General features: G+C 38.0%; 1 protein-coding gene and 1 long non-coding RNA gene across 2 annotated transcripts; both read left to right on the top strand.

Annotated features, from left to right (window-relative positions):
- The first annotated feature begins 2966 nt into the window (after window positions 1–2966).
- Window positions 2967–4451, top strand: LOC125495146 (uncharacterized). The gene is made up of 2 exons (XR_007271825.2): window positions 2967–3694; window positions 4326–4451. It is a non-coding gene; the product is annotated as an uncharacterized LOC125495146 (long non-coding RNA).
- Window positions 4452–11001: 6550 nt separating this feature from the next.
- On the top strand, window positions 11002–37099 carry LOC104887241 (glutathione S-transferase DHAR3, chloroplastic). Its single transcript, XM_010671838.3, has 6 exons — window positions 11002–11286; window positions 24876–24966; window positions 25056–25199; window positions 26281–26398; window positions 34572–34712; window positions 36868–37099. Exons 1-6 carry the CDS (start codon window positions 11058–11060, stop codon window positions 36949–36951), a joined length of 807 nt encoding a protein of 268 aa, XP_010670140.1. The 5' UTR covers window positions 11002–11057; the 3' UTR covers window positions 36952–37099.
- The last annotated feature ends 34990 nt before the right edge of the window (window positions 37100–72089 follow it).

Below are 72089 nucleotides of genomic sequence, written 5' to 3' on the forward strand. Positions count from 1 at the left end.
CTGGGGTGATAAATTGTATAAAGACCTTAAGGTTATCTATTGGTGGCCAAACATGAAGAGAGAGAGGTAGCTGAATATGTTTCTAAGTGCCTAACTTGTCAGAAGGTAAAGATAGATCATAAGAGACCCATGGGAAAGGATCAATCGTTAGAGGTTTCTGGATGGAAATGGGATTCTATTTCTATGGACTTTGTGACTGCCTTACCTAGGACGAAGAGTGGAAATGACACCATTTGGGTTATTGTGGATAGGTTGACCAAATCTGCCGTGTTTATACCTATTAAGGAGACATGGAAAAAGAAGCAGCTCGCTAAGACTTACATTAAGTATGTGGTGAGACTACATGGAGTTCCAAAGGACATTATTTTTTACCCTGACTCTAGATTTCTATCGAAATTTTGGAAAAAGGTCCAATTAAATCTTGGGACAACACTGAAAATGAGTACAGCCTTTCATCCTGCGACCGATGGTCAGACTGAGAGGACTAATCAGACTATGGTGGACATGTTGAGAGCATGTGCGATCGATTTTCAAGGTAGTTGGGAAGACCAATTAGATTTGATTGAGTTTTCTTACAATAATAGTTATCATGCGAGTATAAAGATGGCACCTTTTGAGGCATTATATGGACGGAAATGTAGAAGTCCCATTTGCTGGAATGACTTTAGTGAAAATATGGTCTTGGGGACTTAATTTATTGAGGAGATCGTCAAGAATGTCAGAATAATTCAGGCTCGAATTCAAGCTGCGCAAGATAGGCAGAAAAGTTATGCGGATTTAAGACGACGCGAAGATGAGTTTGCTGTAGGTGATAAAGTGTATCACTGACTAAAGGCGTTATGAGATTTGGGAAAAAGGGCAAGCTAAGTGCTAAGTATGTAGGCCCATATGAGATTTTGGAGCGTATTGGGAAAGTAGCTTATAGATTGGCGTGCCAATGAGTTTGAGAAGATGCATGATGTATTCCATATTTCTCAACTTAAACGCTATATCCCTGATGAGCGTCATATCCTAGAGCCTGAACGAGTTCAGATAGATAATAGCCTCACATATGAGCAAAGACCTGTCAAGATTCTCGACAGGAAATACACGCAATAAAGATGTCCACATCGTCAAAGTTCTTTGGTCTAACCACGAGTCAGAAGAGGCAACGTGGGAAGCCGAAGATGATATGAGAAAAAGTATCCAGACCTATTCCTTGAGGTGAGTTACGAGGGCGTAACTCGTTTTCTTTAAGGGGGGTAGAATGCGATAAATTTCGCGCTTTTGTCTATTTTTATGAAATTTTCATTCATTTTATGCCTATATCGGGAATTTGCACATGTTATGCAAAAGAAGTAGATTCTCCGCATAAGAAAAGTGTTCATAAGTAACACAAGTGTTTTAAAAATGGGAAAGTGCACAAGAGGCACTACCTTTCTTCAAAACTTTTGAAATAGAGTTCAACTTTTGAAAGTATGGGGGTTTTGTGTCAAGTTTCGGGACAAAACTTCCTTTAAGGGGGGTAGACTGTAATCCCCCTCAATTTTAAAGGATTTTATAAATATATTAAGTATTTATATATTTATATTTAGACTCAAATGAGTTTGAAAATGATTTGACTATTTAAAAAGGGTTGACTATTTTAAAAATCCAATGAAATTATTTTTCATGGCTTAATAAAATTGAAAATATTTTAATTAAGCATTTTTAATAAAAGTTTTAAATATTAAAGTATATTGAAAAAGAAGTTTAATGGAATCGAAAATCCTAAAAGGATAAAAAGGAAAAGAGTCATGTTGATGATTAAGTCCTAAGTTGTTCATCTTATCCAAATCTCATTAAACCTTATCTCTTTTCCTAAGCCCAAAAAGGGAAGCCTTTATATAAATATCCTAAAACCCAATTATTCTATCCACACAATTATTTTCTCCACAAAAATCACGTCATTCACTTTCCCTCATTCCTTCGACTTTTCTCTCTCCTCTTCGCGCATCGTTTCTTTCGGCCTTCTCTCTCAAATCTCGTTTCTTCTTCTTCAAGTAACGTTTCTTGTTCAACAAGAAACGTCATAAACCTTCTCAAATCCGAAAAGTTGCTGCTGCCGTGTTGCTGCTGGCAATGTTATCAGGATCGGGATCCTACTTTGGATCGTAGGTGTAATACCCCGAACCTTAAACTCGTTTTATTAATTACTAATTATGTTTATTAGCATAATTACGTCCGAAAATTTTTCGAAATTATTCTGGAGAAAGTTATTTTATAAAATAAGTATATTTATATTACTTTAATGATATTTAGTATGATAAATGATTTTATTTACAATATAGTTTATGACTTCAATATTATAGATACAAGTCAAAGTAAATAGCAAAGTTTAACTTTTTGACATCCAAAGAAAATGTGAAAGAAAAAGGAATGAAGGGAGCTGTTGTTCAGCTTTCCCCCAAACCCACGGTCAACACCCACCACCTACCTCCTTGTCCCCTACATTAATCTTCCTTAATTGAACCACCATTCATCATCTTTTCACCTCCTTTCTTGTCTGATAAAACTCAACTATAAGAATGCATGCACTAAGCCTTGGAAATCACAAGTTCAACAACACAAAAACCAAAAAATTTCTTCTTCTCTCACTCCTCTTTCTTCACAGCACCAACCCACCAACACCGGTGCACCACCTGCTTGGTGCGTCGCACAACCACCACTAAAGCAGCACCTGAGGCCGCCGGAAACCGCGCTGCACCCCTGCAGCCCCACCGCGACGCAACCCCCCTGCGTTTTTCTCTCACCTCGGTTCGCTACTGTTGTTGCTGTTCTGTTCTATTACTCCTCCGCAGCCCCACCCTGTCTCTCTCTTCGCGATCTGTTTTGCGCCACCCGAGGCGACTGTCAGTTGTCGCCGGCGTCCCTCCTTCTCGCCGGAGCACAGCTCCCCTTCCCTGCCGCCTCTGTTTCGTCCCTGCTCCAAGAGAGCAGAGGTACTACACCCCTTTCTTTCTTTCAATTTCCCTCTAAAATTCTGATTTCAAGTTTATAATGCTAACCCACTTGTTACCCAATTACTAATTAGTGTAGTTAGGCCCAATTGGTTAAACCAACCCAATTCAATTGTTGCATATGTATTATTTGGACTCAAATCAGATTTTTGTAATGTTAATTGTGTTACTTAGTTAATTGTTGGGCTATTAGAGTTTAACTAAGACTTATTTGCCTAATTAAACTATCCACTTTATTTTATTCTTTGACTTGTGGGGCTAATGAAAGACTAAATTGATTAAATTAGTTTTAATGAAGATACTTGGTCTAATTCTTTTAATTGGGTTACTTTATTCTTATGATAAAGTTATGTTATACTATATATTTTTTGTATAGAAAATGGTTATAAATGGTTTATGTTAAATAATTTTCATTAAGCAATGTTGATGGCATTTCTAAAACAAAATGCTTTAAGTATTACAAATCAAAGAGATTTAAATGAATCGACCTATTAATCTCTTACTTAGTTTCGTCTGAATAATTAAATCATAGGTTATTAGGACCTTATGGAGTTATAAAATTGAAGATGGGTTAAGTAAGAATAATTTGGTTGTTTAGTGGATGATTTCTGATTATGGGTCATGCTGTTATAATTTTGAGGGGGATACATGTATGACGATTCTTGGAGGCTAGTTATGGCGATACTTAAGGAGTAAGAAAAGGAATAACGTTCGAGGTAACCTTTCATGTCCAGCAAATATGAGTATGCCCGTATATGTTATATGTGATGTTTTATATGTGCTCTTGCGCATGAATACGAGTATGTGATGATGATTATGTGATCTGATTATGTTTTACAATGTTGATGTGGCATGATGAAATATGATATGATTCAATGATGGATATGTATACTATGAGCAATGATGTTATGATTTATGAAACCTGGTTATCATCATTTATGGGTGTTATTATATATGCAAGTTTGTAAAAGTGGATGGTTCTGCTGGCTTGGCATTATGAACTGAACTGGCAAATGGGCAAGTTACAGGTGAAGGAATTATGTTACGATATACGAATGAACACGGACCAAAAGGGTCATATGAGAATGTTAATGCTATGTCCAAAGCCTGTACTTGCCAATGAACTATGGTCACACAAATGTTCCTTGTCAGCAGACTATTCAACAATGAGGTTTTCTGATTGTATTTCCGAACAATTACCAATATGATGTGATATATATCTGTGTATGAAAATGTTTACGAACTAAAAACTGTTTTTACGGGCTAGAGTGAAATTACTGAGTTTTCAACTCATTTTAGGTTATTTTCTGTGTTTTCTCTTTTCTCTATTTTTATGAAATCATTCAGGTATTATAAAGATAGCTCAGGATCAGTTATGTCAAGGATGCTCCAGGAAGGCTGAGTTGAAGCGACTTTGTATATATTTGGGTTATCTAGAATACTCTGTATTTATGGGTAGTATCTATTGCCTAATATGTTCATTTGCTTGATTAAGAGGCCATTTTAGGCTGTTATTTCTTAGTGGGCCATAACCCACAGGATTAAGTTATGCTTCCGCTGGCAATTAAGGTTATGTAATTTGTCGGGGCGTTACAGTAGGGGCTGGTAGAATCGAATCGGTGGGATCGGATCGTAGAATCGTAAGATCCTACAATTCGGTGAAATAGAGATAATTATTTTAAAATATGGTGAGAACCTCATGTTAAAAATTTACACATATTAATAATTATTTTCTTAGTTAGCAAATGATGATAGTTTTTCAATACAATAACATTGAAGTAACATGCGATCAAAATCTAATAGGAGAAATATAATATGTGAAATTACTTTATGATTTTTATATGGTAGGATCGGATCGTAGAGTCGTAGGATCGTAGAATCGTGTTAAGATCCTACCATGTGATTTTTTGTGGTTGAGCAGGATCGAAAGATCCTACAAAATTAAGATCCTACATAGGATCGGGATCGGTGAGGTCCTCCAGGATCGTAAAATCGTAGAATCGTAAGATTCGGATCGGGATTTTAACAACAATGGCTGCTGGTGTTGCTGTGCCGGCGCCTTTCCTTTCTCCTTCGTTTGTCGGTTGTTTTCTTTCTTCCTTCCTAAGATTCCATTAAAAGACTAGGTTTTTATGCAATTTTATTATTATTAATCATGTTTACTAATTAAATTACTGTTTTTCTAATATATATATTTTCGGCCATCATAGTATATATTATAAGAATTTCAGATTTATTATATTGAGTTTATTTTTAGTTTTAACCATGAAAATAAGAGTTTTTAGGGTTTTTATTTGCTAGAAACTAAAGAAATATATTAAGAATGATGAGATTTACTTAGCACGTGTTTTAAATACGTTGTACATGTTTTAAGAAGGGTTATTAGAATTTAAAAGTGCTGAAATTTCAGAACAGAGTTATTTATGGAGTATTTAAGGATTTTTAATTGCTAGAATAGTAGTACTATACTAGGAATTAAAAATACCTTAAGCTTGACACTTAAAATCGATTTTAAAACATGTTTTTAAGGGGTTTTAATTTATTTAAAGCTGCTGTAATATTTATTTCGAGTTATTAATTTTAGTTACTTTGTTTTCTAGGCGGATAATACATTGTAGGAGACTTTTAACGATTTAAAAGTGGCATCCAGGCTAGTATATACGAGGTACGTACATTATTTACGTGCTATGTGGCTTAGTAACATGTTTAAGGAAGATTTAAATATTAGTATCATGTATAGGAACCTGATTTGTTCGTATATGTGATTTATGGAATTATTTTACATGATTTATGCCTGTGTGCAACATGTGAAATAGAATTGTTTACGGATATTGAATTGGATATTGAATTATATGTTTGTATGGAATATTTGATGCAAGCATGTCAAGTTAGTTTATTTATTAATTCGCATAAGAATTAGTATATGTTAAAGTGAATCATGTAATGCATGTATTCTTGAGAAGTATCATTTTATTATCTTATGAGGGTCGTGGACCTTATTTGGTAAGTTTAAAAGTTATACCTATACAAAGGTAAGGTTATTGTTGGCTAGGTTCAACGATTAAAGGAAGTTAAGGTTAAGAAGGAATTAAAGTAGTCTTGGATTGTAAGTTGTGATCACTTGTTAAATCCAAAGATAAAAGAAGTTCTGTTGTGATTGTCTGATTTTATTTATATGTTATTGGTATGTGTATGTGTATGTGTGTCAACACAAGTAATAACATGTAAATAACGTAAAGTGTAACGAGAATAAGTTATAGACTTTAGACTGGTGCACGTCTAGATTTGGACACTAAGGGTTGGAGTACATGGTGGTAGCCCATGGCTTTTCCAGGAATGGATTGATCACCATCCCTCTTTTATTTCAAAGGTTCCTCGATATCGCAGGTCACTCTGAAATGCGGAGTCGCGCCCCCATTTCATATTAGTAGATAAGACAACTCGTCCAATAACTATTCCATTAAAGTAAATAAAAAGATGTTTGAGTTTAGTTCAGTAAAAGTTGCCTGCAGATTATTATATGTTTATTTATTATTTATTCCTACACGTTATTATTTAGTATCATGCTTAGGAATGTTTATGTTTGAGATGTAATACTCAACTTTGCTGATTACGTGCTTTATTTGTGTGTGTGATCATGGCTTTGCCTATTGATCCTGTGATGATCCTTCTGGTGAGCAGAGTCGATATTGCATTGACATTACAGGTTCGCAGATGTGCATCGCATTGGGAATCTGGAGTGGAGAGACTGTATTTCTAGCGTAGTTTAATTTATGCTTTCGTAGGAACATTTTATTTTAGATGGTTGTTTATTTAAGTTGGTTTGTTAGATCCTCGGCATTTGTCATTTATTTAGCGAGTTTTAATAAAGTTGGTTTTTAGTAAATTGTTTTCCGCTGCAAAATTCTGAATAAGCCGATACGTTATCACGCCGACGATAATGCCTGGGTAATTCTCTAAGTTTTATATTATAAAGGTATGTTTGAAAAGAGAGAATTATCGGGGTGTTACATTTTCCTTCCACCCTTGAACCTTTTTCCATATTCTTTCCTTCAAACACGCAAAGATTGCTTTTTTAGATCGACCTATAATGGTAGGGAGTCCTAAGTACTTCTCATGTCTTGCAATCTCCCGCACCCCCAATGTGTCAACAATCTCCTTCCATTAATCTGCCGAAACATTCTTGCGAAAAGCTACCTCGATTTTGCTTAAATTCATCATTTGACCCGATGCCCTCTCATATTTACCGATGATGTCAGCAACTCTAGAGCACTCTTGCAATGTAGCTTTAGCAAATAGGATGCTGTCGTCTCTGAAGAATAAATGGGAATCCCGCGGAGCACCTCGACAAACCCGAACTCCATGTATGAAGTGACCCACGCTGCAATATCGATGAGCATAGAAAAGTGTCAGCACACAAAAGAAAAAAATACGGAGAAATTGGGTCACCTTGGCATAGCCCCCTTGACGTAATCAAAGAACCTTCAATCCGCCCATTTATCTTGAAAGTAAAGGAGGTACTCTAAAGGCAATCCATGATTCGCTGAATCCAACTTTCACTAAAACCCATTCTCCCCATCACACGCTCCAGAAAAGCCCGCTCCACCCTGCCATATGATATACTCATATCCAATTTCAACGCGATTGACCTCTACGCACTCTCATTTCTCCTGTTCATAGCATGAAACACTTCAAATGCAACCAAAGCATTATCAGTAGTCAATCTTTTAGGAAGAAAAACACTCTATTGCGGGGAAATAATTGATCCTAGAAACAACTTTAGCTTATTAGCCAAAACTTTCGAAATAATTTTGTACAGCACATTGCACAAGCTACTAGCGCAAAAATCACTCATGCATTTCGAATCAGAGCACTTTGGGATCAACACAATTCAAGTATTATTAATCGTAGATAAATCACCATTTCCCCTCCACCAGCACCTAACGAAAGAAATAATATCCGGGCCTATGACATGCCAAATTTTATTAAAAAATAAAGCCTGCATACCATCAGGTCCCGGTGCTTTGTTCGGGTGCATTTGGAAAAGAGCAGAACGAATCTCATCACCAGTGGGTTCCAAATTTAACACCCTATTCATGTCTTCCATAACACATGGTCGCAACCCCTTCATAGCTTCCTCAAACCCAGCCGGGTTACCGCATTTAAAAAGTTTGTCAAAATAGACCCCAATAATGTTAAGGATATTATCCTCCTCGGTTTTGCACCTATTATCCGAATCCATGAGACCCCAAATTATGTTGCTCCGACACCGTTGGCTTGCTTTGTGATGAAAGTACTTAGTGTTCTTGTCTCCATCTCGAATCTCATTGGCTCTAGCGCGAGTATGCCCGTACGATTCCTCTAACTTGTGTTGTTCATCAAGCTCCATAATGAGAGAATTACACCTATCAAACATAGTAGCATCTGCCAAACCACCCTAGCCTCCTTCAGTTTCTTCTTTGCCTCTTTAATTCTCTTCTTTATATTTCCGAAAGTAGCAGCAGACCAGGACGAAAGCTTTTCCGCCACTACTGCGATTTTCAAAGGTATAAAATCACCAACACCTCCGTGCCAAGAGGATGCAACTACATTCTTGCACTCTTCACTAGAGAGCCACAAAGATTCAAATTTGAAAAGACGACTCTGCATACCCCTAGGATCTCTGTTCCCGGCCTTGAGAAGAATCGGTGCATGGTCAGATTTATAGATGGGGAGATGCACAACATGCCACCACGGAAACAAGTCACACCATTTATCACATCCTAAAAATAATCTAGTCATTCACGAATAAACGTAGCTGAAGATTTACCTCTTTTCCAAGTAAAGCACGAACCATGGAAACCCATTTCACAAAGAGCACAATAATCAATAGTCTCACGAAAAGCGTCCATCTGAGTTTCGCTCCGAACTGCACCACCCTCTTTTTCAGATAGGGAAGTAATTTCCTTAAAGTCTCCGAACATGGTCGTAGGAAGACCACCTTTCCGGCATAAATTCTTCATTAGTTGCCATGTCTTAAACTTATTTGCTGCATCAGGCCACCCATATATACCGATTGCCTTCCAAACTGGGGTTCCATCATACTCATAACCAAAGCTTCTATATGGGGATCCGAGAAAGACGAGATTTGCAGGTTGATATCCCGCCACCACAATCCAAGACCCCAGAATTGCCATGACTACTTAAACACATACCATTAGAAAAACCACACTTTTTATGAACCTTAACAAGATCATTTGATTGTAACATCATTTCCATTACAAAAACGATGTTTGTCCTATCTCGCCAACACCACGTACGGAGAGAATTGATTGTCCCAGGGTGGCCAAGCCCTTGACAGTTCCAACTCAAGATATTCATGGCTCTTCGCGGGGTTGGACCACTCCAACCTCCACTATTTTGATAGAAGCAAACTCCTCCGCCTCAATAATTCTCACACGTTTAGGAACATCATTCCCACCCAAACCATGCTCATCATCATTAGCTCACTCTTGTTTGCGTTTGAGAGACGTTGCAAAATCAACATCCATAGGATATTGGACTTTAGAACCCGTTTTATTCACAAAACGAAATTTTTTATGCTTCTTAAGACCCACATTATTATCATTAAACCCAATATGAAACATATGACTAACCTGTGAGACACTAGTATCATTTACTCCACACCCATGCTTTTCTCGATCACCAGTGAGTGGAGTATTGGTGCCCCCTCCACTTATTATATCGATTGAAGCAGGCATGGAATTTGAAGCAAGTTGTCTTTCTGGTTTTGTCATCATATCTTTTTGCCCCCCATCAGAAAAGCCTTTGTTTCCTCCTGCATCTTGAGTCGACCTCGACGCGATGAGGCTCTCAACCATGACCCCCACTGGCATTCCACATCCCCATCCTCCTGTGTACACTTTTCACAATCTTGTTCTATATGTCCCAACAATCCACATACGTAGCAGAATATTGGAAGTCATTCATATTGATCTCCAACGAGCAAATATTACCCCTATAACTACGAACACGTTGGACTCGAGGAAGGGGTTTAAACACATCCATCTTCACCTTCACCCTTGCCGACTTGTCCCACGCCACACCATCGTTATCGATCTCGCCCCAATACTACTCGCAAGGGTTCTCACATGTCTTTCCCACCTACAGTCAAGAGGGAGATTGTATATCCTAACCCGAAAAGGGAAAAGAGTCAGCGTGATATCGGAAGGTTGCACATTTCCCTCGATCTCATCCAATAGAACACGATGTTGATCAAAAGTCCATGGCCTTTCATCAAGAACTTTTGCCCTATCACGAACAGATGCAAATTGAACAATAAATAAACCATTCTTAGTAACCCTAAATAAAGCATTCTTAGAGATAGACCATATTTGATTCATAGTTCGTTTGAATGCCTCAAAGTTATAGGGCTCTTCAACAAAACCCTACCAACAATAGACATAGATATGTTCAAGCCCACTGATACGTCAATACTATCATCAAAAGACACAATCGCTTTTTCATTTGTCGTAATTTTCAGATTCGCACACTTTAGAATAATCTCCTCAGCCATTACGACTGTAACCAGTCCCAACAAGGACCTCAAAGCTCGAAAAGTCAAGTAGAAAACTCAAAGCCTAAAAAGCAATGGGAGAGACTCAAATCCTTAGTTATAAAGTAATTAGAATACGCTCCTTCATTGAGCTAGCAGCTATAGACACTTTTGTCTATAGCAAAAGCTAACATCCATGTGGCAACATATAATTAGCACACATGTCACAATATTGTTTATCGAAAACAAATTACTTTTTGCAATTTTTAAACTTGTATATCTCAAGAAATATATTTTAGAAAAAAATTAAAAATATACCAATATTCATATATTTTTATTCTCTACAAAGGAACATCCATTTTTACGAATAGGGAGAGCGCCACGTGGCACCGTTCCATGTTTAGGAACACCTTTTAATATATTAGTATAGATACTGGTTGCATATAGCACTATAGCAGGTGTCGGGAAGGTGACTCACAACTCACAAGTCCTAATAAATTACACGAGGGAGACTTGGCAAATAGGCAAAGGCACATCAAAACGAAATGTCGACCGTTAAAATAACACCACCAGCATCAGCAGCTGCTTATTCTCTCTCATCAATATCATCAACCTTTAAACGTCCGGTGGTCTTCTGTAATCCCCAATTCCAGCATTGCAATCGCACCAATTTCAGGCACACACCCACAAGAGCTCTCGCTGTTTCCATGTCTTCCCAACCTCTCCAAGTCTGCGTCAAGGAATCTATCACCACTCCGAACAAGCTTGGCGACTGTAAACTTCTCTCTTTTGTCTCTATTTTCATATTATATTGCTGTCTAATTGATTGCTCATATTATCAAACTGCGATTTTTTTTTTTTTTGTAGTTTATATGAAATTTGAGTGTATGGGTATGGAATTAATGAATTGAATTTGTCAGAATTTTGGGTCTTAAATTCTGGGCATTTGAAGTTTTTTTTTCCTAGCCTAAGTAAAACAAAGTGGCTTGTTTTCATTTTTTTTTAAATTAAGGGTGGTTTAGTTTCATTTTCTTAGTTAAGTTCAGTTCTACAATTTCAGTTTAGTTCATGTTAAGACAAATTTAGTTAAGTTGAGTTCAATCTAAAAGAACCTAGCATAAATGCTTGCAACACTTTTTGCCAGCATGCTATCAATGTACTACTTTATTCCTTAATTTCTTTATGTATTTATGTATAAGTAAAGATCATAGAAAGTTGATATTATAAAAGTATGCATTGCCTCGAATCAAGTAAGACCACACTTGTTTTAATTTTTTTCTTATACGTTTGTTTGAGAAAATGGGACAAGGTTGTGGTTGATGTATGTTTAGGCCAAAAATATGGCGAGCCCAATAACATGTGAGACGGAGAAAATACCCTTATCGGGTACTAAGCCTCACATATTAGTCCATAGCCTTGCTAGGCCCATAATCACTGAAGAGACGAGAATACCCCTATTGGCAATACAAGTCACAATACACATCTTAAAGAGATCCCTATAAATAGGGAACATATCCCCATAACTCAGGTATCTGATCTCTATCACTTGAGAACTTCTCACTACATTCTCCCTCTATAGAGTTATTTGCTGACTTGAGCGTTGGAGGGGTGATCCCGAGGCACCCCCGGGGTCGGTTTCCTTATTTTGCAGGATTATAGCTGACCAAACGAGGCTTGCTCGAAATGGACAGGGAAAAGCTCGAGAAGACTCCCCAAAATATCATATCCTAGTTTTTTATCCGAAACAGTTGGCGCCGTCTGTGAGGATCGTCAAGCAAAAGGTTACAACTACTTGAGTATGCTCACATCGTTCATACAAGACCTAAGTCGATCGCTCTATCAATTCAGCACACATGCAAAAATATCGTTCGAAGAGGCCCTCTCATGAAGGCCTTCAAACACTCATGGATGTCCATCATCAATGTCGTTCGTAAGATCCTCTCACATAAGCCCTCGAACACTCATGGATGTCCATCCTCAACGTAGTTCGTTAAGATCCTCTTATACGAACTTCGATCACTCAGGGATGTCCGCCCTCAATATAGTTCTCAAAGGTCCTTTCATCAAGGCCTTCTAACGCTCATGGATGTCCATCCTCAACGTACTTCGTAGAGGTCCTCTCAAACAGCCTTTGAACAATCTCGAGATGGCCTCGCTCAAGTCCAGTAAGGATCTCCAATATGACAGCTCCTCGACCCCCAGGCCATCGACTCATCGCTAAGGTCAAGAACCATGTATTCATCTTATTTCAAGAATATATTCTAAGTACAAAAGCCCTTCCAACAAGCCAATTAGACTCTCCTCGAAATCTTGGGGTTTATTAGCTCCATGTCGTGGTTGAGGAAGTCCATTTAATCATGCAGCTGCTCCAAGGCACCCCTCGAGGTACATGGGGCTCACCAAAGACCTCGAGCGAGGTCAAAAGACATCCTTCGAGGTACACGGGGCTCACTAGACCCTGAACACCCCGAGCGAGGTCGAAGATGCCCCCAGAAAGACCTACATGGGACACGGGACTAACCAGACCCCAGAAAGACCTACACTTAGGCACTTTACCCAGATCGAGTGAAGGATACTCCAAGTACCGCTAACTACTGAAATCGACGCCCGTCAAGTGCTACGACGTTACGACATCCTCGAGATGCATGGGGCTCACTATCCCCTGAGACATCTCGAGCGAGGTCCAAAATGCCCCTCGAGATCATTGGGCTTAGCGAGGCCCAAAATGTCCCTCCAGATACATGAGGCTCACTATCCCATAAGACATCTCCAACGAGTTCCAAAATGCCCCTCGAGATACATGGGGCACATTGGCCCCTGAGACATTTCGAGCGAGGTTCAAAATGCCCCTCGATATACATGGGGCTCATTGGCTATTGAGACATTTCGGGCAAGGTCCAAAATGCCCCTCGAGATACATGAGGCTCACTATCCCTTGAGACATCATTCCTCTCGAGATACATGGGGCTCATTGGCCCCTGAGGCATCTCGAGCGAGGTCCAAAATGCCCCTCGAGATACATGGGGCTTATTTGCCCTTGAGACACCTCGAGCGAGATCCAAGACGCCCCTCGAGGTACATGAGGCTTACCAGCCCCCAATTCATCTCGAGAAGATACCATCCCTCGAGTTTCTCACCAGCCTCCTACTCACCTCAAGGAGGTCCCATGCACCCCCCTTGACGAAGTCATCTCGAGAAGGTTCCATGAACGTCCCTCTAAAAGCCCTTCCATAAAGGCACCTTGCTCGAGTCGAGCAAGGATCACCAACATGGTAGTACTGTAGTCATGTAGTCAACACTTCTGTGGTCAACTATATCAAATCCCACCATTCAATCTTCGAAGTAAAAAGTTGTAATTAATGACATGATAGCGTTGAGGCACCCACACAATACTGCTCTCATTTGATGTCGAAACAACTCATGCGGCTTGGTTATTCATACTGATTAGTGTTCGAACTTCCATTTCCATACTACTCCACGAAGGAACCTGCTTGGAACATTATCACTCCACAAAGCCTTGAATTATATCATGGGACCACTCCACTTAGTGAATCCTCCAAATTCAATCCAAGAAGCAAAGGCTTCGAGCTTTCCTATGTATGCAGTATGAACAAGATCCTATTGTAAACATATATTATATGACCCATTCTTGAATAATACCATCTCTTCCTCACTCGACCAAGACGACGCGTCTCGAAGATGGTCGCGGGTGCCTTTGAATATATTATTTGAACCCTTCGAACATTCATAAATTGCATTCAACCTTCCAAAGCGCCAAGTAACCTGCTCGAGCCACTGAAAATCATGAGTAACCTCCTCGATCGAGACCGTCACTTCTCACTCGAATGTGAAACCAGTCCTCTCTCGAATACTGACATGTTCAAAGAGGTACGGTTATACAAGTTATAAAGGTGTTCGAAGAGGTCGGACAACATCTACTTGGACGAGGACAAATCCTCGAGGAACCTAGAGCGTAAACCGGGTTTGATAAATACAGCCTTCGCTAAAAACAAAAAGAGGAAAAATAAAAAGAAGAAATAGAAAGCTATTCAGGTATACTGCTGGACCATTACCATGCATTCATGCAATGCAAGAAGACAAAGCATCCCCCTCTAGAGCCACATTTTCCTTGCTCGAATAGATAGCCTAGTTCATGGCTAGGTTCATATTCTTTGGCTCTAGTATTGTATGAAGCAGCAGTGCCTCGCCGAACCTTCATCGTTCCAACAACCATGCAAAGCACACTCTCATGGTTGACCTTTCATGGCTCCTAAGACGCGGACAACGTCATTCATCCTCTACAGATGACTCTCATCCTCGCGATGTCGAACATGAATATGATAACATGTATGGGTCTCCTCGAGGAAGATACACCATAGGAAAAGATGGCATTAAATGAGTTTGAAGACTTGTCAATTTACCAAATTGACGCCTAAATGCAAGTTGCTCGACAACATGATGATGAAGTACTAGTACTACGTCCATCGAACTACTTGACATGGACCCTGCTCGAGCGGACGATTTTGGGCTTTTGGCACGGCGACGACACATGTCCCTCAACTCAGTCCGTTGTAAAAGAGTGAGCACTAACTCTATGGCAGCTCTTCGAGTACATTGTGACTAGGTCCTACTCAAGCTCACTTGGTTCTTGCTCGCTGCATCACTCTCATGCTCGACATCACGATCCCCGTTCGGCCGGTAGCTCCTATTCGAGTTCTTTCAAGACCAACCCTTCATCACTCCTCGAGTATCGCAAAGGAGCATCTCCCACTCGAAGTCATGAGCTCACGTTCGAGGTTGAATGAGTTGCCGTCGTATCAACTAGTCTTACCAAAACGCATCTCACGCTCGAAACCATGCATCCCGAATCTCCACTCGAGATCATATTATTCTTACAATTCAATCCTGCTCGACGCCTTCTGCACCTCCCTCAGCGTTTCAGTTCTTGTGATTACACGAGGATACTTATCTTGTTCGAGGAAGGCATCAAGCATGAATATGGTTTCGCGAAGTCCTAGCATGGGAAAAGATTTTTTAAAGGCTTCGACTTGTTTGGAAGTTAGCGCCTAAAAAGAATGTGCTCGACAGCTGTGCAGACTCATGTAAGCTAATAAATGCATGTGCAAGTAAGTCAACTTTATTTGGTACTTGGTTGTTAATAAATCGAATTGGGCACATGGAGTAAAAGTCAACTGGTTATCTTGAAATGCAAAAGGCACTAAGTTAAGTAACATATGCAAATCACAAGCAAATATATTAGCAACTGGCACCTGGCCCACTTGTCTATACATATATATTGTATACTGTTAGAATAAATTACGAAATGAAACAAGACTCACAAGATGAACAATCTTCTAGGCATGGATCACTTTCCCAAAAGTAATGTTCCGACCCTATTCGTAAAGCACGGGTATCACGGAATTCACCTTCGAGATACAAAGAAGAAAACAATAGTGGTCACGCTTACTATGAACACTATCAATTGAGAATGAATTTGTGAGAATTTGTGAAGATGATGAATCTCTTAGATTTATCTTTAGAGTTTGTATGCAAGAGAGAAGAAGTAGTTTTCTCATTATCTTTCATCATATGAGAGGGCTCATATTTATATCAATGCTACACTATTTCAGATGAATCGCCACATTTGACAAACCGTCAAAATCGTGAAACCACGCAAAGAGCAGCAGAAAAAACAGAAGGATATCGCGAGTCGCGATGAAGCACAGTCGCGAGGTGCGACCACCCTCGCGAGTCGCGAGAAGCTTCTGCCCTGCTTCGTCCTTTCCAGCACTGTCGCGAGGTGCGACCTGGCTTGCGAGTCGCGACCAGCCACTGCCTCCTTCGTGTTTTTGCTTGTGCGATAAACTACATTGCGTGAGTGACTTGCGAAGCTTACATCACACACCATTTGCACATCACACAACCACTGCTCATTTCATCAAGCATTGTATAACACATATACTATTTGAGTAAAACACCATTACCAAATACTCAAACAATATACCATGAAACTAACTAGCTTGATACTCTAAATCTCCAACAATCCTCCCCCATTTAGAGTATACAATATAGTTATGCATAAACATCATCATAACAAAACAATCTCATGCATAAATGAAAGTGTACAAAGACTTGAACTTCCACTTAGTACAATACACATTTCAAGCATTCGTATCTAAATGGTGTCGATAAACGATTGAACCATTATCAACACATAATGAAAACTTTAAGATATTATACACACAAGATTAAATATTCATTTTCAATATATACTTGACACTAACTCGCCATGTGTCCATATCAATTCATAAGTGCATCAACGCTATGCCTCACTAGCTCCTTGAAGCGGCCAAACTTCACACTTACATAAGTAGATCTCTTAGAAAACATGCTCCTGTGATAAAGCACAATGTCAAGAGACCTATTAAGATTAAACAACCTCTTAAACATCACAATTTAAAGAACTTACCTTGGATGATTATATAAGTTCTTTCAATCATCAAATAAGAAATTAATCTTATTGAATTCAAGACCCAACGTCTTATTGGGCGTTAAGTTAAGATTTCCTCACTTGTGATTTCCAAAAGGCACCAATCCTAAACCGATTGCCATCCTCTTTACCATATCTCTAGCTAGGCCTTTGTGAAACAATCTGCTAGATTATACGAGTTCTTACATAGTCAACAGTAATGGCACTATCTTTGATAAGTCCTTGGACATAACTATGTCTCACACCAATGTGTCTTGACTTGCCATTATACACTTGACTATAAGCTCTTGCCAATGCTGCATCACTATCACAATGTATAGCAATAGGGGATATTGGTTTTGCAACAAAGGTATCTCAAACATGAGATTCCTTAACCACTCGGCTTCTTTGCTTGCCGATGACAGAGCTATAAACTCAGAAGTCATTGAAGAATCTGCAATGCAAGTTTGTTTCTTGGATGCCCAAGATATTGCACCTCCCCTAAGGAGGAATACCCATCCACTTGTGGAGGAATGATCTTCTCTATTAGAGATCCAACTCGCATCGAATACCCTTCTAAAACGAAGGATATCCACTGTAGGACAAACCATAATCCATGGTTTTCTTAAATACTTTAATACTCGACGAATAGCTTGCCAATGTTCCATACTAGGATTACTAGTATATCTACTTAATTTCCCTACCGCAAATGCGATATCCGGCCTAGTACTCGTCATAGCATACATCAAACATCCTATAACCCTGCATACTCAAGTTGAGACACGGCATTACCATCATTTGGTAACAATTTTTCACTTGGGCCATAGGAGTTGAAACAAGAGAGCAATCACTAACATTAAATTTCTTAGCACTTTCTCAATGTAATGAGATTGTGACAAGGTCAATTTTCCATTGTCTCTCTTAATTCTTATACCTAAGATGACATCCGCCTTCCAAATCTTTCATGGAGAATTGTGAAGATAGAAAGGATTTTGTCCATTCAACTTGTGACAAATCCGTTCCAAAAATCAACATGTCATCTACATATAAGCAAATCATGACACCATTACCGTTGTCATCAAATTTGCTATACACACCTTGTCTGAATTATTCAACTTGAATCCATTAGACAACACAACCTCATCAAACTTTTGATGCCATTGCTTTGGTGCTTGTTTTAGCCCATACAAAGATCTAATTAACTTGCACACTTTGTGCTCTTGACCTTTACAACAAACCCTTCCGGTTGTCGCATGTAAACCTCTTCTTCTGTTCTCCATTCAAGAACGCAGTCTTAACATCCATTTGATGGATCACAAGCTTATGAATAGCTGCAAGAGCTATTAATAACCTTATAGTGGAGATTCTAGCAACTGGTGCATATGTATCAAAATAATCAATGCCCGGTTTTTGTGAAAAACCTTGAGCTACAAGACGGGCCTTGAACTTATCAATAGTCCCATCCACTTTCATTTTCTTTTTGAAAATCCATTTACACCCAATTGGTTTACACTTAGGAGGTAAATCAGCTAGAACCCAAGTGTTATTTCCCATGATGGAATCCATCTCATCATCAATTGCCTCTTTCCAAAAAGCGGCATCTTGAGACCTCATAGCCTCATTAAACGTTAAAGGATCTCCTTCCACATTAAATATATATGGAAACTTAGTCACTATGGAATCCTTGATCCTTCAACCAAGTATACATGAAAATCTGGGCCAAAAGATTTCTCTTTTCTCGCCCTTTTGCTTCTCCTAGGTTGTGATGATGTTGATGCAACATTCTCATCAAGAGCTTGTTCATCAACTTCTTGATCAATGTTGTTTGATCAAGTTCAACTCCTTGATCCATGTTTGATTGATCAACTTCATGAACATTGGTATTAGGAGTAATGTCCTTTGGTCTAGGAATTGATGAATATCTATTTTCATCAAATATTGCATCTCTTGACTCCACAATTGTGTGAATTGACCAAAAGTCATTTTGTTCTATAACATAGAACCTATAGGCTTTGCTATGAAGAGCATACCCTATAAAGATGCACTCAACTCCCCTTTCACCCAACTTTTTACGTTTGGGTTCCGGTACTTTTACAATGGCCCGACATCCCCAAACTTTGAGATAACTCAAGTTTGGTTTTCTTTTATACCAAAGTTCATATGGGGTAACCTCGTTCTTTTTCATTGGAACTCGGTTTAAAATATGACAAGCTGTTAACATAGCTTCACCCCAAAAACCATCACTTAAACCTGAATAGGTAACATCGAATTTACCATTTCTTGCAAAGTTCGATTCTTTCTTTCGGCTATACCATTTTGTTGTGGTGTATACGCCGCTGTGGTTTCATGTATAATGCCAGTTGATTGAAAATAACTTGGGTCATAGAATTCACCACCCCTATCGGTTCTAAATCTTTTAAGTTTGTCACTTAGTTGCAATTCAACTTCGTTTTTATAGATCTTAAACTTATCAAGGGCTTCATCCTTAGTAAACAACAAGTATACATAACAAAATCGAGATAATCATCTATAAAAGTTATCATGTATTTCTTGTTCCCTAAGGAAGGAGTGCTATGGAAATCACATAAATCACTATGCACCAAATCAAGCAAAGAAGTATCCTTTTCCACATTGTTTGGAAAGGATTTTCTAGTTATCTTTGTTAACATGCATGTTCTACACTTCTCTATACTTGGATCAAAAGAGGAATCAAATCATGTTTAGACATTGAACAAACTTCTTATAATTAACATGACCAAGTCTTTGCCATAGAGAAGAATTGTCATTAACAACAAACAAAGTATCTTTCAAAGCATTTGAAATACTAAGTTTAAACATACTATTACAAAGATAACCAAGTCCTACAAATGTTCCACCCTTAGATAATATGAATTTATCAGCTTCAAACACCATTTTAAATCCTAATCGATTCAAGATAGCAGCGGAGACTAAATTTCTCCTAAGTTCCGGAGCATACAATACATCTCTTAAAATAAGAGGCTTTCCGGAACTAAACACTAATTCTACTTGTCCTACACCTAGAACTTTAGCCGTAGAATCATTGCCCATGTAAAGAACTTCTCCATTCTCAACCTCCTTGAAAGTCTTGAATAGAGACCGCTCCTTGCATACATGTCTTGATGCTCCCGAATCGATCCACCATGAACAATCATCCTGTACACAAAAGATTTCAGAAATCATACACACAAAATTCAGATTTGAATTAAGTGAAACTTGTGTACTCATACCTTGCTTGGCATGGGTTTGGCTTGACTCGCCATTCCCACCATTCTTTTTGTTCATCTTTTTCTTCCAAATGGTGCAATCCTTCTTAAAATGACAGGGCTTGCCACATTCCCAACAACCACGTTGAGCACCTCCACCAAACTTAGGCTTCTTCCAATTGTTGCCTTTGGTGAAATTTTAGCCCTCTTCTTAGGATTAGAAGACTCCTTTGACTTACCATCCTCCACCATGTTAACGGTAGAAGGATTAGGATTACATCCTTTTGTCCATCTTGGACCCGAATGCCCTCTTCAATCCGAAGATGAGCACCCAATTGTTCAACATTCATATCATCTTTCTTATGCTTAAGAGAATTTCTAACATCTTTCCAACCGGGTGGTAATTTGTCAATTATTGAGGAAACAACAAAGTCTCATCCATATCAATGTTGTGTTGCTTAAAACTTCCTAAAATTCTTTGAATTTCATGGAATTGCTCCATTACCGGCCTAGTGTCTACCATTTTAAAGGCATTGAAATTACTAACAAGAAACTTCTTACTAGAAGCATCTTCGGCCATGTATTTACTTTCTAGTTCATTCCAAAGACTTTTAGCGGATTCAACAAATTGATAAATATCAAACAAAGCATCGGACATACCTTAAGATGTGGCCACGACATATATAGTCATCATTCTCCCATTTGTTTCTCCTTCGAATTTCTTCCACAGTTTCATCATCTACTTCCTCGGGTTTGGGACTGCTCAAAACATATGCCACACTTAACGAAGTGAGAAGAAAATGCATCTTCTTTTGCCATCTTCTAAATCCAACACCTTCGAACTTATCAAGTTTCTGAAAATTTGCAGACATTTCACGAATTGTATTCATCTTGTAAAAAGTATTACTTTTGGATTGTTAGAATAAATTACGAAATGAAACAAGAATCACAAGATGAACAATCTTCTAGGCGTGGATCACTTTCCCAAAAGTAATATTTCGACCCTATTCGTAAAGCACGGGTATCACGGAATTCACCTTCGAGATACAAAGAAGAAAACAATAGTGGTCACGCTTACTATGAACACTATCAATTAAGAATGAATTTGTGAGAATTTGTGAAGATGATAAATCTCTTAGGATTTATCTTTAGAGTTTGTATGCAAGAGAGAAGAAGTAGTTTTCTCATTATCTTTCATCATATGAGAGGGCTCATATTTATATCAATGCTACACTATTTCAGAAAACTGAATCACCACATTTGACAAACCGTAAAAACCGTGAAACCACGCAAAGAGCAGCAGAAAAAACAGAAGGATATCGTGAGTCGCGATAATCGTCGCGAGTCGCGACGAAGCACAGTCGCGAGGTGCGGCCACCCTCGCGAGTCGCGAGAAGCTTCTGCCCTGCTTCGTCCTTTCCAGCACTGTCGCGAGGTGCGACCAGGCTCGCGAGCAGCCACTGCCTCCTTCGTGCTTTTGCTTGTGCGATAAACTACATTGCATGAGTGACTTGCGAAGCTTACATCACACACCATTTGCGACATCACACAACCACTGCTCATCATTTCATCAAGCATTGTATAACACATATACTATTTGAGTAAAACACCATTACCAAATACTCAAACAATATACCATGAAACTAACTAGCTTGATACTCTAAATCTCCAACATATACTTGGTCCACAAGGTTGAAAACTATTTTCGGATATAATCATAATCTACAGAATTCCGTTATACGTATATATTGTATACTTGGTCCACAAGGTTGAAAACTATTTTCGGATATAATCATAATCTACATAATTCCGCTCAACACACGATCTACAGAGGGTCTTCTATCGCATATTGAGTGTGGGGCTAATGTTTGGGCCCAAAATATGGCGAGCCGAATAACATGTGACAAGGATAAAATACCCTCACCGGAAACTAAGCCTCACATATTAGTCCATAGCCTTGTTAGGCCCATAATCACTGAAGAGACGAGAATACCCCTATTGGCAATACAAGTCAGAATACACATCTTAAACGGCTCCCTATAAATAGGGAACACATCCCCATAACTCAGGTATCCGATCTCTGCCACTTGAGAACTTCTCACTACTTTCTGCCTCTATAGAGTTATTTGCTGACTTGAGCGTCGAAGGGGAGATCCCTGGGCACCTCCCGGGGTAGGTTTCCTTATTTTGTAGGATTATAGTTGACCAAACGAGGCTTGCTCGAAGTGGACAGGGCACAGCTCGAGAAGACTCCCCAAAATATCATATCCTAGTTGTTTACCCAAAACAATGTACAAATGTTGCATGTATTTAGAATGGAGGAGTATGAAATTAGAATGTAGTTGTGTGGATTTAGTGACTTGATTTTGGATTTTAAATTCTGGGTGTTTGAAGTTGGTTTTTTTGTAAGGGTTAACCAACATGAAGCGGCATTAACATAACTTGTACTAGATTATAACGGTGAAATGTGAATAGTAGCATATTACGTGTGTATTCTGTGTAATTTTGGGAAAGTTATGGGTATTCTTATATCTTAGTGATAATTTTGTAGTTTCTCACATTTACATATGTGAACTCGTATCGTCCCCTTTTAGTCGGGCTGAGAATTGCTATTGAGGTCCTAAGTTTTTTTGGGTAATTGAGAATTGTGAATGGGTGAAGTTTTTAGGTGAGATTAGAACCTTAAATTATTGTTTATTCAGATGATAAAGGTTGTCAAGTGCTACTTTGGAAAGAGGAACTTCTCTACAGAATTTGTAGACTTCTAAGTTCTGACATTTCAGCTTAAGAAACTAACTGAACATGAATGTACCACGTAATAGTTCATTTTCTACTAGTGATTCTGCTGTACATACCCTATTTCATGATTTGACTGACTTATGTAGTGTGCAACCTTTCCTCAATTTTTTTTATCATTTAGCTTATGTACCAGTTAGCTCATAGCTCTAAGTATGCCCAGTTGGTAAGATCACCTCTGTTTATTTGGGGTTATGTTCAGGTGCCTCATATATTGCCATGGCTATGTTTCGATTTGTGTTCTTATGGTGAGAATTAAGAATTGCTTATTCTGCTTCAAATAACAGGGACCTTCTGAAATTATGCTTTCAGTAAAAGTACGTCATTTGCATAAATTTAGTGTGACTCGTAAGTTTCCAGGGGAAACACTGCTAAAAGCTCGGTAATTACAGAAAATTGCACCATATAATTTCTTAATTTAAGCTCTGGATGTCCATCTTGAGGGGTTTTTCCTTGTAGCTGTCATTGCCGTCTGGTCATCTTCTTCTGTTAAAACATGATGTTTTTATGTAATAAAGCTTTATGCATTATTTGCACTTTTGGCAATAGTCTATTGTTTTATAGTGACATAGGGGTAAGGATTGAGGAGGTATACCATATACCACATACATCGAAACCTTTCCCAGTTGTATTATGTGATACTAGCAACTTATGCACGCGAACCGTGCCTCACTTTTTTATAACATGATTTATAACTTTTTTTGGGCATAAACAAAGGTAAAATTTGAACATTAGACATGTTTTTTGGGCTAGCTTATTTTGTTGATTAAGCCTTTAGCCTATATCACTTTACCAAACCCGTCTTATTTATTTATTTTATTTATACTTTCTTTAAGATTCTTAAAATTAAAACTAATGAGCGATAAAAGAATGTTAAGCAGATTTATTAAGGATTTCTTATATTTTTATTAACAAAGTATATTGTTTTAATTAAATCATTTCACTTTGTTAATTGATTGTATTTTCGTTTTTGATTTACTACTTGATTGTGTATTGATTGATCAAATATTTGATTGATATAATTTTCTTTGTTAATCTTTTTATGCTATATTTGAGTTTGATTTTTTTTCATCTTTTTTTGGTAGAGTAGTTGATTTACTAAGGGGTAATTAAGTAGACTTATTGGGGGACACCATAGCTCCCCGCTTCCCTTATATAATAGAGATATGCTCAAAGTTGGGCTTGAGATCATATTTTACAAGACCTAGCAAATTCTTTAACCTAAATTGTATGCATATTTTTTTAATGTGAGAAGCACATGTTAAGTCTTTTTAAATCAAGAACATGTTTCATGATATCATGTCCATGCACCTGTGTCCAGTTTTAGGATAGTGTTCCCCGTGTCTGAAGTTTTGAGCTTGGAGGTGTTGAAAACTTGGATACGTATCTTTACATGACAGGCTGACACTCCTGGGTCTAAGTATCATAACGTCTTGGATTTTATCCATGATGGGATCCATTTTGTCTTATTGCTTTTGTTGTCTTACCTGAAATTGTTTTATTGGTTTCGATTCACATTTGCTTGCTTGCCAGAAGTTCAAACTAGCCATGTGCTTTCAGTGACGGGGAGATTTTTGTAGAGAATAGTGTGCAGATTAACAGCATCAACTGTATTGTCTTTTTTCTCTGCCCGTAGTAGGTGTCCCCTCTACACTTTGGGATCCCCAAGTAGCTCGGTGTTTGTTTTACTCAACTAGTAACTTTTTGTTGGGCTAGTCTCTTCTCCTTAGGCTGGCCTTCGCTAAAAGCAATTTTTCAAAATCCATATGACTGAGAGTTGAGACTTCTTTTTTATGATCATTGGAGTATCCATATCTCATAGACAGCCACAAGATTTACAATTCAATTAATTCCTTTTGGCATCCTAACTGCAGGTCCATTCTGCCAAAGGGTGTTGTTGACCTTAGAAGAAAAGCATCTCCCTTATGATATGAAGCTGGTAGATTTGACTAACAAGCCAGACTGGTCAGCTTACTGCACTGATTGTCAAACTAAATTGTTCCTTATCTAGCAACCTAATGGCTACAATGATCTTTAAGTCATTTTGCTGCCAGGTTCACTAAAATGAATCCAGAAGGTAAAGTACCTGTAATGAAATTCGATGAAAAGTGGGTTCCAGATTCAGATGTCATTGCAAAGTCTCTTGAAGAGAGATACCCAGATCCACCTTTGGCGACACTTCCTGAGAAGAGTTCAGTGTATGTTTTCTTGGTCTATTTTTTTTTATGTAGGCTTGACATATACATCTAAACTGGGCTCAAAACCATCCATAGAGTCTTCTCAATAATTGCTCTATATTTCTGACGATGTTTTTAGAGTTTTGCGCTTGTTCATACAATATTGATGTGTTAGAACCATTAAATGGGAAAGTGAAGATATGTCTCTATTAATCATTTGCTTTGTCATCAATGATTTAACTTCCATTCAATGAGAAGCAAGTATCGGTGGGTACCCGGAGGGGGGGGGGGGTCTCGCAGCCATTTGAATCTATGGGTAGGAAAATAATAGTTATAATTTTTGAGGATTAATGTTAATAGGAGAAAAAAAAGGTGACCCAGACAAAACCCTATATGATGACTTCGTCTGTCTTAAGCGTTTATGTGCATGTGTATTTCTATTGTTGGACTACGTTAGCAACATGTGTTTAGCAAAGAAAAAAAAATGAGTATAATATATATGCGAGTTAAGTACACAAAAGTATGGTTCATGACGCATACGTTGTCAAGCCCAAGGCTTCAAGACTGTTGAAATAATAAAAAGCCTGGGTAAGGCCGAGCTTTCACGACCTTTAAACACCATGATCTCGAATCTTAACATAAGAGTCAATTACAATCCATAGAGAGAGAAAGAGAGGAATTTTTTACCAAGTTTCTAACTTGCGAAGAAGCATGTGCATTGACATAATTCTAGGCGCTCAAGGTGAGTATCAGAGGGCCATTATCTTGTTGACGATTATTTTCATTTCTAGATTGCCCCAAATAATATCCACTTAGTAAAAGCTGTCTACCTTTTTTGGCCAAATGTTTCGACATAACCCTTATTTTTTTCTTGGAGAAAGTGATTTGATGTGACTTGCTTTATCTTTAAATTTCAACTCTTATGTGGTCATTTGCATGTTTATTATAACCACTCAATTTAAAGATAATTCAAAGTTATTCTCTCCTTTGCCAAAAGATTAGAAGATGTTCATTACTAAATTCTGCAAAGTTATTAAAAGATTGTCTAATTTAGGATATGAAAGTTTGTCAGTGTCTCAGACTCAGAATGTTCTTTGTGCAGGGGATCAAAGGTCTTTCCTGCTTTTGTTGGTTTTCTTAAAAGCAAAGACCCAAGTGATGGAAAAGAGCAAGAATTACTGAATGAGCTCAGTTCCTTCAACGATAACCTGAAAGAAAATGTGAGATTCTCTTCCCTCAATAGCAACATCAACCCTCGCCCTCCCCCCCCCCCCCAAAAAAAAACTCCCCAAACCCCCGAAAGGAAAAGGGCGGAACGCATATACATGTGAGGATTCTCTAGAATGAGAATAGTAGTTTAATGAGAAATGAAAATTCGACAATATTTGATTCTAAGAAAAGCTTTAGTGTTGATACTAAATCTGTACTTTATATTTATCTCCTCCCCTGCATCTTATCATTTTGCTGGGAATCAAGGTAACTGAGATATACCAGGGAAAGATTAAATGATATTTCACTCAAAATGAGGAAGAAAGATCCCCTGGTGTCAATACAAAACTCACTTTCGAGAGGTGAGAACTCTCCAAAACAGAAAATAAAGCTCAAAATTCTTCTATGCCTGAACTTATTTCCCTTCTCGTATTTATACTACCCTCTTACATCAAGGTATTCTTGCCCTACAGTAGCTTCTAGAGGAAAACATATCCCAACGCTCCACTTTGTACTGCCCAGGAGAATAATCAGAGCGACTCACCCCATGACAGCTAACCTTCCTCTCTTTTGTCTTGTTGTGCTGTGGTCCCCTTTTTACCCCTCCTTGCATATGTTAGTAATTTACCCCTTGTGCCTCCCCTAACATCTTGATTTCCAGCATTACCCGGGGCCCAAAGAGCCACCTTGTCCTCAAGGTGGAAGGAGGGAAACCTTTCTGCCAGCATAGAAAAATCCTCCCAAGTGGCCTCGAAGGTGGGGAGATCCTTCCATTTGATGAGTACTTTTGTAGGATTGGGGTTGTTGGGTTGGCTGGTACGCACATCCAAGACGGCCTCTGGGGTTGTCTCCATAATTAGATCCTCAGTCAACTGGGGTGGGATGGTAGGATGAGCAGGCACTGGCCCAAACCTTGGAAGGTTTGAGCTGGGAGACATGGAACACCGAGTGAATTCTGGCCTCAGCTGGGAGCTGCAGTTGGTAGGCTACGGGAGTCATCCACTTCAAAGGATATGTCCCTGCGCTTGCTATCTTCATAACTCTTCATCTGTTGCTGTGCTCTCAACAGATTAAACTTCAAGTCATCCAACACTGCATCACGCTCTAAGAGCTGCTCTTCCAGGGAGGATACAGCTGTTTGAGTGAGGTGTGGTGGTGGTCTGCCATAAAGAGCTTGGAAAGGGGTGTACAAAGTGGCAGCATGCCAACTGGTGTTATACCAGTACTCTGCCCAATGGAGCCACCGGCACCAAGTCTTGGGTTTCCCGGTGATAAAACACCTCAGATAACTCTCCACACATTTGTTCACTACTTCACTTTGACCGTCTGATTGAGGATGGTAGGTTGTGGTGTGATGTAGGGCAGTTCCTTGGAGCCTAAAGAGTTCCTTCCAAAACAGGCTAAGGAAGATTTTGTCAAGATCCGATACTATGGTGGTGGGTATGCCATGGAGTTTTGTGATCTCCCTTGTGAACACATCAGCCACGCCTTGGGCTGTAAATGGATGTTTTAGGCTTAAAAAGTGCGCATATTTCGTCAGTCTGTCAACCACCACTAGTATGGTATCCTTGCCTTGGGATAGTGGAAGCCCTTCGATAAAGTCCATGCTTATCTCCTCCCAAACTTGTTGGGGAATGGGCAAGGGCTGCAACAACCCACCTGGGGACAGGGAAGATTGTTTGTTTTGTTGGCAAACATGGCACCCCTGGACATACTTAGTGATTGCTTGCCTCATTCCCGGCCAATACCACTGTGCCGCAATCCTCTTGTAAGTTTTCAGATCCCCGGAGTGTCCTCCTTGGGGGTTGTCATGGAACTCCTTCAGAATGTCTTTAATTAGAGGACATTTAGGGGGCAGCAGCAGCCTTCCTTTGTATAGGAGCTGCCCATTTTCCAGACTCAACCCCTTTGGTGACCCCTCTCCTGCTTTGAATTTGCTGGTGAGCTGCAAGATGTAAGGGTCCTGCTGAACCGTAGATGCCCATTGATCCCATAAAAAAACACAAGTGGGGCTCAGGTTACTTAGTTGCACCTCCCCTTCAGTTTGCCTAGACAAGGCATCCGCCACGATATTAGTAGCCCCGGATCGATAACTAATATCAAATGTGAACCCAAGGAGCTTGCTCACCCACCTTTGATACTCCGGACCAATCTCCCGTTGCTCCATCAAATATTTCAAACTTTGTTGGTCCGTCTTTATAGTGAACCTCCTACCCAAAAGATAGTGCCTCCATTTCAACACAGCAAACACAATAGCCATAAGCTCCTTTTCGTATATGGATCTCAATTGAGCTCGTGGCCCTAAAGTTTGGCTAAAAAAGGCTACTGGGTGGCCGTCTTGCGATAGAACCGCGCCCAACCCGTAGCTAGATGCGTCCGTTTCCACTGTAAAGGGCTTAGAAAAATCTGGGAGGATTAATGTAGGGACGGTGGTCATGGCTTGTTTGAGGGAGTTGAAAGATTGGGTTGCTTCTGGGGTCCAAGAGTAATTGTCTTTTTTGAGGAGGTTAGTGAGGGGGGCTGCAATCTTGGCATAATTAGCCACAAACTTCCGATAGTATCCCGTGAGACCCAAGAATCCCCTCAACCCCTTAATAGTTTTGGGTACTGGCCAATCCACCATTGCTCGGATTTTTTCTTGATCCACCGATACCCCAGATGCAGAGATTATATGGCCCAGGTAAGAAACCTCTTCCTTTCCAAACTCACATTTTTCTGGATTGGCATATAATTGATGGGCAGAGAGTTGGTTCAAGGCAAGGTTCAAGTGTTTGATGTGAAGATCGGGGGTGAGGCTATAGATTAATATATCATCAAAGAATACTAGAATAAATTTACGAAGGAAAAGGTTGAAATACCTCATTCATCAAGGATTGGAATGTTGCCGGGGCATTTGTCAGGCCAAAGGGCATGACCCGAAACTCATAGTGGCCTTGATGGGTCCTGAAGGCTGTTTTGTGCTCATCACTCTCCTTCATTCGAATTTGATGATACCCGGACTTGAGGTCTATTTTTGAGAAAATAGTGGCTCCCTTTAATTCATCCAGTAGCTCATCAATTCGGGGAATAGGGTATTTGTCAGGCACGGTAGACTTATTGAGTGCCCTGTAATCCACACAAAAGCGCCAACTTCCATCATTCTTTTTGACTAATAATACCGAGCTTGAAAAGGGGCTTGAGGAGGGTCGAATGAGTCCAGCTTGTAACATATCTTGGATGAGCCTCTCAATCTCGTCCTTGTGTATCTGGAGATAACGATAGGGTCGGACGCTAATGGGGTCGCTCCCCTCCTTGAGCACAATGTGGTGCTCATGACCACGTATGGGGGGTAAGGTTTTTGGGAGTGTGAAGATTTTGTGATGCTGGGCCAAGGTGGGTTGTAAGAAAGAAGGGGCAGTTGGGTTTGTTTTTGGACACAGCTGATACTCACCATTCTCCTCCAGACTGTTAAGTTCCAATAAAATGCCTCCCCCTTCCTTTCTGAGAGTCCGAACCATGGCCTTTAGAGAAATTAAGGACCTACCCAATGAAGGATCTCCCTGTAAGGTGACCTTCTTCTAGCCCGTGCTGAAGTGCAGCGTTTGCGTCTTCCAGTTGTTAGTCATGGTACCCAACTTCTCCAGCCACTGTATCCCAAGTATTATATCGGAGTTTCCCAACTCTAGGGGTAAGAAATCCTCCACCACGTCAATTCCTTGAATGTGAACTAGGAGTCCCTTGCACTCTCCCTGACCTTGTACCGAGGCTCCTGTACCCAAGGTAACCCCAAACCCGCGTGTGGGGGAGACCGGCAGCTTGAGCTTCTCCACTAGAGTGGTGGAGACAAAATTATGGGTTGCCCCGGGGTCGATCATGATGACCACATCCTGGTCGTGAACTTTCCCCCGCAAATTTAGGGTCTTGGGATTGTTAATGCCCAGCACAGAATTCAGAGAAATCTCCGGTTGCTCCACCATCTCCTCCGTTTCACCGTCGTACTCTTCCCCTTCCAACACCGCCATTTCCCCATCTTCAGTTTGACCCTCGTCGGAGCTCATCAGCATGCTGAGTTCACGACGCCGGCAACGGTGGCCGGCGTGCCACTTTTCATCACAACGGAAGCAGAGCCCTTTCTCTCTCTTTTGTTGCATCTCTTGGTCAGTCAACCTCCTTATCTCTCCTGAAGATCTAAAGGAATTGTTACTGGGGTTGGGTTTGTGTGGATAAGTAGAGGTTGTATTTGGGTTGTAGGTGGGCTTGGGCTGATTTACGGACCAGGTAGATCCACTTCTGGACTGGGTATTGGAGGGGGTAGGGTATGTTTTGGATGGGAAAGAGGTTTTAACATAACTGGGGCTGGGTGTTTAATTCGAGCCCACTTCACCTTATCCTCAGCCTTTATAGCCAAGTCCATGGCCATATCCAAGGATCTGGGGCCCAATAGTCGCACCTCGGCCCGAATGTCTTCACTAAGGCCCAAAATAAACTGCACTTTTGCTATCTCTTCTGGAATACCACTCAAGGGGGCCAGAAGTTTGATAAATTTCCGCCTATACTCAGCTACTCCTCCAGTGAGTTGTTTGTGGGCTAACCACTGTTCATGCAAGGTGCCTGCCGCCGTCGGCCTAAACTGCCGGAGCACCAACCCCTTGAACTCCTCCCAACTTCGCACTTCCCTCCTCCCGTTCTCCCATTGAAACCATAGAAGCGCGTCCCCTTCTAGGGCAACCACCGCTGCTTCAACCTTCTCCGTTTCCTCCAATCTGTGAAATTTAAAATACCTCTCAGCTCTAAGGATCCATCCGTCCGGGTTATCCCTGATAGAGTATAGATCTATTCCTGGGGCCTCAACCATCAGGAATAGATCTATACTCTATCAATCCCCATCGAAAAAGGTAAGTCTAATTTCTTGAACCGCCAATTTCCGAGGGGGGGTGTTTGGTGGGGTGGTGTTTGGTGGGGTGGTGTTTGGTGGGGTGGTGGGTAATTTTCGAAGCCGGCTTCTTCGAATCGTCGTGGTTGTTGGACGCTGAAGGTTGCGGACGAATCTTGCTCCTTGCCTCGGAGATTTTGTAACGCCATTTTCATCTCCTCCATAAACTTCCTCTATTCAGCCCTCATCAGATTCATGGCTCCTTCATGGGTCTCCCTGTTTCACTCGATCCTTCCTTCCAATCGCTGGGCGATTTGACCCATCTCAGCTGAAACTTTTTCACCCATCGTCTGCTGGTTCGTCATGATTTCAGTCAGGGTGGTGTGGAGCCCAGCAAAGTCCGTCTCCAGTTGATCGATCCTTTGCTGTTGGTTAGGAGCCATAGTTTTCCTCTTTCACCCTTCCCAGAAAGGTCCTGCTCTGATACCAAGTTGCTGGTAATCAAGGTAACTGAGATATACTAGGGAAAGATTAAATGATATTTCACTCAAAATGAGGAAGAAAGATCCCCTGGTGTCAATACAAAACTCACTTTCGAGAGGTGAGAACTCTCCAAAACAGAAAATAAAGCTCAAAATTCTTCTATGCCTGAACTTATTTCCCTTCTCGTATTTATACTACCCTCTTACATCAAGGTATTCTTGCCCTACAGTAGCTTCTAGAGGAAAACAGATCCCAACGCTCCACTTTGTACTGCCCAGGAGAATAATCAGAGTGACTCACCCCATGACAGCTAACCTTCCTCTCTTTTGTCTTGTTGTGCTGTGGTCCCCTTTTTACCCCTCCTTGCATATGTTAGTAATTTACCCCTTGTGCCTCCCCTAACATCTTGATTTCCAGCACATTTGTAGTTGAATTTGCTTAAGATTGCTAACTGCAGTGCTGTAGTTGAAATGAATGCGCTGGAGACATGGTCCCAGAGCACAATATTAAGCTAACTATATCACAAAGCTACAACCTGCAGATATCAAGAGGAAAAGATAAAAAGGCATCTAATTCCTCCCATGCCTTCCTTCTCTTGTTTATGTGCAGTGAAGGAATCTCTTAATTACCCATTAGTTGCCAACCTGAATTCTTGAGGAAAAGGTTGATAAACGCTTTGCCTCTGGTTAAATTAGGGTATAGTTTTAGCTGATGAATGCCAAATCCCAATGATTTGCCTCTCTTTACTCTAATCTTCCCATCTGACTTCTCCTCTTATCTTTGCAATCTTATCTCGATTCCTCTTTCCAGTTCGAATCTTCTCGTCTTTATTCCAAATTTAATTACCCTGCTGCAGTGCTTCTGGTGTCATGCTTTGGTGCTTGGCTGTGGCCAGGATGTGGTAGAGAGAGTCTGTTTGATGAGAAGATTTTGTTTTAAGATGTTATGGTGTAGTATAGCCTGTTTAATAACCAGTACATATCTAATTGAGTAAGATATTCACAATTTCTTATGAATAATTTCACTCTTTCTAGACTAGCTCTCTGTCTCTACACATCCGCATGTGTGCGCCACATTCACGTAAACATGTCCAAGTGTTAGACGTATACATGTCCAAGCTCTCTTGGACTCTCTATCTTAATAATATTCATTTACATTTTACTTTTGTGAACTAGTTATAAAAAATTATTTACTTAGTTGCCATTTGATTTTTATGTGCTTTTTCCAAAATTCTCAGTTACCTACTTATGCACGCTCATTAATCCAAAATTTCATCGTTCGTTATCCAGTTGTTCATCCTTGTTGTCATTGATGCCCATATTCGCACATAGCTATTTTCCTTTGTTATGTCCTATTGTATTTGGTGTGTATTGGAGATCTCCTGCACTTTGTCTTCTTTGCGCAGGATGGAAAGTCACATGCTTGAGCACATAGCTGAGAGTTAGGCCTAGTAAGTGGCAACAGTGAGAGAAGGGTTTGTATTAACATGATAATACAAACTGTTTCAAGGAAAAAACTCACAGATGCGGGTGCGGATGCAGTCGCGATCGCGGTAATGTTTGCATTGTTGCGGAAGTGGCTTGTAACGGATCGTGGCCGATGCGGCGTGATTTTTTTTTTAATAATGACATTAATATATTCTAACCTCATTTGCGATGTTTTAGTTTATGAAGCATTATTACAACATAATATAATCAAATCTATCAGAATATCATGTTTCATCAGCTATATAATGAATTCACCAAATACTTTTGCCCAATATTTGAAAAGAACGGATGTAACAGGGATAGAAATTTTCTGATATGGCGAGTTTGCGTTACGGAACGGACAGTACGGCAAGAAGTATGTGATTTCTCATTATTGCTTTCCGTAACGGGATTTTGCGGAACGGCAAATCCAAAATAAGTTCCAAAACGGCCGCTTTGTAACGGAACAGGAGAGTTTTAATTCCAATGCACTGTTTACTTCATCAGGATCATTATATGCAGTCGAGCAATTTCTTTTGAGCTAAATCCTTAGTCAGGATTCGGACCAAAAAAAATAAAAACCACTGGATTCACATATGCTATTGGAAGGCACTTAGCGCATTCACAATTTCAGTTCTATGAATTCGGCCCTGCAGCTGAGATGTCGTAAAAATTGATTACACTTGATTTCCAACTTCCAAGCATATGGATTTTTGATATGTTTTAATCTTTTATCATCCAGGGTGAGTTTTTGACTGCACAGTGATGCCTAGACCATAGATTAGCCTATCCATTAAGGGACTTGGGTTGGGGTTAAATAACTTGTTCTTATTGAGGACTGAACCAAACAGTGAAATCATGGGAGCTAAGTTTGTCACTATTGCTTTTTGGTAGTTCAATCGCAGAATTTCTTTCTCTGTGTATTTCCAAATTATGAGTGTGTGACTTGCTATAATCAATCCTATTGATAATACAGAAAATGAGCCTGAAATATTGCTGCTTGGTTTTCTGTAATACACTAATACTATCATGTATTCTAGTTTAGTAAGTTAAATAGTTAAATGGAAGATATAAGGTTGTTTGCTTCTTGTCCATGTTGACAACCATGCTGCACTAAGGCAGGTAGAGTATGTGATTCTCTTACATTTTATCTATTCAACTAGACATCCAGATGCCCTTGGCTTCAGAATTCAGAGTAATTAGCTTGCATTTCCTCTTTGCCAATACCTTAATCCTGCCATCTGTCACTTTATAATAAGTCTCATACTTAGAAGCAGCTACACTGATATTTATGTTGATTTGGTGATTGCTGTAGCATTGTAGTTCACTAATCCAGTTGCAGAATGTTTAAGCTTTTACATACCAATCTTTTTGTATTTGTAGGGACCCTTAATCAATGGGGAAAAGATCTCTGCTGCGGACCTATCACTTGGACCAAAGCTTTACCACATGGAAATTGCACTGGGACATTACAAGAATTGGTCGGTTCCTGACTCACTTCCCTATGTGAAGTCTTACATGAAGGTATCTCTTGCCTGTTGACTCTTTCACCTCCTATGGCTTCAATAATTGTATGCTATCTTTTCAGAAGCAACTGAAACACAATTCTGCTCTTTTATGATTGAATTAAATTTGCTGTGAGAAGCATATTTTTGCCATTTTTCCTTTTTTTCTGTTGGCACAAAGAGAATTACAGAGAGAAAAAATTATATAGTTGAGGACAAAACAGGGCCAACGGCCAACCACATCAAAACTCTTCCAGCTGTTTGACTTGAAGAAGCAAGTTGGAGGCTTGGATCCTCCTTGTGCAATGAACCATGTTCAACCTTTGAAACAGTATACTTGGATAAGCTTTTGAAGATAACTTTGGCAACAATGAGAACTTGAACACTGGGCTATGATGATAAAAGTGCTGACTTCTGAGAGTGAATATAGCTGATGAACTGATAGGAATCCTACTTGATAGAAATTTTCTTTACTTCAAAAAGTTTCATATGCAATGAATGGTAACAACTTAAGGAAGCCATTATACCTATGCGATTAATGAATTCTGCAGAGCTCTTCCTAGATTCTCTTTCAAGGAACTCACTTCATTTAGCTGTTGCTGAGCCTTAGGAATCATACCGTGATTATTGAATTTAGAGCTTGATGCAATTGAGTCTGATGCTGGCCAACCTGAACAGCGTGTATCATCTGTGTCGATGATTTTCTTTCCCTTTCAAGTCCAAAATAACCTATCCACTCTTGCCTTTTCTTTTTGTGGCATGACTAAGCAAATTGCTTACACCCATCCTAGACTGAAGACACTGATTCCCTGCTATACTTTTCACTCTTGCTGTCTCCTGCATGCTCTATATTCAGTTCTCATCTACGGTTTAGGACATGAATCTTCTTTTATATAATAAGAACAGCAATTCTTGAAGTAGAGGAAGCCAAGGAACTAGAGTCTAGATGCCTCAATCCTAGACAAAGAAATCGAAGCAACAGCAAATCTATTTACACACCAAACTCTGCTGTGAATCTATTTTTCCCATTGCTCTTTTTTTAAAAAAACAAATAAAAAAATTTAAAAAATATCAACACTTCCTATTTTAAAAAGTTTTAATCTCCAAGGCTTCTAAACGGCAGAATAGTCTCTAAGCTTTAAGCAAAGATCTCTATAATTCATAGATTGCCAAGTTTATAAAACTAGAAATTACAATTATGGGGCTTTATTTACACCTATTTCACTAGTAGCAGATCGGGGCGATTGCACCCTCTGTCTTGTTGACCATGGTCACTGTATCCATTACTTATCATCTGCATCTCCTATACTCGCCTATATTGATCAGGATCTGAGGCCATTATATTTACCAATGCTGACATATGAGAAAAAATGCCCTCACCTGGCATCTCAAATTTTCTTTAGCTGAAGGCTATATCTCTGATGAATAATGCCTTGTGCAATCCAAAGAAGATCATAGCCGCATATCAACAGGTGTACACAATAAACCAAAAAAAACAAACACACAGCAACATCATTATCATCTCACACGCACATGCATGAAGTGACTACAACATAACTAACAGTCTAACACAACAAAAAGCAAGAGAACAGGAAACCTAGGCTCACTCAAAATTTTCAGTACCTAAGATAGCATTTCATAAATGCAGAGAGCTGCAATGACTAGAATAGCTACCATAGTAACAAGCAAGTACCCAATTTAAGCAATAATAGAGGGAATAGACTCCACTGTAGTAGCTGCCCAATGAAGGGCAAAGGCTGCAATCCTAAACCACAATCACTCCAAAAGAAAACTGAAATCAGAAGAACCAAAAATAATCCCAGTTTGAGGCAACTTCTACAGAACCCTAAACGTCAGAAACCAGAGCTAAAACTTGGAAGAAGGGGGATTTATGGGCACTGACCCTAAGGAGCTTAGTAACAACTATAAATAGCTACTGGCCTACTGAGTGGAGGTGGGATGTGTGGACAGAAACTTCACTTTCAATCCAATTAAATATTCAAATCAAGCTAAACATTGACTTCATCTTTCCCTTTCAATTGTTTCTTTAAATATTGTCGATTGTTTCTCATTAAGAATTATATAGACGTTTGCTAAACATCATTTGGACATCTCATACAGAACTGTGTGGATGCTTTCACCTGTCTCTCATCGTGTGTACATTATGCGTGCAGAATATATTTTCTAGGGATTCATTTCAGAAAACAATTGCATCATATGAGGATGTCGTTGCTGGCTGGGCTAAGCACATGGCCTGAAGCTGACGAAGGATTTGCAGGTAGTCATGTAGTGGGTTCAATGTATATTGAGCTTCTTCGATGTTGATTGTTGGATACTTCCATGTTATTAGTATTCAGTAACGGATGTTTCAACGTAATAAGAAGATACCTATTTTGATCTGATCTATTTTATGTTAGCATTTTCTTAGTGTTCTGATGTATTTGATCTCGGGGATCAAACACTAGTGCGGAATTCGTTCTAAGATAGCCACAACAAACAAGAATCACTCGAACTTATGGAGATAGCACGAGTTGTATGTCGATGGTTCGAACAAGGATGGATAGAACTTAGTTTTGATTTCCTGTAAAGAATTTAATCACCAAGGAATTAAACTAAGGGTTTGAAAGTATAAAGAATTTCACCAATTTTCAGAGATTTGATGAACACACAAAGTATTTGAAAACAAGAGAATACAATCTAATTCAATATATGAAAACTGGAACTACATGTAATGTATTTATACTAGGTTAAATATGCTAACCCTAATAGGTGTAGGACAAATCCCTAAGTCCTAGACTCTCTAGACTTTTAAATCATGTAAAATCCATTGTTTTAAGAACGTAGGCAAAATCATGATTCATAATACAACTACAAAACATTAAAGATATGAAGAGTTCTAATTGAACTCAACTAGCATGCACACCATGCACGTAGTCTACTATTCTTTCCCCATGCATGTGACCATGCACAACAACACCTTAGAAGTAGTAAACCCCACGTATGAGCCAAATAAACAACCCCGTTCAATTAGAGGGACCTTTAAAGCAAGTGCAAGCAATAGAGCATCCTCTAATGGATCATCCTCCCCTTCTTCAGAAACAATTGTCCTCAATTGAGCATCCTCGTCATCATGCAAGTAAGGTGCCAAATCTCCGACATTGAACGTAGCACTCACACCATATTCTCCTGGCAACTCTAATTAGTAGCATTGTTATTAATCTTCTCCACAATCTTGAAAGGACCTTCTGAACGTGGCATTAACTTGTTCTTGCGCATGTTAGGGAATCTCTCTTTCCTCAAGTGTAGCCATACAAGATCACCTACTTTGTACACATGTTGCTTGCGATTTTTATTAGCCAAGACCTTATATCTCTGATTCACCTTCTCAATCCTTGCACGAATTTGAGCGTGTAGCTTCAACATAGCTTCGGCCTTTGCTTTAGCATCCACATGAACATACTCCCTTTTAGGAATAAGAATCAAATCCAAAGGCAGTCTTGGATTTACACCATACACAACTTCGAATGGAGAATGTTTAGTGGCATATGTAGGTGATCGTTTATAAGCGAATTCAGCATGAGCCAATTTAATATCCCAATCGTCTTTAGTACTGTTACTAACCAATCCTCTAAGTAAAGCACCAAGAGTACGATTAGTCACCTCTATTTGTCCATCTATTTGTGGATGGTGAGATGTACTAAAGCACAACTTTGTTCCAAGCAACTTCCACAACATTTTCCAAAAGTAGCTCATAAACTTGGTATCCCTATCACTCACAATAGTCTTTGGAACACCATGAAGCCTCACTATCTCTTGGAAATACAAAGTAACAACCTTAGAAGCATCATCAGTTCTGTGACATGGAAGGAAATGAGACATCTTCGAAAACCTGTCCACAACAACCATGATGGAGTGCTTCCCTTTTTGCGTTCTAGGTAGCCCCACTATGAAGTCCATAGACACATCATCCCATGGAAAATCCGGAACTGGCAGTGGTGTATACAACCCTTGATGGAATGTACTCTTAACCTTTTGACAACTTGCACACCTAGCCAACACCCCTTGAATATCACCTTGCATTTTCGGCCAATGGAAATGCTCTTGTAGAATAGCTAGTGTCTTAGTCACACCAAAATGTCCAGCAATGCCACCCCCATGAGCTTCTCTCACTAGCAGTTCCCTAATAGAGCAACTAGGGATACATAGCTGATTTCCTTTGAAAAGAAATCCATCTTGCAGTACATATGAACCCATAACACCCTTCAAACACCCTTCTATGATTGGTTGAAAGTCTACACCCCCCTTGTAGTACTCCTTGATGAGATCAAACCCAAGTAACCTCAAATTCAATACTCCAAGCAATGTATATCTTCTTGACAAAAAGCATCAGCCACAATGTTTGTTTTACCCTCTTTGTAATTGGAAGAAAATTGGAAAGATTGTAGGAATTCAACCCACATGGCATGGCGTGTATTCAATTTCTGTTGCCCATTGATATGCTTCAATGCTTCATGATCCGAGTGAAGTATAAAGTGACTAGGCCTCAAATAATGACTCCAATGATCCAATGCTCTCATAATGGCGTAGAACTCCTTATCATATATAGAGTAGTTCAACCTAGCTCCTCCCAGCTTTTCACTAAAATAGGCAATTGGTCGTTTACCTTGCACCAACACAACCCCTATTCCCACTCCACTTGTATCTCACTCGACCTCAAATGGTTGAGAGAAGTCTGGTAAGGCCAAAATAGGCGTGACACTCAATAACTTCTTCACCCTCTCGAAAGCTTCTTGTGTAGCCTCATTCCACTCGAACTTTCCCCTCTTAATACACTCGGTCATAGGAGCCAAAATACTACTAAAATGCTTCACAAACCTCCTATAAAACGATGCTAAACCATGGAAAGTCCTCACTTTAGTCACGCTAGTAGGAACTGGCCAAGTTTTGATAGCTTCAACCTTGGATGGATCCACGGACACCCCTTCCTTAGAGACAATGTAACCAAGGAAAGTAACACTAGGCACCAAGAAGGAACACTTCTCTAACTTATAGTTTCTTCTCCCTCAATACGCCAAACACATCCCTCAAGTGGTGTAATTGATCCTCCACACTCCTACTATACACCAAGATATCATCCAGATACACCACCTCAGATTTACCAATGAATGCCTCTCATTCATTAGCCTCATAAAGGTACTTGGTGCATTTGTCAATCCAAATGGCATTACAAGCCACTCATACAACCCCAACTTGGTTTTAAAAGCTTTCTTCCATTCGTCTCCCTCCCTCATTCTAATTTGATGGTATCCACTTCGAAGGTCAACCTTGGAAAACACAACAGAACCATATAGCTCGTCAAGCATGTCATCCAACTTAGGAATTGGAAATCTATATTTGATGGTAATGTTGTTTACAGCCCTCGAATCAGTACACATATGCCAAGTTCCATCTTTATTAGGCACTAATAGAGTAGGAACAACACAAGGGCTCATACTCTCCCTCACAAAGCCCCTCTCCATTAACTCTTCAATTTGGCGTTGCATCTCTTTGGTCTCTTATGGGTTGCACCTATAGGCAGCCTTGTTAGGTTGTGTAGCTCCAGGAACAAGGTCAATTTGATGCTCTAACCCCCTAATAGGCGGCAAGCCAGGTGGTAGATCTTCAGGGAAAACATCCCTAAACTCCTCCAACACTTCCTCTAGCTCCTTAGGAACTGTCGAGGTCCCTCTTTCTTCCTTGGACTCCTTTGAAAGTAGTAGGAAAGCTCTCCCCTCCTTAGTGAACTCCTCTACAATCTGCCTTTCATCTAATAACAAGCTTTGGTTTGGTTTTGTCGCATTAGTGAAGGGTTTTGAAGTTGTTTTCTTCTTCTAAATCGTGGCAATGTACACATTAGCCCTCCCATCAAACTTCACGAACCTGTCAAACTGCCAAGGCCTCCCTAGTATTATGTGACAAGCATCCATACTACACACATCACATAGTACTTCGTCTTGAAATTTACCAATAGAGAACGAGATAAGGGCTTGCTTAGTTTCCTTGATATCACATCCATCACTTAACCAATGCAGCTTATAGGGTTTGGGATGGGGTGTAGTTGGCCACTTCATCTTATCAATTAATGTTGTAGACACAACATTGGCGTAACTCCCAATGTCAATGATAAGTTCACAAAGTCAGTCTTTCACCAAGCATCTTGTTAAGAAACCACTCCCTTTGTGTATCAAGAGGCATCGGTTATGTATGTAAGGCTCTTCTCAGGATAAGTTGCTTCCCCACCATCATAGGCTCTTCTTCTAAGTCGGCCTCATAGTCATTGCCATCACATGCTCCTTCATCCTCCTCCTTTTCTTCCTCCATGGCTTCGGCATATGTTTCTTCAATCTCTTGAACATCCCTTAAGGTCATCACCCTATTGCTTGGGAAATCTTTAATCACATGTCCATAGCCCTTACACTTGAAGCAAATCCTTTTATCCTCCCCCGTGAGAGGGCCACTTGATTTTCGTTCATCCTTCTTGAATTTCTCGAACTTTGGGGTGAATTTGTTGGTATAACTACCCCCTTTATCTTCCACAACCTTGGAGAAAGGCTTAGTATAGGGTTTAGGGTTCGCAACCTTCATTCCCTTTGTATATTTTTCCACTTTCAAGGCCATGTTACACACCTCCTCAAACGTCCAATGTGGTCGGAGATCAACCTTCTTGGCTATGCGTCTTTCGAGGCCAGTGATGAACCTAGCTATCTTGTGCTCGGTCCGCTCCTCTAAGTCACACATAATGTTGAGCCACTCAAACTCATTGATGTACTCATCCACAGACAATGAGTTCTGCTTGAAAGCTTGCAACTTCAAGTACATATCTTGGACATAGTCACTGGGCAAGAAGCGCTTCTTCATGCGTTTCTTGAGTGATTCCCAAGACTCTAGCTTTGGCTTCCTTTCCCTCCGCCTCTTTCCCTTGAGATTTTCATACCACAAACTAGCATAATTTGTGAGTTTAAGGACAACCACCTTAAATCTTTTCCATATCATCAAAGTCCTTGTAGTCAAAGACTCGCTCCATCCTTTGTATCCACTCCAAGAATTTCTCGGGTTTCATGGCTCCATCAAACTCCGGCAAATCCAACCTCAAGCCCCTATCATCATCCCTGCCCCCTTGGTCACACCTACCTCCTTGATCAAGTGGCCTTGGAATCCTCTCTTCTGCCTCCTCTTCATCTCTTAGGCTACTCCTTCGACTCCTAGCAGGACTAAGAGTCCCGTCTCGACCCTGAGTAGTTGCACCACTCGGTCCATCCTTAGGCGTAGGACTTCGATCTCCCTATCCCTCAAGTCATTGGCCTGCTGCAACGTGAGTCCCCTAGGCATCCTCACCCTCTCATCCTCCTCATGGCTTGAATCCTCGTCCCCCATGAGAAGAAACGCGCTAACAACCCCACCAAAATCCTAGCAACACAAACGAACGCAAAAGCGATTCCCGTAGTAGCGGCGAGAGAAATGGGAGCAGCCTAAACCGTGAAAACGAGGTTGGCTCTATCGAAGTTCCTTACGTGTGGTTGATGTTCTTGATGAGATTGGTGGATCTTGCGATCTTTTTCTTTGTTCAATCACTCCTTAAGGGACGTATCTTTGATGGAATTTTACAAAAACTCTAAAATCTTGAAGGAAAGAATCGTTCTTGAACGTTTCTTGAAGGGTTTTCTCCTTCGAACAAAACTGCACCTCTCGATGGATGACGATGGCTGCTTGTTTTGTGTGGTTTTTTGATGAGTTGTGGGTGGATGTTTACGCAAGCTCTGATACCAAGATGATGTATTTGATTTAGGGGATCAAACACCAGTGCATAATTCGTGATAAGATAGCCACAACAAACAAGAATCACTCGAACTTATGGAGATAGCACGAGTTGTATGTCGATGATTCGAACAAGGATGGATAGAACTTAGTTTTGATTTCCTATAAAGAATTTAATCACCAAGGAAATAAACTAAGGGTTTGAAAGTATAAAGAATTTAATCACCAACTTTCAGAGATTTGATGAACACACAAAGTATTCGAAAACAAGAGAAAATAATCTAATTCAATATATGAAAACTCGAACTACATGTAATGTATTTATACTAGGTTAAATATGCTAACCCTAATAGGCTTAGGACAAATCCCTATGTCCTAGACTTTCTAGACTTTTGAATCATGTAAAATCCATCGTTTTAAGAATGTAGGCAAAACCATGATTCCTAATACAACTAGAAAACATTAAAGATATGAAGAGTTTTAATTGAACTCAACTAGCATGCACACCATGCACGTAGTCTACTATTCTTTCCCCATGCATGTGACCATGCACAACAACACCTTAGAACTAGTAAACCCCACGTATGAGCCAAATAAACAACCCCATTCAATTAGAGGGACCTTTAAAGCAAGTGCTAGCAATTGAGCATCCTCTAATGGATCATGTTCCAGATACATAATGTAACAAAGACAATAACAGTAGAACAATTTTCCAAGGTACCGCTGGTAACTTGGCGATCTTTGGCAAATATATCTCTCTCCGTTCATTTTGAAAACTCCAGAAGTCGTACACTCGTACACATTGAGATGGCTAACCAAGTTCACACTAAATTCACACTACATCGTGTATGCCTCATCATATGTGATCCTTTTTCGCTACCTGCTTTGAAAGTTCACCTAATCCTCAAGAAAAGGAACTTGAATTGAGTACGGTAAGAAATAGTTCATTTAATACTTTTTGGATTTAGGGACCACATCAGTTGATTCTTTGAAACGAAAACACTTGAATAATTAAAAGGTAATAAGTAAAGCAAGGACATAAATTTAACGAGGTCTGGCTCAACTCAAAGTCCACGTCTTCCACCATTTAGTCTATTAATCTACTTTGAAAAACAAAAGTAATAGATCTCAAACTAATTCGCCTTACTCTAGACGAACAGCTCACCCCACACCTAACTCTAGATATGCTGATTTTCGCACTGGAACCCACAAACGCTCTCTAACCACTAACCTCTTAGTGGTTTAATTACAACATAAGAATTTTCTCAAGAATGTTTTCACACAAAGCTAAGTAGAAGATATTGAAATCTTATGGTGCGCAGACAAAATAATGGAACGGTTCAACTGTTCTTTGAGGTGCTGATTTTCGCACTGGAATCCACAAAAGCTCTCCAATCACTAACCTCTCAGTCGTTTAATTACAAATACAAGAATTATCTCAATAATGTTTTCACACAAAGCTAAGTAGAATATATTGAAACCCTATGGTGCGCAGACAAAATAAGGGAACGGTTCAACTGTTCTTTGAGGTGCTCTTTGATTATCACTCGATTTTTCTCTAGAAGAGGCAGCAGCGAACAAGGAGGACATAATCAGTATTTATAGGCTTCATGTGAATGATTAAAGATAGCCAAGTATACAAAAAGTATCTTGCATTTTATCTTTTTTCCATAAATGAAACAAGTTAATATCCAAGATTTCCTAACGATTTCTCTCACCCAAAAACTCTGATTATGTTTTCTTGAGTTGCCACATATTTTTACCAAAATTACTTTAGAAAAGCATCTTCAATAATTTAGAAAATCATTTAAAACCACTAACACTAAATCAACTAAGTTGACCTGTTTCCTTGAGCTAGTAGTGTTATGAATACTAACCTAATTGATTCTCCTTATTCATAACACTACTGGTTCCCCATTAAAAATAGTCTAGTAATTTCCTACTTATTATGCACATAATAACGTAAAGATTAACAAGATTTACAATCTTCATTCATTTCATGCACTTCAAGACTTGATGTTTCCCTTGGAGATATCATGATCTTCATCGATTAGGGCTTGATTAAAATCCTACTCTTGGAAATAACTTGTTTGCTGCACAAAGGAACAGTAGATGTAATAGCCCAAGTTATTAAGCATGTGTAATCAACATTAGTTATGTTTAATAGTTTAACTAAGCTTTTATATCAATGAGAAAGTACTTGAGAATTATTATTTAAAGGTACTTATATTACAGGGAGTTTTATGAAATGAGATATTTTTAAGTTTTTGAAAAAAAAAAGAAAAAAACACATATGTATCTCCTCTCTTTCAGGGCTCAATAAGGAGTAGCCACAAATCTGAATTGTAATCAATTTCCCGTGCCTTTTTTGACAAATTAAAACCCAAATCCCTTCTTCACTCAAAACCCATTCACCATTCCTCCAATTATCTCAAGCTCGAAACTACCCATCGGAGTCACCTCTGGTTTTCTCTCTCTTCGAAGCCCTTCTCCTCTACTTTTGTGGTGCTGCTGCCGTTGCTTGTGTTGTCGCCGCCGGCGTTCTGCTGGTGTTGTTGGTGTTTCCGTCTAGTTTCATCTTCTATTCTACGTTGTTGTGCCAAGTGTTCTTTCTCTCTCCTCTGCTTCTGTGTTGCTGCTATCGTGATCTGTTATGCTGCTGTCGGTGCTCCGGCACCGTCGCTGCTGCTTTGCGATGGTGTTGATGTTTGTGTCCTCTTATCCTTCATCCTTTCTACTTCTTAGTGTACGAGTGAAGGTATTTAGTTCTACATCCAATTGTTTATTAGAAAAAATCAGTTGACATAAGGATTTGTTAAATTTAAAGATTGTATATTTACTCATTATTTAATGGATTGGATGAGGTTTATAATCTGTAAGTTAGTTTTTGAAATCGGATTTTAATAAGTCATATTTTTGAATATATTCTCTATAAATTAGAATGGGAAATATGGGAATTGATTGATTCAATTAAGGAAGATGATAACCATAGATATGAAGTTACTACTTATGGAACTAGTTTGGATTGAAACATAGAGTATTTGTTGGTTGGTTTAGGAAAATCAAATTATAAAGAGTTTGTTATGATGAGCTTACATGTCTACCATTGCTATCATAGAAGAGTTGAATTATAATGGACTTGGATATCCTAGGATAAGTTATGTTGGTTTTGAAGAAATAATTGGTTTATGGGTTCTTGATAGTTGGTGGGGAGACTCACTACTAATAATTGTTAATATTGTTATTGAGGTGAAAATTATGGAGCATAAGTTGTGTGGATAATTGAGGAAACTAATTATTGAGGATCAATTACGGTATGAAGGTGATGTTTGAAGATCAGATAAAGGTACACACATGTTCTTTCACCTTCAAACTTGGAAAAGGTCATTCATATGATTGTATGAATATTATGGGTTAAGTTCAACATGCTTTTATATCCTATAAACATAAATTGTTTTACAACGAGATTTTTGATTTATGAACCTAGGAAGTATGAATTCGATATCTTTTATGAACTTGATTTTGATCTAAACTAAGTTTGTATTCGAATTTGGAGCAAACAAACGGATTTTGGTCAAAGTATATATGTTTGACTTAATTAATGTAATGTATAACAAGAGACAAGTGATTTGCGATACAAGTTTTATATAATAATTACAAAGTATATGAATAAATGTGTATCAATGGTACGAGATTTTGATTATATATAGTCAATTAAAGTAAACTATGAATTTGAGTTATGAGAAAATATGGATTTGTGAAATTATTAATTATGATGGGGAAGAAACTGCAGCAGCAATGATGAACACATTATGGTATGTGTGTATTATGAAATGATGGGACATATATCCTGGGAACAAGTCTTGCAAGTAGTACAAGTTGATAGGGGAGACGTCCCCATGAGTTTAGAGTTAGTGATATAGTCCACTCTCTATTCGTATTCTTCCCCGAATATGTTATAACCTTATTAACGAGAGAAATTACAAAGTATTATATGTTTCCTGAAAGTTCATGTGGAAACTCCCGGTTATTTTTGTAAAAGCTTATGTATTCTACGAAGACTAAATGGTTTATGATATGAGTTTCCCAAGGTAATTGTATTTACTAAGGTAATTTTATACTAAGAGATATAATTCCAATGACATTTTCTGAATTATTGTATATGAATATAGATTTGGTGAAATTATATACAGGAAGTATATGTTTTCATACCAGGAAAGTATATTTTCTGTGAACGTATAATAAAGTGAGTTAAAACTATGGCGGGAGAACATTATTAAGTCTATATTTCATTTCAAGGAGGATCAAAGCTTTTATTATTGGGTTTTGATATACATTTCCAAGACCATATTAGGTATGGAAATTCTGAATGATATAAAATTGATTTTCATTTGTAATCATGTCTTATGGATATTTTTAATAAAGTTATCATCTAAAATATTAATAAGTACGAAACTAAGTTTAAGCCACGAAAGTGAATTTTGGTTGGATAGCGTGTGTACTCAGTTTTCCTTATTTAATTTATTCTTGGAACCTGTTCTGATGGGAGCAGAGTTTATTGTTAGTGATCTTACAGGTGTGTTCGAGGCTAAGAATGTATGAAAAGAAAGAGTTGGGTTATGAAACTATAATTAGATTTGTTATTCAGAGGTTATATTTAGGAGTATATATCCTTATTATTTGAGAATAGAATATTAAATTGTTTTGGGAACCGAGTAAGGTATTATGTAATTTGTAATATGTTATTTGGTTTTTAAAGATGATTTGTTCTGGGCCCTAACCCACAGGTCCAGGATCGTGTAAAAAGGTTAAGTTTCCACTACGAGTAAATATTCAATTCAAGGTTTATTAAATGTTGATTATGATTAATGAATCTTAAGTGTGATTATTTAGCAGCTCGAAAGTGCGGATTGTTACAGATGGTATCAGAGCATGTTTGTTTTAAAATTGCCGCGATTTTCATATCATGGCATATGAGTTTAAGAAAGATTTTCTGTATAGTTGGGAATTGAATTGGGTTATTAGTTAGTTGAAATTGAGGAATTGAAATTGAGAAATTGGAGGTTGAGTGTTGTGAAATTTGCAAATGTGAAATTTTTTATTGGCGTTTTAGATTTGAGTGGCTATAAGAAGAAGGTCGAATTATATTGATTGAGATTGTGTAAAGTTTGTAGTTGGAGTTTGTGATTATTGGGTTAGAGATCGAGCAATATTTTTTTTAGATATTAGAGTTCGGCTATGGATTCTTTTGGTATCAATTTTTGTGGAAATGTTTTCTTCGATGTACTTGTTTTGAAATGAATAATTAATGTTTTGTGTTTTCAAATTTTGAGGGCAAAATTTATTTTAAGGGTGGTAGAATGTAATAGCCCAAGTTTTTAAGCATGTTTAATCAAAGTTAGTTATGTTTAATAGTTTAACTAAGCTTTTATATCAATGAGAAAGTTGTTGAGAATTATTATTTAAAGGTACTTATATTACTGGGAGTTTTATGAAATGAGGTATTTTTAAGTTTTTGAAAAAAAAAGAAACAAAAACAAATATGTATCTCCTCTCTTTCGTGGCTTAATAAGGAGTAGCCACAAATCTGAATTATTGTTGTCAATTTCTCGTGCCTTCTTTGACAAATTAAAACCCCAAATCCCTTCTTCACTCAAAACCCATTCACCGTTCTTCCAATTCTCTCAAGCTCAGACCTCCCTGTCGGAGTTGTTACACCCTGATAATTCTCTCTTTTCAAAAATACCTTTTGATATAATTCTTAGAGAATTACCAAAGCATTATCGTCCGTGCGATAACGTATTCGCTTATTCAAAATTTTGCAGCAGAAAACAAATAACCAATCTTTAGCCTTTTATTATAAATTATTGATGCAAAAAATAAAGCATACTACTTTACACATTCTCTCCATTTCAGATTCCCAATGATGCACATCTGCAAACCTGTAATGTCAATGCATTAAAGAATCTGCTCACCAAAATGGGTCATCTCACGATCAATAAGGCAAACTCATGATCAAAATCACAAACAAAGCACATAATCAGCAAAGCTGAGTACTACATACTAAAACACAAGCATTCCTAACATGATACTAAATAAATAACATGCAGAGATAAATAATAATATAATCATATAACATTCTGCAGACAACTTTTACTGAACTAGACTCTAACCATCTTTTAATTACTCAAATAGAATAGTTATTGGACCTGAGTTGTCTTATATACTAATGCCTTCACTAGGAAGACGAAATACGGGAGCTACCACGTATTCCGAAAATGACCTGTGATATTGAGGAACCTTTGCTAAATTGTAATAGGGATGGTGATCAATCCATCTCCCGTCAAAAAGTCGTGGGCTACCACCATGTACCCCAACTCCTAATATCCAACTCTAGACGTGCACCAGTCTAAAGTCTATAACTGCCCTCGTTACACTTTACATTCTTTACAAGTTATTACTTGTTATGACACATATACAAACAACACATAAATACAAAGCAAACATGCACAACTGAACTTCTTCTATCTTAGGATTTAATATGTGATCACAACTTACAACCCAAGACTTACTTTCTTTTAATCTCAAACTTTCTTATTTGTTGAACCTGGCCAACAATCAAACTCACCTTTAAAAAGGCATAACTTATCAACTTACCAAATAAGGCCCACAATCCTCATAAAGAAGTGAATATAATACTTGTAAGGGAACACATGTTATAATAACATGATTTAATCTCTATAACATATATTAATTCCCCCATGTGAATTAATAAATAAAGTTCCCTTCCACATGCTTGCATCAATAATTACATACAAATATGACAATCTTTAACTCATAATAAATCTCAAAATCAACATGCTTGCACACAGGCATATAACATGTAAAAATCAATCAAACTAGAAATCACATATGAACTTATAAAGTTCCTATACATGATACTACAACTTTTTCTCCTTAAATCATGATACTAATCACATAGCACACAGATATGTACTTACCTTGTGTAAACTAGTCAGCAGGCCACTTTTAATTCTTTAAAAGTCTCCTACATAATATTCTCCGCCTAGAAATCAATATAAACTAAAATCAATACTCTTAAATAAAAAATAAGCAACTTTAAAATATTTAAAATCCCCTTTAAATATATTCAAAAGTTGATTTTTCTATCAAAACTTCAATTACTTGTAATTCCTAGCATAGTCTACCATACTAGTAATTAAAATTCTCAAAACTCCATTAATAAAATCCTTTCTAAAATTTTAGCAACTTTTAAAATCATAAAACCCTCTTTAAACATATGTAAACATGATTAAATTCATAATCTAAACCAATCTCATAGTCTACAATATGCTACTATAGTTTCCTAATAATTAACACCCTGAAAATCCATGCTTTAATGATTAAAACTTCAATCTAACAATAATAAACAAATCTGAATTTTTATTCTTATAATATATAATATATATGAATCAAGATTATTTATTAAAACCGTAAATAAAGATCAATAATCATGATTAACATTAAACTAAAGCATACAAACATAGTCTTTAATGGAATCTTGAGGAAGAAGAAAAGATATTAACCAACAAACGAAGAACCAAGAAAAAGGGTAAAGGCACCGAAAATAAGAGACACGCAGCAGCAGCACTCGACGCACCAATTGAGAAGTTGAAGGTTTTGTGACGTTTCTTGTTGAAGAAGAAACGTTACTTTAAGAAGAAGAAAGAAACAAGGAACTTGAAAGAGAGAGAAAAAGAAAACCGTGAAGGAAGAGAGAGAGAATGCCATGAGATTTGAGTGTGAGGAGAGAGAAATAATTCTTGGGTGGGGTAAAATAATTGGGTGTTAGGATATTTATAAGGAGCCTTCCTTTTGGGCTTAGGAAAAGGAGATTGGGCTCAATTAAAATTGATGATGAATAGGATAAATAAATTAGAACTCCTAACATCAATATGACTCCTCTTTCCTAATATACTTAGAATTTAAATTCCTCAAGTCCACTTAGACTTCTTTTCCAAGTCAAATTAGTATTTCAAACCTTTTTCAAAGCATGCCTAAATAAAATATTTTAAACTTTCTTAAATCCTTAAAATAATTTCATTTGACTTTTAAAATACACTAGTGGAAAAATAAGGAAGGACTGCGGTCAAAACAGCCCTAAGGGATGTGTTTTTTGCCAGCAACCCTTTCTGTAGCAGCCCTTTAATTTAAAAGAAGGGCTGCGGTCTTTGACCGCAACCCTTCACAATGAAGGCTTGCGGTTTAGGCTCAAAATCGTAGCCCTTCCAATATGGAAGGGCAGCGGTTTGGGGCTTACAACGCAACCCTTCTTTGTACAAAGGTATGCAGATTTGACCAAAACCGCAGCCCTTTTGACCTAACAAAATTGTATTTTTTTACCTCTAAATATATTAAGAAATTTACAACCTATACTGTAATATTGAAATGCCAAGAACATCACATTGGAATAAACTGCAAATAATATATCAAGAAAACTGTAATATTGAAATGCCAAGAACATCACATTGGAATAAATTGCAAATAATATGTCAAGAAATTAATTACAGTCGAAAAAAGCGCTTAACATATAAATTACAAAAAAAAATGAAAAACGCAAATTATTTGTTGTTGGTGCGCGCGAGTAAATTGCGCAAGGGCCAAAAAATTTTGAAAACAGTGAATTTAAACACGCCCTTCTCTGGATCCAGATTCTGGCAACATCGACGTCGACTTCGGTTGTTTGTGTTGTTCCTCGCCCCCATCAACCACCAAGCAAACGCGATGAATTCAAACACGCAAACCTTAGAATCCTTCACTGCTACTCTCTCTCATCCCTTCCTCATCTTCTCCTTCTTGTCACGCGCAAACCCTAAAACCCTAGAAATTAATTAGTAATGGTGACATTATTAATGATTCATTGATTTGCAAAGTAAAGAGCTCAAAAAGCTCGAGCAAGACATGTGTTAAGGGTTAGGCGTGAATCATCGAATTCACGTGATGATTTCGAGAAGGTGTTTCAAGGAGGGTGAGAGAGAAGAAGGAGAAGGGGGAAAGGAGAAGGGAGAAGGGAAAAGGGTGAGAGGGAAGGGATGAGGCGTGAGAGAGAAAAGGGAGAAGGAGGCATGAGATTGTAGTGTGTTTAGGGTTAGGCCTGATAATGGTGTTTAAAGTTAGGCGTGAGAATTGTGTTATAAGGCCCGCAAAATTCTAATAAAAATCATAAAAAAAGCCCATAAAGGGCTGAGGTTTCCGGCTAACCGCAACCCTTCACTCAAAGGCTTACGGTGTTTGGGCTAAACCGCAGCCCTTCGTATCAAAAGGGCTGCGTTTTCTGGATCACCGTAGGCCTTTGGCTTAAGGGTTGCGTTTTCTAAAAAACGCAGCCCTTAAAGCGCAGCCCTTCCAGTTTTTTCCTCTAGTGATAGTCAACCTTTTTAAATAGTCAAATCAATTCTAAATTATGTTTAAATATAAATACTAAAATATATTTATAAAATCCTTTAAAATTATGGGGGATTACAATCTATCCCCCTGAAAAGAAGTTTCGTCATGAAACTTGACACGAAAACTCACAAACTTTCAAAAGTTTGAACTCAACTTTTCAAAAGTTTAAAAAGAATTGTGCCACTTGTGCACACTTTTTCTAACTTAAAACACTTGTGTTACTTATGAACACATTTTATTATGCGGAGAATCTACTTCTTTTGCACTAACATGTGCAAATTGCCCAACGTAGGCATACATATGCATGAAAATCTCATAAAATAGACAAAAAGCGCGAAATTTATCGCATTCTATCCCCCTTAAAGAAAACGAGTTACGCCCTCGTAACTCTTTGATGAGAAAAGGGTGTGAGTTATTCTTCTGTAGTGTTCAGGATGTGAGTAAGGAAGTCGAAGTAAAGCTTGAGGATGTTCCAATTGTGAATGAGTTTATGGATGTGTTCTCGAGTGAAATTTCAGGTATGCTACTTGTTAGAGCTGTTGAATTCACCATAGATTTAGTTCCTGGAACTCCACCTATATCTAAGGCACCCTATAGAATGGCACCTCCTGAGATGAGTGAGCTGAAAATGCAATTGCAAGAACTACTAGATAAAGGTTATATTAGGCCTAGTGCATCACCTTGGGGAGCTCCTATGTTGTTTGTGAAGAAAAAGGATGGTACGCATGAGGCTATGTATTGATCATAGGGAGTTGAATAATGTAACCATAAAAAACAAATATCCTTTGCCTAGAATAGATGACCTATTCGACCAGTTGAATGGAGCGAGTGTGTTCTCAAAGTCTGACTTACGTTCAGGATATCACCGATTGAGGATAGCTGATAAGGATGTACCTAAGACTGCCTTTAGGTTAACCAATGCTCCTGCTATATTTATAGATTTAATGAATAGGATCTTTCATGAGTTTTTAGATAAGTTTGTGGTGGTTTTCATTGATGACATACTATTATATTCTATGAATAAAGCTGAGCATGATGAGCACTTGAGGATCATTTTGGAGACATTGAGGAAAAACCAATTATATGCTAAGTTCTCTATGTGTGAGTTCTGTTTGGAGAAAGTAGCATTTTTGGTTCACTATGTGTCTAAGGAAGGAGTCTCAGTAGATCCTGCTAAGATTCAAGTTGTGAGTGAGTGGCCAACTCCAAAGAGCGTGTCAGATATCAGAAGTTTCCTAGGTCTAGCTGGCTATTATAGGAGATTTGTGAGAGATTTTTCGAAGATAGCAAGACTTATGACCAACTTGATGAAAAAGGAGTAAAACTTTGAGTGGAGTGAAAAGTGTGAAGAAGCCTTTTAGATTTTGTAAGACCGTTTAACCTCTGCACCTGTTTTGACCCTGCCTGATGGGAATGAGGGATTTGAGGTGTGTAGTGATGCTTCGAAGAATGGTCTAGGATGTGTGTTACAACAGAATGAGAAGGTAATTGCGTATGCGTCGCGTTAATTGAAACCTTATGAGGTTAATTATCCTACCCATGACTTAGAGTTAGCTGCCATAGTGTTTGCATTGAAGATTTGGAGACATTACCTCTATGGAGCGACTTGTAAGATATTCATAGACCATAAGAGCTTGAAGTACATTTTCACCCAAAAAGAACTGAATATGAGGCAAAGAAAATGGCTAGAATTGATTAAGGATTATGACCTAGACATTCAGTATCATGAGGGGAAAGCCAATGTGGTTGCTAATGCCTTGAGTAGAAAATCGAGTCATAGCTTGAGTGCCTTGATAGTCCCTGAGGAGTTGTGTCGAGATATGCAAAGGTTGAGCCTAGAAATCTTAAATCCTAGGGAAAGTGAGGCAAGACTTAGTACTCTATCTTTGGGTTTGTCAGTTTTTGATGAGATCATAAGAGACCCATGGGGAAGGTTCAATCTTTAGAGGTTCCTGGATGAAAGTAGGATTCTATTTCTATGGACTTTATGACTGCCTTACCTAAGACAAGGAGTGGAAATTACACTATTTGGGTTATTGTGGATAGATTTACCAAATATGTTGTGTTCACACCTATTAAGGAGACATGGAAAAAGAAGCAGCTCGCTAAGACTTATATTAGGCATGTGGTGAGACTACATGGAGTTCCAAAGGATATCATTTCTGACCGTGACTCTAGGTGATGCAGGAGCATCTAGCTTAAGCAACCAAGGTCTTCTTCTACATGATCAAAAGGAGAACATGGTGAAAGAGGTTCAATTTCTTAGCCTAACTAGCTCGGTTTATTCTAAAACCTTACTTAACCACCTTGATTAGGCTAATCCTTTGTTAATCTCTACTTAAACAAGATTAACTAATACTAATGACACTTTAATCATCATTATGTATTGGTAATCAAGTTTAGTAAGTGATTAGTAGCCTAATTACATACTTAAGTTATGTTAATCATGCTTTAAGAGCTAAGCTAGTTTAGCTTCATTGTAATCCGGTTCTAAGCAAGCTTAGGAAGGTATTTTTGCTGCTTTTGGTTGCCACCTCCAGCTGAATTGAAGTCTTGGGAAGTGTACTAAGCCATGTGAAGTTCACATGGGTGAAAGAAGCCTTAACAAGTGAAGGGAGGATGCTTCATGCTAAGGAATGCTGCTGCCCAGCTCCAGCGTCCAGATTAGCTTCTTTTGAAGCTTTTGGGCAGCAATGATTTGTGCTGCAAATGGTACAAGCTTTTGAGGAGTTATAGTTTAATATGTTTACTTTAGTATTCCATTGGTAGTTCTTCTGTTTTGTAACTTCCAATAGGGAACTAAGCTAGTTTTTAGAAAGTGTGCTGGAAAGATTGTAATTTCTGTTTCATGTTTTTATTAGCTTAGTTGGCATAGCTAAAGAAGTCCAAATCAGCCGAAATTTGGACACAAGGTAGATATATGTTAGCTTTGCATTCCTTTTGGAATTAAGTCATTTGAATGAAAATTGAAGCTTTTATGCTTGAAACATTAAGCTGTGTGCTTATTGTTTTCCGGTCAGTTTAGACCATTCTCAAATCTTTGCTTAATTCTATCACTTAATCGTTGAATTAGTGATTGAAACTCAAAGTGGATGCAAGTTAGAAGCTTATTGTTATAACTTGATCTTAGATTGGTGGTATTTGGTTAGTGAAAGTGGTGGTTGTTCAATCTAATTGAACCGGTTTGTAACAAACACTTATGTTCTCTTTCTTTGTTCTTGTTTACCTTTGAATGCTCTTGTATCTTAATCAATATGTATCATTTGGTATCAGAGCTGTAGGTTGATTAAGAGCATTCTAATTCATCCCCTAAACACATTAAACACACAAACAAAACCCAAACACAATCCCCCCCAAAACCGAACCTATTCTAAGCCCAAACACACTTCTTTTCTTCTTTCTAGCCTAACTTTCATTGAGGTTGAATCAATCATGAGTGGAGGTGAAGAAAATCAGTTTAAAAGAGGTATGAATTGATGAAGCAAGGTTGGTGGGATGGAGAATCAAAAGCCACTTTGAGTGAAAAATGGCTAATTTGATGACTGTGTAGAGAAGGGTATAGAGGCCTTTAAGGAGGTAATGTGGAGGATGAAGGTGTAGCTTATGATAGTAGTGAGGAGGTTCTTTCTGAATCTTCAAGAACTAGGAGAAAACCACAAAAGAAAGATGATTTTAGAGACATTAAGTTAGAAGTTCCTGAGTTTGATGGAAACCTTAATCCAGATGCTTATTTGGAGTGGGTTTCAAGGTGTGAGAGATCTTTGAACTTAAGGAGTATGATGATGTTAAATCTTTCAAGGTTGCTGTAGCTAAGCTAAAGGGGTATGCATCCCTTTGGTGGGAGAATGTTGTATTAGCTAGGAATAGAAAACAAAAGCCTAAAATCAAGAGTTGGAGTAAGCTTAAAAAGAAAATGAGGGAGAAGTTTTTACCATCTACTTACACCCTTGATTTGTATAACAATTGGCCGAATTACTCAAGACCATAAAGGGGTAGAACATTACATCCATGAGTTTGAAAAGTTGTTAATGAAATTGGATGTACAAGAGAGAGAGAGCAAACAATGTCTAGATTTCTAGGAGGCTTAGAAAAAGACATTAGAGGAAGGTGGAGTTACATCCTTATTCTACCTTAGATGAACTCTTTAAGTTAGCTCTTAAAGTTGAAAAACACATTAAGGAGAAGAAGAAGAAACCTTTTGTGAAGGGAACTACCTATCCTAGGGAGTTTCTAATGTTAACAACACCATACACATCTCCTTACACCCTAAAGTGATGGTTGAAAGGTGTTGATAAAGGGAAGAAAGTAGTGGATGAAACCTCAAAAAAATCTGATGTAAGTGCTTTAAGTGTCATGGTTATGGTCATTATCAAGCTCAATGTCCTAATAAAAGAGTAATGACTTTAATTGACATTAAAAACATTGAAGAATCACTTGAACATGAAGGAGACCATGAAGAGGAAGCTCGAAGAAGAGGCCGAAATGTGAAGATGCTTTGGAGGTTGGAGAGGTGACTCAAGGTGATCATTTAAGCCTTGTTTTAAGAAGAGTTCTTCATGCCAAAGAAGCTGAATTGGTTCCTTCTCAAAGGGATCAAATCTTTCAAACAAAAGCTTGATTGGAGGGAAGATATGTTCGATGATCATTGATGGAGGAGCTGCACTAATGTCGCTCATCTTCTATGGTGGACAAGCTCAATCATGCTACTTTCTCACATCCAAAACCATATAAGCTTCATTGGCTTAATGATGGCAATTGTGTGGAGGTAACAAAACAAGCTTTAATTAGCTTTTCTTTTGGTGATTCTTATAAGATGAAGTTTTATGTGATGTATTACCTATGGATGCATGTCATGTACTCTTAGGTAGACCTTGGCAATCTGATAAAGAAGCCTTACATAATGGTAGGACTAATACATACACTTTCATGCATAATAAGAGAAAAATTGTGCTTAGTCCTAGTCCATGGCCGAATACTTTAAAACCAAAACAACACCACCTAAAACACAAAAAAAAAACCTTAATCCTTTCTAAACCACAACTTGACAAAGCTGTAGAAAAGGGGAAGGTTATGTATTTGTTGTTGTTATTGGATGAAAATGATGAGAATTTTGATGAAGTGCACGAAATGGTAAGCCTTTAGTGAAGGAGTTTGGTGATGTCTTTCCTATTGATCTTCCATGTGGTTTGACAAATGCTCCTAGTACTTTCATGAGACTTATGCACGAGGTACTCAGGCTCTTCATTGGTATCTTTGTTGTTGTTTATTTTGGTGATATTCTTGTGTATAGTCAAAGTGAACAGGAACATCTAGTGTGGTTACATCTAAGGAAGAAAATATTTCATACAAGGAAGAAGAACAAGCTAATGCCACGAAGTGATGGTCCTTTCAAAGTGCTAGAGAAGATCAACAACAATGCATACAAGATAGAATTGCCAGATGAAATGGGAAACATCTCTGCTACATTTAATATTGGTGATTTAGCTCCATATCTTGCAGAAGATTTTGAATTACAAGAAGACCTTTTCGAACCTGAGGAGAATGATGCAGGAGCATCTAGCTTAACATCAAGGTCTTCTTCTACATGATCAAAAGGAGAACATGGTGAAAGAGGTTCAATTTCTTAGCCTAACTAGCTCGGTTTATTCTAAAACCTTACTTAAGCACCTTGATTAGGCTAATCCTTTGTTAATCTCTACTTAAACAAGATTAACTAATACTAATGACACTTTAATCATCATTATGTATTGGTAATCAAGTTTAGTAAGTGATTAGTAGCCTAATTACATACTTAAGTTATGTTAATCATGCTTTAAGAGCTAAGCTAGTTTAGCTTCATTGTAATCCGGTTCTAAGCAAGCTTAGGAAGGTATTTTTGCTGCTTTTGGTTGCCACCTCCAGCTGAATTGAAGTCTTGGGGAAGTGTACTAAGCCATGTGAAGTTCACATGGGTGAAAGAAGCCTTAACAAGTGAAGGGAGATGCTTCATGCTAAGGAATGCTGCTGCCCAGCTCCAGCGTCCAGATTAGCTTCTTTTTGAAGCTTTTGGGCAGCAATGATTTGTGCTGCAAATGGTACAAGCTTTTGAGGAGTTATAGTTTAATATGTTTACTTTAGTATTCCATTGGTAGTTCTTCTGTTTTGTAACTTCCAATAGGGAACTAAGCTAGTTTTTAGAAAGTGTGCTGGAAAGATTGTAATTTCTGTTTCATGTTTTTTATTAGCTTAGTTGGCATAGCTAAGGAAGTCCAAATCAGCCGAAATTTGGACACAAGGTAGATATATGTATTAGCTTTGCATTCCGTTTGGAATTAAGTCATTTGAATGAAAATTGAAGCTTTTATGCTTGAAACATTAAGCTGTGTGCTTATTGTATTTCCGGTCACTTTAGACCATTCTCAAATCTTTGCTTAATTCTATCATTTAATCGTTGAATTAGTGATTGAAACTCAAACTGGATGCAAGTTAGAAGCTTATTGTTATAACTTGATCTTAGATTGGTGGTATTTGGTTAGTGAAAGTGGTGGTTGTTCAATCTAATTGAACCGGTTTGTAACAAACAACTTATGTTCTCTTTCTTTGTTCTTGTTTAATCTTTTGAATGCTCTTGTTATCTTAATCAATATGTATCACTAGGTTTCTTTCGAAATTTTGGGAAAAGGTCCAACTAAATCTTGTGACAACATTGAAGATGAGTACAACCTTTCACCCTGCGACTGATGGTCAGACTGAGAGGACTAACCAGACCATGGAGGATATGTTGAGAGCTTGTTCTATTGACTTTCAAGATAGTTGGGAGGACCAATTAGACCTGATTATGTTTTCTTATAATAATAATTAGCATGCGAGCATTAAGATGGCACCTTTTGAGGCTTTATATTGACGGAAATGTAGAAGTCCCATTTGTTGGAACGACTTTAGTGAAAATATAGTCTTGGGAACAGAGTTTATTGAGGAAACTATCAAGAACGTTAGACTAATTCAGGCTAGAATCCAAGCTGTGCAAGATAGGCAGAAGAGTTATGCTGACTTGAAGCGACACGAGGATGAGTTCGCCATAGGTGATAAGGTGTTCTTGAAAGTATCACCCACTAAGGGCGTCATGAGATTTGGGAAAAAGGGCAAGTTAAGTGCTAAGTATATAGGCCCATATGAGATTTTAGAGCGAATTGGAAAAGTAGCTTATAGATTGGCATTGCCAATGGAGTTTAAGAAGATGCATGACGTGTTCCATGTTTCCCAACTTAAGCGTTATATCCTTGATGAGCCTCATGTCCTAGAGCCTGAACAAATTCAGATCAATAGTAGCCTCACATATGAGGAAAGACCTGTCAAGATTCTCGACAAGAAAGTGCGTAAAACACGCAATAAGGACGTCCACATCGTGAAGGTACTTTGGTCTAACCACGAGTCTGAAGTGGCAATGTGGGAAGACGAAGCTGATATGAGAAAAAAGTATCTAGACTTATTCCTTTCTATAGGAGGTCAATTTTCCCAAAGGGTTTCTCAACACTACCTTTGTAATCTCACATTCGATATTGGCCTTGTAAAGACTTAACAAGTTCATCCCATGAATCACATTTGCGAACCTGTAATGTCAATGCATTAGAGAATCTGCTCACGAAAATGGGTCATCACAGGATCAATAAGGCAAAGCCATGATCACAATCACAAACAAAACACGTAATCAACAAAGCTGAGTACTACATACTAAAACATAAGCATTCCAAACATGATACTAAATAAATAACATGCAGGGATAAATAATAATATAATCATATAACATTCTGCAGACAACTTTTACTGAACTAGACTTTAACCATCTTTTAATTACTTAAATGGAATAGTTATTGGACCTGAAATGTCTTATATACTAATGCCTTCAATAGAAAGACGAAATACGGGAGCTACCACGTATTCCAGAAATGACCTGCGATATCAAGGAACCTTTGCTAACTTGTAATAGGGATGGTGATCAATCCATCTGCCATAAAAAAGCTATGGGCTACCACCATGTACCCCAACTCCTAAGGTCCTACTCTAGATGTGCACCAGACTAAAGTCTATAACTGTCCTCATTACACTTTACATTCTTTACAAGTTATTACTTGTTATGACACACATACAAACAACATAGAAATACAAAGCAAACATGCACAACTGAACTTCTTTTATCTTAGGATTTAATAAGTGATCACAACTTACAACCCAAGACTTACTTTCTTTTAATCTCAAACTTTATTATTTGTTGAACCTAGCCAACAATCAAACTTACCTTTAAACAAAACTTATCAACTTACCAAATAAGGCCCACAGTCCTTATAAAGAATTGAAAATAATACTTGTAAGGGAACACATGAATAACATGATTCAATCACTATAACAAATATTAATTCCCCTATGTGAATTAATAAATAAAGTTCCCTTCCACATGCTTGCATCAATAGTTCCATACAAACATGACAATCTTTAACTCATAATAAATCTCAAATTCAACATGCTTGCACACAGGCATAAAACATGTAAAAATCAGTCAAACTAGAAATCACATATGAACTTATAAATTTCCTATCACTAGTAGAATAATTACTTATTGTTGTGGTAGTATTGCTGCGGTTTTACCCATACGCAGCAATATATCACGTAAAAAGAAAAGAAAAACATAAAATAAACATATTGCTGCGGTTTCGGCTAGAAACCGCAGCAATATATGTCAACGTGAAAATTTTCAAACTTAAGTTGACTTTTTGACCAGCTGTATTGCTGCGGCTTTCAGTCAAAACTGCAACAATATATTAAAATATTAGTTTTTTTTATTAATATTTGAACCTATTGCTGCGGTTCCAACAACAATGGTTCCATATTCATCTAGTTTGTTTCTAAACACCCACTTTAAGCCAATTACTTTTTGTTGTTTAGATGAGGGAACTAGATGCCGTACCTTGTTTCTTTCTAACTCATTTAATTCGGCTTGCATTGCAGTAATCCAATCTGAGTCAGTTAAGGCTTCTTCATGATTTCTAGGTTCCATCATTGATAGGAACGCATGAAATGCACAAAAGTTCCTTAACTGAGATCTAGTTTGCGTACCTTTGGATATGTCCCATATATATCATACAAATGCAGAAGGGAACGGGGTGGGTATAACATTTATTCCATACCCGCTGCACCACCCAATGTGGCTATGATTTTCATCCCCTTCCCCGCCAAACCTAGACCTATCCCACCCAGTTGGGTGGGAATGGGCGAGTCTCATACTTGACCCGCCTCACTGCCATCCCTAATCAATGTCGTAGTCCCCTAGGTAAATACACTTCACGTGAGAATTTTCATTTCTCGCGCAACAACCAACAATTTTTTGCATTTTCCATTAAATAAAATTTCCTTGACTTTTTAATTTCCTTGAATATATATTTCCCGCAGTTAGAACCAAATGACCACTGAGTACAATTCCACTTTGACTGTCTTGAATTACCTGTATTAACACTTTTTTTGGTATTTTTTAGTAAAGGAAGGGAAAAGAAAGGAAAAGAAGGTAGTTGTAGTTTTCAATGTTTGGTATAATTGGTGGATTTAAGAGGAATCACATGTTTGGTTGTCATTAGTAAAGGAAAGGAAAGGAAGAAAATAAAGAAAACTAGTTAAAAATCTTGTTAGCTTCTTTCCTGTCCAATTCCTCCGATTTTGAGAGGAAAGAAAAGTAAGGATTTAAAAGTATTCTTTTCCTTCCACTTCCTATCCTTTCCAATCAAACCTCTCTTATTTTCTTTTACCAAACATGAGAAAGTTTGTTTTTACCTTTCCTTTCATTTCTTTTCCATCCAAATCCTTCCTACCAAACAAAGCCCAAAGGAAAACATTGCACGTGGAATCTTGTTTAATTTGTTTGATTATAAATTTGATAAAGCACTTTCGATAATTTTTACTTGTACATAATTATAGATATTGGTGCTCAAAATTTAGGGTTGTCAAACTTTCCAAGCCCGTGGGGTACAACTAAAGAATAACGGATGAAGTAAATTGTTGTCCATTATGATACAAAAGGGGATTGTATTTTGAGATGATAGGGTTTACTTGTATGTGTTATTTTATTTTTTTTTCTTGGGTGATTACAATTTACAATTTGTCATCATAGCTCACCTCTCTCGCTTATATTTGTTTTTTCATATTGAAGAAGGCATTATGTGGCATCTTATTGTAGAAGTGTTTGGTATCAGGTGGGAATCTTAAGGTTACTTTAAACCAAATTTGGATCAAGGAGTGAACCTTTTGTTATTCCAATGCCACCACCTAATGTTACTGGATCATTGCATATGGGGCATGCAATGTTTGTAACTCTTGAGGTTGGTGAAGTTATGTTTATTATCTTTCAACATCTTAATCATTTGTATGAATATGTTACATGGAGGGCTTAGGAATTTTAGTGGTCATTAGTTACCATATTGGGCTTCTCCACCTTTCCGTTCTATAGGCAAGGACACAGGGAGCTTTTCCTCTTTTCCACTTTCATTTAGAAGCCCGAGGTTCCGAAGTGGGTCAAATTATTTGTGTTCATTAGCTATCATCGAGAAGCTCAATAGTGAGCAGATGTAGTTTTTGAGGCAAAATGAGTCCTCCTATTATAGAAGCCTTGTGATCTGACAACCTTTTTTTGTGGAAATAAGACTATTTAGTACTGTTGACATTTTGCTTTGACCTTTGTATCATTATAATTTCATTATATATGCTTTGGGGAGATGTAAGGAGCGTACTATTTTGTAATGGAGTGACAATTTTAGTTACTCCCTCCGTCCCAAAAGACTCTTGACACTTATCAAGGCACATAGTTTTAGATGATAAGTTGTTGTTTGATTATCAATTATTATTTTATTGAAAAGTAGATGTGATAGGAGTTAGTTTTAAGTAAAAGTAGTATTATTTTATTTTAAGGAGAGTGAATGTGGGCCATGGTTAGAGTTGGTTGGTAATAAGAGTGGTATTATTTTATTTGGAGGAGAGAGAGTGGAGGTCAATAGTTAAAAGATAGAATGATTAAAATAATAATGGGTCATTCCCAAAATAGAAGTGTAAAGAGTATTCTGGACGGATAAACAAGGGAAGTGTAAAGAGTATTCTGGAGGGAATATATGATTTGTTTAGAAAGGAAAAATATAGTATTTTGGGAGCGAATGCCTACTCTAGGTTTCTTATGGAACTGATGGTGCTTTTATCTTTTCTATTGAGCTTGTTGACCATGGTCATTTAGTTTCCCATGCACAATTCAGAATGTAACGTGAGGTTGGAGTTCTTTTCTACTTGGTTTTGGTGGACATTCATTGCCCCTATTATCTCCTTTTTATTTTTTCTAATTGGGGAATTGTTCGCATATACTCCCCAGAAAATAACAACAACAATAATAAAGCATTAGTCCCAAAATGATTTAGGGTGGCTAATATTAATCATCATGGGAAATCTTCATCGTGACCAATGAAACAAGAAACAGTGCGGAGTTAAAAAGAATAAACAAGGAAGAAGGAGAAAGTTGAATAAATAAAAGCAAAACAAGAAGAAAAAAATTAATTAAAAATAACATAAGGGGTAAGAAAAAATACGAAAAATGTAAAAATAAAATAAGTACATTTAAAAATATCATATAGAAGAGAACCAAGAAAGACGAAGAGAGAAGAAAAATCTTTGTAGGAAAATAAATGAAAAGGTTAGAGAAAACCTTAAGAAAGTGAATATGTAAAGAATGTCCAATACAAAAGGTTTGCAAAACAAGAAGTAAATTGAAAGGGATTAAAAGGGCATCATTTGGTCTCCGTCTTACATGTAAAGAATTGAAAGTGAATAAATTGAAAGTGAATATGTAAATAATGTTCAATCACTTTGCCATCCATCCTGCCTCCTAATCGGGGCATCACTTGGTCTTCATCTTACATGTCCAAATCATCTTGAACAATTCTTCATCATCTTAAACTCAATCGGTGTAACCCCTACTTCCTTCCTAATAATTTCAATCCTCAATCGATCCTTTCTCATAAGCCACACATCCCACTTAACATACACATCTCCACCACAATCTTATGCATGTGACAATGTTTCACCGCCGAGTCGCTTCAATCTTTGGGGCAAGCATGGATCCCATAGGAACACTGTGACACTCTTCCACTTCAACTAACCTGCTTTGATTCTATGAGCCACATCGCTATCCAATTCCCCATCCTTTTGGATAATAGATCCTAAATATCGGAAGAATTTGGAACCTTGGAGAGTCTTCCCATCTAAGTTAATCTCCCTTGCCTCTCTATTTCGGATCCCACTAAACTTTCACTCCACATATTCTGTCTTGTTTCTACTCAACCTAAAGCCTCGAGATTCCAAAGTTTGTCTCCATAATTCTAACTTACTTTCTACTACTTCTGTTGTTTCATCAATTAACACAATATCATCTACAAACATCATTCACCAAGGTATATCGTCTCGTCAATTCTTCCATGACTATAGCAAAAAGAAACGGGTCAAGTGCGCAAATGTACTCCAATCGTAATGGGCAACTCCTTAGTCTTTCCAACACTAGTTCACACACTCATGCTTACTCCCTCATACATGTCCTTAATGATATCAATATATTTCAGCAAAATTTATTTCCTACTTTAAGACCACCAAAGGATTTCCCTCGATACCTTATCATACGCCTTCTTCGGATCAATGAAAACCATACGTAAATCCTCCTTATGTCGATATTTCTCCATTAATTGTCTTATAAGATGAATGGCCTCCATGGTCAATCTCTCGGGCATAAATCCAAATTGTTTCTCCGAGATCTTCACACTTCTCCTTAATCTTTGCTGGATAACTCACTTCAAAGTTTGATCCCTCAATAGTTGCCACAATCTTGGACGTCATCCTTGTTCTTGTAGAAGGGGATGATAGTACTTTTCCTCTACTCTAACGGCACCCTCTCTCTCCTCGAAGCATCTCTGGACCTCGATAGGTATGCCATCGGGCCCCACTCCTCTCTTTAGTCCTATCTTTTTTTAATGCTATTTTGACTTCTCCTTTTTGAATTATTCGCATAAACTCACGGTCTACCAATCCTGATGGCGATGAAGTTATAAATCCCGGGACCACCTTACAGTCAACGTAGAAAACTGTCTTGGTGGTAACAGGATATGGTTGTGGTTATATTTCTTTTTAATGGTTGTTCATTAAAGGTACTAATGATCCTGGGTTATGATTTGTTGGCTATATTTTCTTTGTAATAGGTAGGGGTGTTAACAAGCCGAACCGAGACCGAGACTTAGGCGGGCTCGGCTCGATAAGGAGAAAGATCGGGCTCATCGAGCTTGAAAAATATGGGCTCCGGCTCGAGCTCGAAACAAGTGAGCCTTGGCTCGGCTCGAGAAAGGTCGTAGACTATTTGGCTCGAAACGGTAAGTAATAAAAAAGACAAAAATTAAAATTGGAGGAGAGAAAGAATCATTCATCAACGCATCATGAAATTCATGATTCAGCATACATCAAAGCAAGAATTCAAGAAAAAGGAAAGAAAAATCAAAAGAAAAAGAAAAATTAAAAGAAGAAAACGATAACACAATCATCATTCATCTATTAAAGGATGAAAAAAATAAAAAGATAAAAAAAATAAACAAAAGAGGAAGAGAATCGATGGCCATCATTCATTTATATTTAGAGGAAGAAATCAAGAAAAAGAAGAAGGGAAAATGTAAAAGAGTTGCTGTGCGACTTTGAGCCTTTGGTGTGCGCTGTGTGCGAATTAGGATGAGGAGCCTTCTCACCCTTTTTTTTTATTTCTCATTCTGTAAATTGTATTTCTTGAGTGGGTTGGCTTAGGAACTTTCATTCTTTTGTTATTTCTTATTCAGTTGGGCGCTGGGAATTGGGATAGAAGTTGGGACCTTATTTTATCAGTAGAGTCCAAGTAATGTTTAAGTTTGAATTGAAAATCAATATATAAGATAGTAACTTAAAATATATCGAACATGTTTGCGAGATTTGGAGCCGAACTCCGCTAGGTTCAGGCTCGCCTCGGCTTGTTAAGGTCTCGGCCGATCTCAAACTCGAGTCGAGCTTTAAATGGAGCTTTGATCGAGCCAAGCTCCAATAGTTGCGAGCCACCCAGGCTCATTAACATCCCTAGTAATAGGAATGCTTTAAGAAAGTGAAGTTTTGACTTCTCCTTTTTGATCCTGGGATTGATGCCCATTAGTGATCCTGGGATTGATGGCCATTAGTGATCCTGGGATTGGTGGAATGGGATATGAACAACTCATGTTCACTTTCAGATCAAGTACCTCGACTTCCTTATCACAATTATTGTTTTTATTTTTTATTTATTGTTTTGATTTGTACTTTTTTGAAATATAGCAATTTTAATTTGGCAAATATATTTTGTTACGCAATTTTCCACCACTTGGTGGTCCCCACTTTTTTCTCATGACATAATCTTTTTTGTTCACCATGTGACCATTTCGTTGGTTGGTCACAATAAGATCAAACATATTTTGCAAGTTCATGATGGGGATGAATTTTTGTTTTGTTTTAGATCCCATGAACTAATTTCATGTCATGGTGGTGGATGCTCTAATTCTTCCCTCTCTCCTGAATACTAACGTTGTTGCCCCCTCCACTCTCTTTCTATTGTTTCACCCTGTCCCCGTCCCAACCTCTGACTATAATAAATCTCCGTTTCTTTTATACTTTTGCACTCATGGGCTGCTGATTGATTTTTCTAATCTGACTGCTTCTCTTTTTTTCTTGACATGATGCTTTCAATGGTCTCTTGTAGGATATAATGGTTAGATACCATCGCATGAAAGGAAGACCTACACTTTGGATTCCCGGTACTGATCATGCAGGCATTGCTACTCAGGTCTGTTTCTAGGTTAGTTCTTGGTAAGTTATCATTGTATCTAACCCGCAAAGCACTGAAAGCCCTATAAGCCTCAAAACGTTCCGTTTCCTATCTTGACATCAAGATACCTGCTACACCTAACAAGGAAAGACAATTTCATTGGTGTGCACCTGTTAAATATCCAAAGCAGGCTCAATGAGAAGAGACCCACCTTCTAAATGAAAAATTCTTTTCGGGGAAAACGATTTTGCATGTAGGATAGGTAGAGCATGACCTTTTTCATAATAGTGATAGAATATACTTTTTTTTAGATCTAAATGCATAGATTATTGATGAAGTAGGGCAAAAGTCATTGGAACATATTTTACTTCTTTGAATCAACAATTTCCAGCTGCCTCCATTTTCTAGTCTAAAGACACCTGAATCCTTTTCTTGGACAGAACAATGCTTAGGATTCCTTTATTTCTTTCTCTTATCAAAAGGGTTATATATTTTTGTGGGGTCACGTAGCTGCATTTGTTGGAATAGTCGTATTGGACAAAATTACCTGTGCTCATTTTGGGATGGAGGCACAAGCTCTTATCCTTGAAAGAACTCTCATGTTAGCTTTGTAGTGTCGAATATCTTTTTTCTTTCATTGAACAAAATACAAACATAATTGCTTCAATGGCCTCAAAAGGTTACCAATCAGGGCTTTCATCTTCGTCAATATGATGATCATGAGATATCGCTTTGACTGAGGTTACTTTGAGTAATCGGATAGACATTCCTCTTTATTAACGTTTATTTTAATTTGTCTTGGTGTCATCATAAAGTTGAATATTGTGGCTTCCCCTTGGGAGATTAGACAACCTTGTAAGTTTAGGTTTAAGTTCCTGATCTACTTTCTAGTTCAGTGTCATTGGCATTCCAAACTGCAAACATGACTTCTCATTATAATGTTAGCTGAGCAAATAGCATCTTTGTTCTGTCAACATCAAGTATTCTTTTTTAGTGATTGAGTGACCTAGATGTTTGGTAAAAGTAGCATTGTTTGTTTGGGGATCTATTTTTGCAGCATGGAAGCGCTCTCTATCAAAGTTTAAAATTTCTGAGATAAATGGAAGAACGGAGTAAAATGATGGTGGATTTTAATGTTTTCATATAGCAAAGCACACATATAAGTGATACTACGTGCAATTTTAACAAGTTATGTTCCTGGGAGCTGGCAACCTGATTGTAAGCTGCAGTACTCCATGGATCTTGACATGGGTGGCTGGCCAGGGGGGCTTCGTGCATAAATATTTCTATATCCTTGTCATAGTTCCAGATTATAGATTGGGATTGATGTGGTCTTGGAGATCTTAGGCAATTAAACACAATTATTTTAGCATACTAAGTCACTCAAATTGATTCAAGCATGGGGGAATGATATAGGAACAATCACTTAATTTTTGTTAACCTAACTCAAGCCTTAATTTTTCATATCTATCCTTTGCAAAGGCTTAGTTAGATATCAGCAATCTGATTCTCAGTTTGACAAAACTCAAGTTTAATCAAACCTTTTTCAACATTTTCTCTTAAAAAGTGATGTCTATATGTATATGCTTTACTCTAGAATGATGCACTGGATCTTTAGAAATACTATAGCACTTGTATTGTCACAATAAATAGGAACACATTCAAAGTTTATTCCATAGTCACTAAGTTGTTGTTTTATCCAAAGCATTTGAGAGCAACATGCAGCAGCGCTACATATTCTGCTTCAGCAGTGGATAAAGCAACTGTGTTTTGTTTCTTGGTACTCCAAGAAACTAAACTATGACCAAGGAATTGTGCCATACCTGAGGTGCTTTTCCTATTTACAAGATCTCCAGCATAATCTGCATCTGCATATCCTTTTAGTTCGAATGTATCACTTCTTGGATAGTAGAGTCCAAGATCATCTGTTCCTTTAAGATATCTAAGAATTCTCTTACAGCAGTAGGTGAGACTCCTTTGGATTTGCTTGAAATCTAGCACACAAACCAACACTGAAAGCTATGTCTGGACGACTAGCAGTTAGATACAAAAGTGAACCAATCATTCCTCTATATTTTGTTTGATCAACACTTGTTCCTATGGAGTCTTCATCTAATCTAGTTGAAGTTCCCATAGGAGTGTGATTTATTTTTGAATTTTCGAGGCCATATTTCTTTAATAGTTCCTTTATGTATTTTTGTTGGTGAACAATTATTCCTTTTCAGTTTGTTTGATTTGTAGTCCAAGAAAGAAATTTAACTCACCCATCATACTCATTTCAAATTCATTGCTCATGAGACTTGAGAATTCTTTGCACAATGTTTCATTAGTAGCTCCGAATATGATGTCATCAACATATATTTGAACAAGCAAAATATCAGTTCCTTTAGATTTTAGGAACAAGGTTTTATCAACCTTTCCTCTTTTAAATTGTTTTCTAAAAGGAACTTTGATAATCTCTCATACCATGATCTAGGTGCTTGTTTTAACCCATAAAGAGCTTTATCAAGCTTGTAGACATGATTTGGGAGATTATTATTTTCAAACCAGGGGGTTGTTCAACATATACATCTTCGTTTAGATAGCCATTTAAAAATGCACACTTAACATCCATTTGATATATTTAAATCCCATGTAAGCAGCAAATGCAATTAAAATTCTAATGGCTTCTAATCTAGCTACAGGAGCAAAGGTTTCTTCATAATCATTCCTTCTTGTTGTTATAACCTTTTACTACAAGTCTAGCTTTGTTTCTTACAATGGTTCCATATTCATCTAGTTTGTTTCTAAACACCCATTTTAAGCCAATTACTTTTTGTTGTTTAGATGAAGGAACTAGATGCCATACCTTGTTTCTTTCAAACTCATTTAATTCAGCTTGCATTGCAGTAATCCAATCAGAGTCAGTTAAGGCTTCTTCATGATTTCTTGGTTCCATCATTGATAGGAACGCATGAAATGCACAAAAGTTCCTTAACTGAGATCTAGTTTGCGTACCTTTGGATATGTCGCTGATTATGAGTTCACAGGATGTGACTTTTGTTAATCTCCAAGGTTTTGGTTGAAACTCTCTTATAGGAACATGTTGTTCCTCATGAGTTCCTTGAGTAGATGAGGAACTCTGCTCAGTTGTTCCTCGTTAGCCTGGTGGACTCAGTTCCTTCATTTGAGGAAGAAACATCTTCTCCTCCTTGAGGAACAGGAAATCATTGATGTTCATTATTTTCAATTCCTCGTTCCTTTCCTCTTTCACTTCTTCTTCTTCTTGTGAATCTGTTCCTTTACTTGGTTGTCTAACCTATCTCATAGTCATCAACCTGTATGCTTGGATTATATTTGTCAGATTCATCAAAGATTACATGAATGCTTTCTTCAACACACATAGTTCTTTGTTATATACTCTATAAGCTTTACTATGTGAGGAGTATCCTAAAAATGTTGCTTCATCACTTCTTGCATCAAATTTTCCAAGATTATCTTTTCCATTATTATGCACATAACATTTGCGCCCAATGTTCTAAAATAGGTGATATTTGGTTTCTTTCCAAATAAAGTTCATAAGGAGTTTTATTAATGATAGGTCTCATCATGGCACGATTAATTATGTGACAAGCAGTATTAACAGCTTCAGCCCAAAAGTTCCTTGGAAGTTCACTAGCAATTAACATGGTTCTAGACATTTCCTCCAAAGTTCTATTTTTCCTTTCTACAACACCATTTTGTTGTGGTGTTCTAGGGGCAGAAAAATTATGATCTAGGCCATTATCTCTGCTTAAGTCATCAAATTTATAATTTTCGAATTCTTGCCATGATCTGATCTAATGTGCATTATTTTATGCCACTTAGTTTTGAACTCTTTTAGCAAAGACAAGGAACTCATCATAAGTTTCATCTTTACTAGTGAGAAAAATAACCCAAGTTACCTAGAGTAGTCATCTACAATCACAAGTACATACCTCTTTCCACTTCTGCTTTGAATTCTCATGGGTCCACATAAGTCCATATGAATTAATCTAATGGTTTAGTGGTACTTACAATCGTTTTAGATTTGAAAGAGGATCTTACTTGGTTACCTCGTGCACATGCATCACAAACTTGATCAATATGAAATTTTATGGATGGTAATCCTAAAACAAGATCTTTTGATCTAAGTTTCTCAAGTAATGAAAAGCTAGCATGTCCTAGACGCTTGTGCCAAGAAGTGAATCATCTTCAATAACACTAAGACAAGTTAAATTGATTTGAGGAACAAGGTCTAGATCCACAATGTATGTGTTCCCTTTCCTTGTTCCTTCCAAGATAACCTTCTTAGTTTTAATGTTGATGATCAAGCATTTTTCTTTATCAAATTTTACAGTATTTCCTTTGTCACAGAATTGAGAAATGCTTAATAGATTATGTTTTAGACCTTCAACTAAAAATACATTTTCAATGGAGTGTAATGGTGACTTACCAACCTTACCCATAGCAACTATGTTACCTTTCTTATTATCACCAAATGTTACACTCCACCTTCATAGGTTGTGAGTGAGAGAAACTTCGTTTTGTCTCCTGTCATGTGCTTGGAACAACCACTATCGAGATACCATGTGTTGTTCCCCCTCACTCCAACCTGCAAAAATCAACTAGTTGTTAGTTGTAGGAACCCCATCTTTCGTGGGTTCCTGTTCTTGACTAGGATTTGTTTTGACAACCCATTTTTTCTTACTTATTGTCACATTTTTCCCAATCATCTCAGATTTTATTGACATTGATTTATGTAATGACCTACCTTGCCACAATACATACAAACTTATCACTAGGTAGATCAACATATTTCTTTGTCTTGTTCCTTTTCTTGTAGTTTTCAAAACCAAGACCTTCCTTCCTTTTGGTCTGTGGTTTCTCAATCCACTTAGGAACTTTCATGATTTTGCCTCTGTTCCTTGCGACAACCAGTTCCTTTTTAAGATTACAGATCTGTTCCTTTAAAATATTTTTCTCTTTATTCATTTTTCAATCTCAGATCTGTATCCTTTCAAAGGGGTTGATCTTATATCAAAGGAACTCAGAACAGGGACAAATTCCTTCAAGTGTGAAATCTCTAAATTAATTAGATAATTTTCATTTTTCAAACTTTCTAACATTCTTTGATTTTTAAGTTTTTATCAAATAAATCAAAGAATCTGTTTAACATCGTTCTCATTTTCTTAAGCCATTCTATGTGTTCCTTGCAAACTTTAAGGCTTGTTCCTTGTTTTTCAGTTTTTCACGTTCATCTCTACATTCAAGAATTGCATCATAAAGAAGATCATATAT

This window comes from Beta vulgaris, chromosome 2 (genome assembly GCF_026745355.1).
Source record: "Beta vulgaris subsp. vulgaris cultivar EL10 chromosome 2, EL10.2, whole genome shotgun sequence".
Classification (NCBI taxonomy): Eukaryota; Viridiplantae; Streptophyta; class Magnoliopsida; order Caryophyllales; family Amaranthaceae; genus Beta; species Beta vulgaris.

Bases quoted from the DNA above. Each gene is read 5' to 3' on its own strand.
- LOC104887241 (XM_010671838.3), top strand. From the start codon at position 11,058: ATGTCGACCGTTAAAATAACACCACCAGCATCAGCAGCTGCTTATTCT. The intron at 24,967-25,055 runs GTCAGCTTACTG...TTTTGCTGCCAG, and splicing joins TTGACTAACAAGCCAGACTG to GTTCACTAAAATGAATCCAG. The intron at 26,399-34,571 runs GTGAGATTCTCT...TTGTATTTGTAG, and splicing joins ACGATAACCTGAAAGAAAAT to GGACCCTTAATCAATGGGGA.